Source organism: Neodiprion virginianus, chromosome 6 (genome assembly GCF_021901495.1).
Source record: "Neodiprion virginianus isolate iyNeoVirg1 chromosome 6, iyNeoVirg1.1, whole genome shotgun sequence".
Lineage (NCBI taxonomy): Eukaryota > Metazoa > Arthropoda > Insecta > Hymenoptera > Diprionidae > Neodiprion > Neodiprion virginianus.
Window position 1 is genome coordinate 8,783,926 of NC_060882.1, and position 72,089 is coordinate 8,856,014.

The 72,089-nt window shown below is 36.0% G+C and overlaps 3 protein-coding genes, 1 long non-coding RNA gene and 1 other non-coding gene across 7 annotated transcripts; 4 read left to right on the plus strand and 1 right to left on the minus strand.

Annotated features, from left to right (window-relative positions):
* Positions 1 to 13,231: 13,231 nt before the first annotated feature.
* Positions 13,232 to 13,304, minus strand: Trnar-ucu (transfer RNA arginine (anticodon UCU)). Its single transcript has one exon. It is a non-coding gene; the product is annotated as a tRNA-Arg (tRNA).
* Positions 13,305 to 13,790: 486 nt separating this feature from the next.
* Positions 13,791 to 28,810, plus strand: LOC124306934 (calpain-D-like). The gene is made up of 11 exons (XM_046768107.1): positions 13,791 to 14,475; positions 14,963 to 15,354; positions 16,424 to 17,796; positions 17,887 to 18,120; positions 18,272 to 18,664; positions 18,949 to 19,250; positions 19,557 to 19,593; positions 19,726 to 20,051; positions 20,251 to 20,593; positions 20,757 to 20,935; positions 20,998 to 28,810. The coding sequence occupies exons 1-11, from the start codon at positions 14,156 to 14,158 to the stop codon at positions 21,176 to 21,178; spliced, it is 4,080 nt and encodes a 1,359-aa protein (XP_046624063.1). The 5' UTR covers positions 13,791 to 14,155; the 3' UTR covers positions 21,179 to 28,810.
* A 1,190-nt stretch (positions 28,811 to 30,000) lies between these two features.
* LOC124306933 (WD repeat-containing protein 19) lies at positions 30,001 to 38,321 on the plus strand. Of its 3 annotated transcripts, XM_046768103.1 has the most exons (19): positions 30,004 to 30,229; positions 30,764 to 31,143; positions 31,314 to 31,524; positions 31,854 to 31,966; positions 32,077 to 32,494; positions 32,803 to 33,036; positions 33,104 to 33,229; positions 33,347 to 33,644; positions 34,258 to 34,456; positions 34,536 to 34,633; positions 35,004 to 35,286; positions 35,447 to 35,675; positions 35,765 to 36,017; positions 36,090 to 36,400; positions 36,514 to 36,760; positions 36,891 to 37,097; positions 37,196 to 37,482; positions 37,665 to 37,741; positions 37,945 to 38,321. In XM_046768103.1, the coding sequence occupies exons 1-19, from the start codon at positions 30,215 to 30,217 to the stop codon at positions 38,066 to 38,068; spliced, it is 4,110 nt and encodes a 1,369-aa protein (XP_046624059.1). In that variant the 5' UTR covers positions 30,004 to 30,214; the 3' UTR covers positions 38,069 to 38,321. The 3 variants fall into 3 exon arrangements, with proteins under 3 accessions (XP_046624061.1, XP_046624060.1, XP_046624059.1); XM_046768104.1 differs by lacking the exon at positions 37,665 to 37,741 and having other exon boundaries at positions 30,003 to 30,229; XM_046768105.1 differs by lacking the exons at positions 37,196 to 37,482; positions 37,665 to 37,741; positions 37,945 to 38,321 and having other exon boundaries at positions 30,001 to 30,229; positions 36,644 to 36,760; positions 36,891 to 37,079.
* Positions 38,322 to 40,177: 1,856 nt separating this feature from the next.
* Positions 40,178 to 41,946, plus strand: LOC124306942 (uncharacterized). Its single transcript, XR_006908724.1, has 2 exons — positions 40,178 to 40,591; positions 40,694 to 41,946. It is a non-coding gene; the product is annotated as an uncharacterized LOC124306942 (long non-coding RNA).
* Positions 41,947 to 47,519: 5,573 nt separating this feature from the next.
* Positions 47,520 to 53,699, plus strand: LOC124306940 (membrane-associated progesterone receptor component 1). Its single transcript, XM_046768126.1, has 3 exons — positions 47,520 to 47,947; positions 49,727 to 49,876; positions 50,508 to 53,699. The coding sequence occupies exons 1-3, from the start codon at positions 47,632 to 47,634 to the stop codon at positions 50,621 to 50,623; spliced, it is 582 nt and encodes a 193-aa protein (XP_046624082.1). The 5' UTR covers positions 47,520 to 47,631; the 3' UTR covers positions 50,624 to 53,699.
* Positions 53,700 to 72,089: the final 18,390 nt, after the last annotated feature.

Sequence of the window (72,089 nt, forward strand, 5' to 3'; positions counted from 1 at the left end):
TAAAGGGCTGAATAGCTCTTTAACAAAAGTGCAATTAAACGCAATTCCGACGGCAAAGCTTTGAATTCGAAAGAACCTCCATCCAAACAGACATTCACTTTGTGTTTATAAGTGTATAATGCGTGGCTCCATTGAACGTGAATTTCAAATATTCGCTGCAATCTGTTATTTGTTACAAGAAAGCAATTGCGTCAATAAATTGCAGTCAAAATTTCCTTTGTATCTCGGAAACAACGATTAGGGTCTACGATTGTTCTCGTACAGGGTCATGATCTCCGAAGAGATACCGCAGCGCACATATGAGTTTGACAAGACAAGTCCAAATTGCACACCCATGGGAATAGAGCTTTAAAATACTCGATGAATTAGCATTACGAACACGTGCTTGTTTATTGAATCATCTTCCTTGCCCAAATGGCGAAAAATGCTTCCTACTCCATAGGAATGCTTCATTCAAATCCAACCCCTTAAAACGGCGCGGACCACACACGATATAACGATACGTTGTGCCTCCAATGGATTAAATGACACGTGAAATAGCAACAAAAGAACAAGTAGCAAGCGGTAAAATTCACTGCCGTTGTGATTTTTCCCTGAAAATCAGCAATTCAGAAGCTTTTAAAAAGTACAGTCTCAACAGTTTCGTCGGGTCCACCACTCAAGAGACGCTAATGCAAATACTCTCTCATTAACGTTTCAGCGTGGGCGGTAGTCGTGTGAGTCATCCTCTTTGTTTTGCACGTCGAACCATTGGTGAATATAAATTTCGCACGTGTCTCGCAAGTGATTATCGACGATTGCCAAGGAGTAAACAAACAGCGCCTGCCCTCAGCTTATGCGGATACTATGTTGCTCTATTCGTATTATCAGTTTCCGCTATTCTTTTTCCTATTTCTGTATTTCCCTCGTTGCTCGATCACTCGTTCCTTTTTATAATTAAAGAGTCATTCGTTTGTGATTTATCGTGATTTTGCAACTACCCCGACTCGCTGTGATTCGTGTCGTGTAAAGGGTTCCGATCAACATCCACATTATAAACCACATCCCAAACCAAAAATACATCGATTCGTTCTATTTAAGAATCATATTGTGGTCACAAAGAAAGAAGCCGACCGTCAACGCTCTGAATTGTTTAAATAGAGATGCTACTTTAGTTGAAACAATAGCAGGTATGCTTTTCCGATACAATAAGACCTGAAATGGCATTCCTTCCATGATTCTATAACTGACAAATTAAATTCGCCCATCTCAATGTCTTTAATCGTACCATTATTTTTAACCTCCGTAACATAGGCAACGCCGTTTGAATGATATTGTTTTAACAACCGCTGCGCTTCGTTCATTGTAGGACAATATTAAATCATTCATTTAGTTACCGTTTTCAATTTCCTAATTGCACTCTTCACTCTTAAAAAACTGTGCCGTATGGATCAGCCTCAATGTGAAGTAGCAGCTACGATTCTCCTTATAGCTGACCGAAGACAATTGTAAAAATCCAATTACATACGCGAAATTACTCGCAAAATTTTCCACGACTAATAAAGTTTTGCTTGCACTCTACTTAAATTCTACCATTAAAGTTCAATAATTCAGTTTATGTGAAAATTTATCAAGCGTGTTATGCGAGGCCGGAATAATGGTCAACAGCTTTCTAACAAACCGCCCGATCGAGTAACGTCAATCAAAAATTAATGTGGAAAGCATGTCCAATACAGCTATATATTTCATTCCGTGATTAACATTATCCGCAACACATGTACTGTCAAGCACTGATTTGTTATGGGAAAAAACCGTTTCCATTATATCTCTGTGTACAACAATAAGTTATAAAGCCAAATTAAGGTCGAACGAGACAGTTTTAATTCAACTTGGAAATGCAATAATTGCTAATAAATTTACGGAAAGCTACAAGGAAAATGCGTTATGTATATCAATAAATAAGGGGCAAAAACACAAAGTTATGATGTAACACACATACACGCAGTCGCGAATTTGATTGTGCGTTTGCGGATATTACAAACCTATTCCGTTAAAACGTTAGATTGATCACTTGAGTCACGCAAGGAAACGGTGAGCAAGTGCAGGAAAGCGTTTGTTCATATGACGTCAAGACGAGGGGCGAATGAGCTTGCAGGCTTTTTTGCGCTAAACCGATACGCACGTAGTCGCCAAATACGGTAATTTACCAAACATACGTACACTTCGCTATTCTGAGTCACGTTAGTGCACGCGCGGTTCTTTACGAAGCAACGGATACGAACGAACTGGAAGTAAAATTGAACAAGCCCCCGATTGGCGAAGAATCAAAGACACGATTTGAAATAAAAATTATTCATCATCGGAGCCAAGTTTATTCGCCCCGGTAATGAAAATTTCAAGTTATTGAAATCGGCACACTGCTTTTTGATCACTATTCAGCAGCTCTTGCAAAAAATGATTTAACCCTTTCCGATATAAATTTCCAACAGTTTTCCTATATCCTTCAATCAATTTTGGACATATGAAAAATTTTAAACCAATATTTACAAAGCATTCGAGTTCTAACGTTACAGTAAAACAACTTTTTCATAATTGTTAGTTTTGTCGACAACACTTTTCTCTGAATCATGAATTCGCTACATTTGTCGCTACAACCCGGTTGCTTGAAGAGCGAAAAAAAGTTTACACTTCCAACTAACGAGAAGTATCTCTCTTCAAACTCGCGTAAACTTGAATCCAATTCGAAATCAATCGTAAAGACGTATCTTCGTGCGTTTGTCGCTTCCAACCACCACTCGCAGTGGCTGACGAACCAGTAAAAGAAACGGGGGGAACCCTGCGCAGGTCTGGAGGTCTGCTTTAGGCAAAACCCATTGTGAATCATTGGATTATTTTCGAGGTCGTTCGGGGGTCCACGGACCCAAGATTGTCCCGACTGAGAACATTTCACTGCATGGACGTCCGCGTTCAACGACACGAATCCGAGGGGTCTTCGCACTGGAGCAATTAAGAGAGGACAACGGATTGCTCTGTGTATACACAAGGCGAAGAGTCTCCAGGCCCGAATAACTATGTTGCGCTACGTCTCGGTCACGAAGTTTATTTCGACGCAAGTCTCAAACAAATTAGATGGATTATACACTGTTCGTTGTGATGTTGAAAGAGAATTTATTACAAGACGCGGAAGTATCCAAGATTGCAGATGTTTTAAATATGAATCTATTGGAGAGGCTCTGGTCCGACACAAAGTTCAACAGTCAAGTCTCCGGTGAAATGATGATGATGATGATGAATGGTCGTGTTATTCAATGTCGTTAAGTTAAGCATACGTCCTGGATTAACGTCTGCTTCGCAAAATATTACCAGACACTTGAGACCTGGTACATTGGTATTAACTGTTACTCGCTAACTAGTTTAGACATAAAACACCGAGTAGAGAAACTAGGTAATTGTTTTTCACGTCAGTCGATACGCGATATTAGGGTGAGATTCAGAAGAATCTCGTCGCATTCGCACGAAGATTTAACAGAAACTTCAACGTCCGATCAATCATCGTTGATCTTTTAGACCGCCAGTATTCAGCAAATGTACGAAAGAAATATAAATACAGATTCTATCGAATCACGTGATGCATCATTTTTCCTGGTACCGTCAAAAATTGGAGAAAAAAATGAATTTTCTAATTTTCAATATACAGTGCAATCGCACCAATAACTAAGACAACGTAATTTGATTGGCGGAAAAAAATTTTGTACGCTGACATAAGCGAAGAATATCGAAAGATGAAATCTGACGATGCAACAGATACCTTACATTTTTCTCGATTAGGAAAGATCGTCGATCGTTCAATTAAAAGAGAATGCATTGTGTCACAAGGAGGGAATTTCCGAGAAAGTGACGCAATGCCGTCGTAACGCCGGTGTAAAAGAATAAATCCGCAAGTTCGAAGGAAAATTCTAGCTCACGATGCGGATGAGAGATGAATGCGGATGCCCTTGAAATAGTCTTTGTAATAGCGTAACCGACAATAAGAGTCCGGGTTTTGTAACGAACTTGTATCGTGGTAGAGGCGGCTCATTACGGTCGTCGCGAATTGTAAACAGCAATCTCCTACACTCCTACATACATGAATATAAAGTAGAAGTGTGATAAGTTGCACGGCGTAAGAATGTGGGTACCGAGAACGCCTTGACGGTTGTGAACCGGAGTCTGGAGTGTTAATCGATAACTAAATATTGCCTGTCGCGATATCAATTTTCCAACACACGGTCAATTCAGTTGCACGTAATCATAGCACGTATCGCGACAGTGATAATGTCAAATTTAAGACAAGTCAAAATGCTGCGAATCGCCACGTCAGTTTCAAGAAATATACAATAACAGATAGAGTTTTGAATCACGTTAGCTTCGTCGTTTTCCGAACGATCAATTTCCCAAATTGCAACGTGCTGCCACGTGATAAGCTGGCATTATAACTGTACACGGTAAAGCTGGTCAGAGTAAAAAGATAGCTTGGTCTAACGGAATATTTGTACAGACTGACAAGCAAAATGTGTAGCAAAAACATTGTTTTTTGTGAAATTTGTATAGAGTAGCCGAGGATCAATTTTTTACACGTTCGTCGTGAACCCATTACGGTTGATCTTGGTAGTAGAATGTAATCTGATCACAACTATCGACATGAAGACGCTCGGCGGTATTATTTGTAACACCTCAAGCGTTAATAATTATCCGTGAAACATTTAAATTCCAAATCTAGTACATTCGACAATTTCTTCGCCCGGTACAACGGCGTTGAGTTAGAGCAGCATTTAGGCCACAACTGTGTCTGTTCACCTGTCTGAAGATCGGATCTCTCATTGTTGGTACCCCGTGTCGCGACCTGGTTTAGAACGCTCACGCTAAAGGCGGGTAATAAAACGCTCGTGACCCACATTGAAAGGTGTTGCTGGTTGCATACGACTGGTAGCAGCGTCAACGAGAGGACCGGTCGTATGGTGAATGTAAGAAACTAGCGTTATCATGGAAGAAATTGAGCTTTCAATTGCTGGTTATTATATTTAATGAGAAGAATTTAAGTAACACTGTGTCAAAGGTTCAGATAACTTTTGACATGGCTACTACGTACTCATCGTAAAAAAAAAAAAGCCAATGACGCATTTGTTTCGTTTTCAGCCATCGTGTAATAACAACACGCGTAGATTCGCAAAAACTAAAATTATTCAATCTGTTTGTTGCGTAATTATGACGACTATTCTTTTCAAAATGTAAATAAACAGACGAGTTGTAGAAAAACAAAAATTCTGCTATCTCCGATTAGCTCCTTCAAATTCATCGTTTCGCACACAAATGTCACACAAATTTGTATAGTATACAGTATCAGCTAATTTATCAATTTCTGCGACTAATGAGGAGGCTTTTTAGTACGAAAGTTGCGTTGCTGACTGATCAATTTACAATTGGACCAAAGGTGGTTTCAGTCGCTGTAGCTCATTGTGGTCAAAGCATACCGTATATTCACAACGTTTTTTTTTTTTTTTTTTTTTCTACATTTGTCTCATTTTGCGGAATAAAGATATACCGATAAAATTTACGAACAAATTTAGCGTAATTTTTTATATCACAATCACCTCGAATTTGCAAACTTCGAGGTGGGTATTCAGGAAAGAATTTGACAAACAAAGATTTCATTTTATCATCTGAGATTCTGAATACCGGTGTTTATAAGATCAGGCTTCGCTGTGAAATTATAATCAAAAGCTCAATATGGCTCGACGAGAAAACGATCAGAGGACATATGTGGGTGTACAGCGTGATGTAACGATGCAAAAACATCTACAACTGTTGTTGAGAGAGGTTTAAAAAAGCAGCAATCACGTTCGTGTAACCCTGACTAACGATGAGCAAGAGGAGACGTAGCTACAGTGAGAACGGATCGCGTTCTTCGCCATAAATATTGACACTGAGATTTTCCTTAGTTTAGCTTGAAAGGAAGTGTAATTAGCATAATAAGCACAAAAGCGGAAGTCTCCAAGCCGCTTCGACCGATATCGTTTACGTTTCTCGGCGCCTGTCAGGCGTTTTAATTACTTCCGCGCAGTCCCCGATGGAATAAAACCTAAACCAGAACTGAGCGCGCTTCTCATCCTCCGCCTAATTTTTAAATGGAGTGAAATCTCGAAGCGGCACAGATACGACAAGGAATAAGACGATTGCATTGGCTGCTGACGTGGCATATCCCATCGATCAGTAAAAATCTTGACTTCATACTGTATTACTGCTGAGACAAATTCAAGTTGCAAATTGAAAAAAATAGGTGGAACGCAACGGTTTTCGTTTCTTTGTTTCATGCTCCATTCTGCGGTCGCAAACGAACTGACGCAAAAACAATAACTGATAACTCGCTGTAATTACACAAAATTATACCGCTCGTCTACGTAACGTGTTTTTCAAAGTATAAGAGGCGTAAACGTTTCGTAGCTATTGGAAAATATGCAGAATTTTTATTCCATCCCTGACCAAATCACACTGAATCGGAAGTTTGATTATGCATTTTAACCTCATTGACCTCGTACGCCAAATCTGTTTTTGATATCATGGTAAATGTTTGAAATATAATAAAATGAAAAACGTTGCAGGATTTTTTCAGCTGGAGTAAGTAGCCACGGTCACAAAGCTGTTGACCTGAGCAAGTACTTGACCTGATAATCGAATTTATTATTTGTATACCTTACGTATAAGAGTATGGAGCTTGTAATAATGTTCGAACATGCATTAGCAATATTTTCTAACTGATAATGAAATAATTACTGCGCAGTACGCAAAACATTCGTGAAGAAAATAAAAAGATTTATCGTTCAAATCACGTTTTTACGATAGCCTTTTACTGACGCACTGAACTTATCGTGTTCCGCTGACCTGTGAATTACATTCGGCTAAGGGGGCGTTCTGGTTGATTTTGACGTTGACGCATACGTCTCCAAATACCGAAGCCGACGTATCTTAATCGTGAAAAAGGGCTTAACAGCCCAATTCTGTACACAATTTAGAAGGAAAACACTCCAACACATTTTTATTTGACGTAGAAATAACGAAGCGGGACGAATTCTACGAATTTACTATTGCGATTTCGTAGAATCCATGCCATTTCTTTGTTTCAGCGTCAAATGAAAACGTATCGAAGTATTTTCCACGGGAAACGAAAGAAGCTGATATTCTGTTTCATAAGCTAGAGCATTTTTTATGCTCCTATAAAATATAGCGGTATAAAAACATTATTAACTTGGCATATGGCACAAACCATTAACGCCAGGGAATGCTCTTCAAAGCCTTGACGTTAGATGGGCAAAGCGGATGCGCCCTGACCTATAAGAATTGTGATATATTACCAAATATATCTACATTAAGCGTTATAACCTTTCACGATGGCTCCAACTCACAGATTATTCCAAAAAAGGAAATATTACGGGGATAGTCGAAATACACGATGAAATTCGCGACAATTCAGCTACGTAAAGTCAAGCAGCCTGCGATGTCACGTTGCACGATTTTATAGTCGGATACAGAAAGTGTATCTTAATACTGTACGGAAATAAAAATCTACTCGTGATTTTCTGTCCTCGATTTCAACATATTTCTGTTTTCCGAGATCAAAGTTTTCGTTATTTGGGTCTCTTGCGTTAATTGCACGTCAATCCTAACCCGTGATTTTTAATTCTGCGAAATTTTGCTGTACAAATATTTTTTTACATTCAAAAAGAACACTGCAAAAGCACATATACCGGACTTGTACATTACGGTTCGTCTGAATTTCAGTTCACTTTAACCTCGGTATTTCGATGATCTTGATAAGAATTATTATACTGCGTTAGGTGAACTTGAAATTATGAGTCAAACGAATATGGAAATGACATAAGCGTTCTACCGGAATAACAAAAAAAATCATCAAATATATGAGTTGGTCAAATTTTTTCCGGTTGACAAATATCTTATCAAAACCCAATAACAACGATTAGTCATAACACGGATAAAAATGTAACATTTACCGAGTATTAATTATAGCTAACAATGTAATTAGTTGTCACAATTTCACTAGAAAATTACGAAGAAACGAAGATTGTATCAGCATGTAACTTTGACACTACACTCAAGGCGAGGCATAATCTCAACTTCGTAGAGACGTGACAAAGCTGAATTTCCCCTGTAATAAAACGAGGGGTGGCGTTTTGCCAATGCCTACCAAGAACCGAGAGACGTGCGAAAGACAAATGTACAGCTGTACAAAAATTCTGGCTAACAGAGGACGAGTTATGATCCGTGCTTTTACGATGATCCCTGTAACCAATCTGTCTGTTGATTCCAACTAATGTAAGATAACCCAATTATACTTTTATAAATATATATTCTCGTATGTTAGTAAGGTGTTGACCGACTTGAAGTTAAACCAATTTCCAAGAAGCTCCAGACAAGCTGTTGTTGTTATTCCGAGTAACACATTTATCACGTGTCTTGCGCAAATTAAACAAATTTTTGTTCAACTGCTGCCGAGAAAAAGCGGTAATGAAATATTCGCCGTTACATTGTTAACAGATTTTATTCAGAAATTCGTGGTAAAAAAGAAAAATGAAGCCTTTAGCCTTTGGCCCACGATATGAACAATAGAGAAAAGACGGTTCAAAAATCTTGAGTGACCTTAAACAATTTTACGTAATTCATAGACAGCCTCTTGCCTTGAAATTAACATTCACGGACGTTCTAACAATAAGCGAATAATGAACGGTTAGATTGTCATGGACTGAACTTTTAGCAACGGTTTTCTTTATTTTTACATACTATGTATCTACGTAAACTACTCCAGCCAACTATGTCAAGGATTAACTTTGAAATTTGCATTGAACCGAATGAGCTTATCTGCGCTTCGGTATGGCTGTCTGTACCTGCACGCGCCTCAATCTAAGCACGTTAAAATCTTAAACTCCCATTCCAACACTGTGCGACTATTCCTTCGGATTATACAAACAAAAAACCGTGCAAAATTTGACCTCCGGCAGTTATTTTTACAATTTTTCAAAGAAAGCGACAGGACCTAAAAGTTAACTTGGAATGGAAATTACTATGGTCAAGAACAAAGTGTGAAGAGTTTGTTTGTTTTCTTTAGACAAACGACAAGTGTGAACAAATAGTGGCTTTACATCGGAAGCTAAAAAAATATTTTTTAACATGTCGGACCAATTGATAGCAGAAGCGTCGGGATCAATATTTATAACATTACATAATGCTGGAAACTCGAAATTACCCATGAAAATGCGCCACGTATCACGTGCATATTCGTAAATTTAACCAACATCGCCCTCTAAATAAAATCGTCCAAATATAGCGAGTACATAATATGACTGTATAAGGTTAGAATGGTATACCATCACAAATCATTCTGACCTAATAAGTTTCAATCAAGATTCCGTAAGATTAGTTTGATGGGAATTTTTTTTCTTCTAACAGCGTGTAGACGAAGTTCGATAATTGGTAGGTAGAACGTAAATAAATGAAGCAATAATTCCGAAATAGTTAACGAGGTTTGTTTCAGCGCTGTGCGATTGATCGATTAATCATTATTGCGACTAAACGATTAATCGACGATTTCGGTTAGTCGTTTTTTCGATTAATCGATTGATCGAAGTTGCCTAGCAACTCGCAACTCATTATTTACGTTTAAACTATACTCGGCTCTGACCGACGTATACAGAATCACGAGTCGTATACCTATACAGAATAAATAGAACAGAAGTTCGATTAATCGATTAATCGAAAAACCAATAAACCGACAACGCACAGCACTGGTTTATTTCAAGACTTTCATTTCTGGTGAACCGGGAGCGAGAGTGTACTACTAATGACTACTACTTAACAATATCAAAACTCTTTCGATGGATTAAAATGAAACCGTAATTCCTTATGAAATCCTGTACGAAAGTGTTCTAACTTCATCCTTCGGTCTACATCGCAATACATATATGGAGTAAGCTCCGAGATAAATTCAAAGTCTCGTCAGCGACGCCTTCTTCTCTCCAAGAACGACTTTATCCTATTCCGATCAAGGGCCTATTGCCAGTCAATTCTCAGGCCGGTTAGTGGCATGCTGTGTATTTCTTTCAATGTAAACCAGCTGCCGCGTCTGAGAATTACTTCATTCAATCAATCAACTGTTACAGATACCGTTGAGATTATCGTGTCAGAAAAGTTACGAGACTCGCTGTACTCGATATGTTTCTCTGATCAGATCTACGATCGTGCCAACGATGAATGAAAGCTGCCGAAGACGTTGTAACACCATCGTCCAAATACAAGTGCTTGTACATTGTACCAGACACAATACTTTCCGGTTTCCACTTGGTCCCCCCCTCAACCCCAGTGAATGGTAATTAACTGTGGTAACCGAACGCCTCGTACAGTCGCCACGCAGTCTGCTGACTAGTCGCCGGACTTGTACTTGGGATAGTCTAGAGTTAAGAAAAGATTCCGAATACGCCTTGGCCGTCGTCCAATGCCGACAGATAGCGCCAACTCGCTGCATCCAGTTTCCAAGGATTTTCCAACGTCCGTTGCACGTGTTGAATTATTCATTCATAATTGAACAGCGTGTGTTACGGGATGAAAATTGTCTTGGGTATAGGAAACTATATGTTTTATAGATCAATTTACATCGATGTATAATCAACAGGTTGCGATGTCATGTACGATGAATAGTAAAACGTTGCGTTATCGTGTATAAACGAATATGTTCAAGACTAACAATAAGTAGAATCGCATGAATTCGTTAACCGACGAATGGAGAACGTACAGCTGATTCAATCACGTTGTAATTATTTTTTTTTTTTTAAGAATTACATTTTCGAAGAAAACTCATCGTCAGACCTTCTCGGACACGATACAATTCATCAATCGTCAACTACGAATGATACTTACACGGGAATCAGTTGGAAGTTGCGATAGGAGCCACCATTTTATAATGAAATGACTGCTTGTATTTTTTAAGGTCTGACTAATACTGATTGTAAGAGGGAACTTTATCATGTGAACAGATGATATCTTGGCAAAAATGTTTACATTTTAATCGAAAATCTTAACTATCCACAATAAAGACTTTTTTTGGGAATAACTCCGTTAATCGAAATTATTGTTAAAAATTTCCCATTTTGCCAGCACGTAATTAAAAGCAAACCAATGATTGACTTGGAATGCTACGACAACCAAGTAAATTAATTAGTAATAACGTTGATTTGTTAATCATGAATAGATTTCCAACTGCTCGTTGACTTTCAGCACGCCTGAATCTTTGTTTATAGGTACCTATATGTAATGACCTTTCTCAATAGTTAATACGGAATGTAATTTTTCAAAAAAAAAAAAACTAATCGCAACATACATAAATCTAAGATTTTCGCCATTTATCAAAGTTAATTCACACCGACCTTCTCAAGTCTTTCATTTAGTTTTATTGACGAAATTTTGATCACTTGTATCTCGGAAGTAAGTACATTATACGCACGAGTATGTATAGTCCACTATGTATAAAAAGTCAAAAGAACGAACTGAAAGAGACCTCGTTTAATTACGGTCTATATTTTCGGTTTTGGTGGTTGTCGAGTATATACAAGACACTTGAAAGTCACCGGGCGAGGGACACGTTTAAGGGGGTTGGAACGCGATCCCTCTCCAAGTTTAACAAACAAAAGTCGTCGACTTAGCTATAAATAAACGGCACAGTACGCCACTCGCTTCAAATCCCCAAAGTACGATTCAGAAGGTTCTTAAAACTTTTGGTGCTCGGTGTTAAAAGAAAACGACGACATAGCAGCCGTAGCAGCGTTTTCTATTTATATGTGAAAAGGGGCAATTATGTTACATGGGACAATCTCCAAAAGCCAAAGGAAATAACTAATAATATTTCGAAATTAAATTGCGTCTCGCAAATCTCATATTTCAAATTGACCTATAAAAATATTTTCCTGCAACACCCTCACATATTCAAAACTTTATTTAGTTTTTAGTATTATTATTATGTTGTTATTCGTGGTTTTGTAATCAATTTCATATCTATTTGCGTTTAAAGTTTCTACATTATTCGTCGCATCGCGAGCAATGAATCGTGAAAGTGCAATTTCAGGAGCAAGAAAAATACGATTCTACGACCCGTTCCATGTTTCATTGTCAGACTGTCATGTGACAGCAGTGAATGTTTACTTGGAGAGCTGCAATTTTTAAATTGGTGCACAAGCATCCTCTTTTTCGTAATACAATTTGAAAAAACGTGACGCAAATCTACCCGCACAACATTAAGCTGTTTTCAGGCGTTCTTTGACAAGCGACCGACGCGCTAGGAATAGTGACCAAGTATACACTGCGGTAAACTGGGTTGCCTATCTTACGGTTGAAAAAACTTCCAACTTTCTTTAGAACACTACGAATAAATTTTGTGATGAATTAAAAAAAATGTAACCGTAGATACTTGAAACTGATCGAAAATCTAACTATTTCATTCTCAGAATCACTAATCTCTAAACAAAAAGTAGGAACGGCTGGAAAAAATAAATCTTACGTTTTTCGTTGTCTCCTACAAGGAACACCAGTTTGCTATCTCACTTCTAATTCATTGCAACTCGTACATGTTGTAGAACATTGAAAATTGAAAATACCTATTTTTTTTTTCTTGGCGGCGGAAAAACGATCTAAAGGGGTGAAAACGATCCCTAAATATGGGCACCCAATGGGGTAATTTCTATATGCGCTTGATATATTTTAATGGAACCAATGCTGAAATATCGAGCGTATATAGGAATGAAACATTTCAGCGTTTGTTTCATTGAAATACATCAAGCGCTTCCATCCGAAACTGAGAAACCATCCCATAGAGTGCCCATCTTTGGAAATAATTTTCACCCCTTTAAACCGTTTTTCCCTGATAAAAGCAAAATACGTGTGTTTTAGTTTACAATGTTCTACAACATGCGTGAGTTGCAACGAAGTCGGAGGGGGACGGCGAAGTGATGTTCCTTATTGGTAAAGTCGAAAAAAAAATGAATATTGATTCAGTCCTCACAATTTTTATGATTTTTACTCGAAATAAAAATAACGGGTCATTGAGGGTGAATTTTAACTCGAGTTTAAGCGATCCTGTCAGATTTGGCTGGATCTATGCTAATTAATTTAGGGGTGGAAAAGAACAAGTAGTCCAAAAAAAAGGCGTGAACCTTGTCATCCCTGGTGGGGATCGAACCCACGACCTTTGGATTAGAAGTCCAACGCGCTATCCTCTGCGCCACAGGGACTCGACAACAAACCAGATCTCCGCGCGTTAATATTTTGTACCTAGTTTTTTAATCCAAGGTGGCAGCATCAGTATGTCTCTCCTGTGACGTCACTTGCTAACGTATCGCGCGGTCAAGAACCCTGCTCACTCAACTTTCGAAGACAATGTAAAAGATACCGTATCGGGTGATTTAGAAACGAAAAATTTCTATTAATTTTTGATTCTAATTATTGGATTAACACGTCTATACGTATGTTAACTGACGTGCACAAAGTCCGTATCAGAAATAGTTCATCGACGATTTTTGTACATAGCTGCAACATCCCAATAAAAATCGTTCGGAATGCTTCAACTGCATCCAAATGAAAACACAGAAATTTTCAAAAAGTACATTACTCTCCGTCATCGGCGGGACGATATTAGAAAATTTGTTGTACGACGGAGTGATGGGTGGTAACAAACTTTGTACGTACGCTCCTGCGCTGAGGATCGCAGTAAGTCAACACCGCGGAAAGCGCGAAGAAACGTGAAAAAATCGAAACCTCTGTCCGTGCACGGTGTGTGGGATGATAAACGTTGTTGCTACGCGGTTGAGATGTTGAAATTCGGTTAAAAAAATGAATTATAGATCGCGCGAGGTTATAGTTACTAGGATATTAAGTGATAACGGTAAAAGAAGGGACGGTGTTTGACAAGTGAGAATTCGGGATGCGAGTAGCGGTCTGATAAACATGGCCGCTCGAAAACATATGACAAAGGATAAAGCGCTGCGCTGCTTTTCTAGGACGAACAAAATACCGACATTTGATTGTTGAAAAATTGTCAGATTTCGAATTCAGGATAGTAAAGAGCCATGAATACGAATGGAGAATGGGGTCAATCGCTTCGGTGCTACAGTGGCATTGTTCAAAGTGTTCTCTCATAAACCCGACCGAGAGCACGAGCTGCGCCAGGTGCGGGGAACCTCGCAGGGTATACGATAATAAAACAAATCCCGAAACATCATCCCCGAGCAGTACAAATGTCTGTGAAAAAAATAATCCCGATTCCGCGAACTCTACGCCTCCAACACCGCCACCACGACTCAATTTTACGAATCAGTTAAAATGCTACATACCAAAAACTAGCTGCGTTTACCATCAAAAACCGTTCTCGTTCACCGTAAAAAATAACAACGTCGTTCCGTCTGGGTGAGCAATATTTATTTACTTTATTCTGACACTCGTCTCCATATTCATGCCTGGTACCATTCGACGTGTTTCAACTCAAAACCAGTCAAGTCTTCCTAACATTGTACATACCCACGCAAATTACTTCAAGTGTAAACAAACGACGATCTATTATAAAAACCTACATCCAGTATGGAAACAAAGGAACTGAGAACAGTACTCTTATAAGTACGAAAAATCAATTTTTTCGTGTATCGGACTGAACCGTACAAAATTTTTTACATTTATCGCTAATCAACGAAACACTACAGCTGATAATCATTTGATTCGACTTAACGATACAACTTATCAGATAATACTAGGGTTCGTAGCTCGTTCGCTGTGTCTACGATCAAAAATATTTCTGTTCAGCTTACAATTTCAAAAAAACTTGCAAATTAATTTTACACCACTTTCTCAACTGACTGTACTCTACCTCTTTAACTTAAACATTTATTATTTTCGTTAGGAATGATCCCGGATCAAGAAGCTCGGATAAAATATCTCGGCGCAACTCTTGGTCTGGGAGGACGAGAATTGAATCTGTATCATTAAAACACGGTGTATCTCTACCTTTGTTACCTACTCGCTGGACTTGCATCAGATGTTTGCAACCAAACAGCCAAAGTTCAGTGGCCAAGTGTATCGCCTGTGGAACTATTTCCTTGCCCGCATCGAATCAGGAAGGTCATATTTGGACGCGGAAAGCGAGGAGACCCGAAGTTCGCAAACTTAAAAACCTTCACCTCAATGATGACGAGGATCCAGCTAAAAGTTCGTCTTCGGGACTGGAAGATGGTGTTTTAAATGTGGAATTCAACGCAACATCAACTCCTTCCAATCTCGATAAAACCAATAAAGGTAAACAAATACGGTGACATTGCTTACAAGAGTAGATCCCGGTAATAAATTTTTGTTTGAAATTTCCGTAGTTTTTGTATAATACTGTAAGAAATTTCTATTTTTAGAAAAAATTTATTTTTTTCTCATAAATCTGCACTACCTTTAAAAATTCTTCTCCCACATGTAATACAATATCACTTATCTTCTATAATGAAACTTCCTGAAATAAATCTTTGAAGCGCTTTCTTTCTCAAATATTTTCGCATTTTCTAGACAGTCAATGCTGATGAGCTACTCGCATAGTGTTTCGGTGTGTTCATAAATAACAAAGGCACGGGTAATAATCATGTCTGAAAATGTCAGAGCTTTAAAACTGAGGTTTCTCAGAATTCTTTAATTTTGGCTTTAAAAAAGGCAATTGACCTTTGGTATTAACTCCCAATTTTTATTTGACTGAAATCTAATTAGAAACTAAAATATGGAACATTCTAAACAAATTGATTTTTTTTATGCCGTTTTAAATGGCATATGATAATATTTCAAACGAATCATTCAATTTGTCCCTCATTCCATCAGGTGAAAAATATACTTACAGGATATTTATCTTAATTTGTTCATGCACAAACTAAAATGATGTAGCGAGCATTTATGTAATGCTTCACTAATGGATTATAAAACAAAATTGATTGATCATGCACGTAAAAACCTTAATATTTATGATAAATTTTACCATAGCTTTAAGAAGAAACAATTGTAATCGTGCTGTGTTTTTATCACAGCCAAGATGAAATATTTAATCATTATTCATTTATTGAATGGTAAAATCCCTCTCTGTAGTTTTGTAAGATTAATCGGTGTTCCCAGCCTTGCACTTTGAAACACCTCAGTGTGTCAAATTCTTTTTAGTATTTCACAATAAATCACTGACTGTGGTCGATTAGATTAACAATGTAGAGCTTGCATGTATCAATTAAACTTTCAAGAGGCAAGAGATACATTATTCGGGGCTCTTGATTATTGCTAAAAAAGGAGTTGATTTTTCAAACTCTTTGAAGATATTCTTCTAGTAACTTTTTTCTTATCCTAGACATGGCCCAGCTGACCAGCCTCGGTCGTAGTGACAGAACAAGGTCCAACCGCGAAAGTTGGACGCTACCTCCCGTCGAAACCATGGATTCGCCCTCAATGGCCTATACGGACAACATAGATAATTCTCAGCGTTCACCAAAGCGTCACAGTCCCTCGGTGTACGAGCGTGTGAAATCTAAAGTGAGCCGTTCGTTGTCGAATGGTTCTGTTGTTCAAAAGTTATCGGAGGCTGGGATCCAAAGACCAACTAGTCTCATAGTTTCGGAGGTGCAACAAGACAATGCCCTGTGGAGCTGCGACAACTGTACGCTAGATAATGCACCTGGCTTGGAACAATGCGAGGCATGCGAAGCACCTAGGAGCCCTGCACCATGTAGCGGCGTAGTTATAAGTGTACCGGCATGGGAGCCGAGAGCGCTTTCTTCTGCAGGCCTTCCGACATACCGGCGATCATTTTCGGAAGTTGACTCTGTCACTAATAATGTAATACAGAGAAAAACTGCAAACCGTCGTAGTTTAAATGACGAAGAACCTCCGGCTGTGCCACCACACTCTGTTGGGTTTAATTCAAAACCAAAGTATTCATACATAGGGATATCTGATCCAGAAACTCCCCCACCACTGCCAAGAAAACAGAATAGCAAATTGGGCATCACGGCTGCAAAAACACTCACTGAGTCAATAAGTTCGGCTGGTGAGGCAGCAGAGGCTGGGCCTCTAAAGCGTATGTGGACTTGCCGGAAATGTTCCTATGCCTACAACCCTCTTTGGTCAACTGGATGTGATATCTGCTCTTCTTCAAGATCACCTCCGTCTCTGGCTCAACCAAGTTTAATTACAGTAACTAAAGACGGAGCAAGTTGTAGATCACAGGCCTCGTCTCCCATCATTGTTTCACGAGACAGCGTAAGGTATACTCCGCCAAAATCGGCGACCTTAGCAACAGCGGAGGCTGATCTAGACGATCTAATCGAACTTCCATCACCTGCCTGGACTTGTAAAAAATGTACGTTACTAAATGCTGCTACAAGGACAACGTGTGAAGCCTGTGCCGGGTCAAAACTGAGAAGCGTCAGTCATCTCGATGACCCAACGTTAAGAAAGGGGGAAAGCTGGGTGTGTCCATCGTGCACTTTACGGAACCCATTAACTGCACAAAGCTGCAATGCCTGCAAAACCTTTGCTGATTTCCTCGAAGTCCCAAGGGATAACAGAGTCTCAGGACAAAGAAGTCCCAGTCCTCGGCTGACGTGTCCACCTTCGGCAAGCTCAAGAGCAGTTACACCTAGGCACAGGAATTCAGTTCGTAGAAACGGATCTGGAGCGGGAGATAAGAGGCAATCTAGGACCAAAGAAATTACCCACGCACAGGTATGAATTTAGTAATCCTATCTTTGATACCATGTTACTGCAAATCAACCGAAATGGTATTTAATATCCTAAAATGATTATTTGTTTTAGTGGCAATGCAAATTGTGCACTTTTGAGAACAAAAGTACGAACGGAAGTTGCGAAATGTGCCAAAGTTCAAAAACTCTGTCTCAAATTCCTGGGGACAGGCTTAGGCTCGGCGAACCTGGAACGAGTACTCTGAGAATTCAAAGACAGGAAAGTGTTGTTATGGAAAATTTACGCCAAATTGAAGAGAGAGAAGCCTTAGAAAAATGGGAAAGAATCGTTCGTTACTGTAAAGAGGTAAATGAAATTGTATATTTTAGGGTTCTCACAAGAATCAACAAAAGTTAGTCTTTACATGGTATTTGGGAATACTAAAACAATTCGAACTATCATGAATCTTGCAATAGTGTCACGAAATTTTACTCTACCTTTCGGTTTTTGATTACAGACAAACGAACCGTTTGTCGACGACTCTTTTCCCCCAGCTCCAAAATCATTGTACTACAATCCTGCGGAAACGAAAGATAACCATGTGGTCCAGTGGAGAAGACCGCATCAAATAAATGTTGACTCAAGTGTCGATTCCAAGTTGCCCTGGGCAGTCTTTAGGACACCCTTACCTTCCGATATTTCTCAAGGTGTTTTAGGAAATTGTTGGCTTCTATCTGCGCTAGCAGTACTTGCCGAAAGTGACGAATTGGTGAGAAGAGTGTTAGTTATGAAAGAAACTTGTCCCGAAGGGGCGTACCAAGTCAGATTGTGCAAGGATGGAAAATGGACCACCGTACTTGTTGACGATCTACTTCCCTGTGATAAAAGAGGACATCTTGTTTACTCTCAGGTTGGTGTAATCAGGTTAAAGTCACTCTTTAGAATGTGATGAATGAAATTTTCATAAGGTGATCACTCAGCTTACATTTTTAGTGTTATTTTGTGTGGTACACGTTAAGCAACACACTGAAATATACGTGACTTCTAATAATAACTATTGAAAAAATATTCTTATATATTCTCTTGCACAGTTCCATTTCATCTTCGCGACCCATGAGTTTGATTAATATTGATAACTTGAAAGCCAGACTTTTTGACACCGAAAACGAATTAACAATGCACTTATAACAATAGGCGAAGAGAAAACAATTATGGGTACCACTGATCGAGAAAGCAGTAGCTAAAATCCATGGATGTTATGAAGCACTGGTTTCTGGTCGAGCTATCGAAGGACTAGCTACCCTCACGGGTGCTCCTTGTGAAAGTGTACCACTACAGCCTTCCGCTTTACCAAGTGAAGATGAATTAGATAAAGATTTAATTTGGGCACAGCTTTTGTCTTCAAGACAAGCTATGTTCTTAATGGGTGCTAGCTGCGGAGGAGGCAATATGAAAGTTGACGAAGAAGAATATCAACGGAAAGGACTTCGTCCAAGGTATTTATTAGTATCTTCTGATAACTTATATTAGTGCTTCTGTTTAACTTTTGTTCTTCTGTTGTAGCTTTTGTCCTCATTTTATAAACTCTTTTCCACTGACCTCTTAACATTGGAAATTTTCAATAGTGACTTTGTGAGATTATAGTGTACATCATGAGAAGTCACAGCTCTCATTAAAACAAAGAACATTTATTTTAAATTAACGACAGTATAAGAACACTTTACAGTGTACTTAGATATTCCCTGTATTATGTGCCATCAGTAATAGAGAGATATAATGCTGTCATTTATTTTTCTTTCCAGGCATGCATACTCAGTGTTGGACGTAAGAGACGTACAAGTAAGTTCGTAGCAAATAACGATGGTGATACTTATCATATAGAATAACTACAATATTCCACATTTATATTGTTGTAAAACCATTGATTATTGATTCCACAATTTGAAGTTAACTTTGAAATATGTGTTAAAGGGAATAAGATTGCTACGATTGCGCAATCCTTGGGGCCACTACAGTTGGAAAGGAGATTGGTCTGATGATAGTCCGATCTGGACGGCGCAACTCCGAGAGATGCTTATGCCTCATGGCGCATCAGATGGTGTATTTTGGATATCATTTGATGACGTTTTGAAGTACTTTGATTGCATTGACATCTGCAAAACGAGAGTTGGATGGAGCGAAGTTCGTTTAAGGGGTACTCTACCACCTTTGTCGTCATTGAGACATTTATCATGCGTCTTGCTGACTGTACTAGAACCTACCGAGACGGAATTTACGTTATTTCAAGAGGGTCAAAGGTATAAAGACAGTCTAGACGATTTGAATTCAGTTCAGGGGTCCTTAGTCTATAGCAGTTATATTTTCTAGTTTTTGGAACGAATATATAAACAAATAAGATATTTGTAGTACCTATTTAAAAATGCGCGTTGGGACCTAATCCTTTGAAAAGATTTAAAGATTTTATAATCTAACAAATCATTTTCCCGTTAAAACTAGGAATTCGGAAAAATCTCAGCGTTCTCAATTGGATCTATGCGTAGTGGTTTTTCGGACCCGGTCGCCAGCAGCACCAGAAGTTGGTCGGCTGGTAGAGCACAGCAAACGTCAAGTTCGTGGCTTTGTCGGTTGTCATAAAATGCTGGAAAGGGACCTGTACATTGTGGTGTGCCTTGCTTTTAACCACTGGCACACAGGTATGGAAGATACATCAAGTTATCCGGAATATGTACTTGCAATTCACAGTTCGAAGAGACTGTTGGTCGAACAAATTTCACCACCAGCATTCGTATTGGCTGATGCTATTATCAGCTTGACATTAGCCAAAGGTCAACGGCATGAGGTGAGCCTTCGCAAATACCACTGATTTGTGGATTACTTCAGAGAGTGCTCTCAAATTTGCAAACTTTTTTCACACAGTTAGAATATCCTATTCTGTTACGTTACAGAACAGGTAATTTGTTAGAGAAAATATGATAGTATTCAAACGTGACCTAATCTTCCAGGGTAGAGAAGGCATGACGGCCTATTACTTGACGAAAGGTTGGGCAGGTTTAGTCGTAATGGTTGAAAATCGTCACGTAAACAAATGGATACACGTAAAATGTGATTGTCACGAAAGTTATAATGTTGTGTCTACCAGAGGGCAACTCAGAACAGCTGACAGCGTACCTCCGTTGCACAGGTAAGCGGAAAAACAGTTCACAGCTGTACCATGATATTTCAACTCTCGCCTTACTCTTGCAGGCAGGTCATCATTGTCTTAACACAACTAGAAGGCAGTGGCGGTTTTTCAATAGCTCACCGACTTACGCATAGATTAGCCAATAGTGGAAACTTACATGACTGGGGTCCGCCAGATACTCAACACTGTCCACCCATAGACACTCAAGTCGAAGGTCTACATAGTCCTCGTTTGATAACGTGAACCTGTAAAACCACAAAATGCAGTTTTAGCATTTAACGTGAAAATTGTGATTGTGAATCTTGATGTGCGAACAAATGTATTTCTAGAGCCTAAGGATCTTCCTGGGAAAAAAATTAAACTTCCGATTGAAACCATTGCTTTATATCGGGAGTGTGCAGATACACAAATTGTTTAGACCAACTTTGAGTATTTTCTTTCTCGCACAAACAAAATTGTAAATTTCAACAGAATTTAAACATTGTTGAGATTCGTATGCAGTATAAACAACTAATTTCCCATATACACGGTATTCTCTGCTGTTCGAGTCTCCATTGAAATAAAACTTGTTGAAAATTATTACTTGAAAAGTTCAAACTGAAGACGTTATATTACATACTGTTATTCAGTATTGGAATAAATCTGCTTACACATAACGTTCTGCACTTTCCCTTGGCAGGGTATATTTTTTAAAAACTAGGATGTGCTTTGAGAAGTTCTATATTTGCATCAAAAGCAAGCATACTTGAGTATGAGAGAGACATACTCGCTTGATAGATGGTTTCAACTATAACTCAGTGATTAATTTTGAAATAGTGAGTTGTAGTTCAAAATTCACCTCACACAACCCTATTCAGTATGTGGCCAAAATAAGTATAAAAGGCTAACAGACTGCTGTCATGTGCAGTTTCAGCTTGACTCGCACTCCGAATGACTGTTAAGTATAGGTATAGTTAAATGGGTGATATAACGCTAATGCGCTTATACTTCTTTGTTCAACATAAATTGTATTCTAGTATCGGACGTCATCCGCTTACGTCATGATTGTGTATACTGCTAAAAAAGTATTCCAACTTGTATCGAGTTATTATCGTTCCTGCAAAACGTTCTACTATCTATGCGTATATGTTCCCACTTCCGGAGCTCAGACCCATCACATCAAAAAAATTGTTATCTGTTAATGCATAGATCATGGCCATGTGGTTCTCGACTCGCCATATAAAATGACTTGATACTGATAGAAATATTTCGCATAAGTTCATAGACTTCTCTCTTACTGCATGTATATAATTATTCAAATAATATACAATTCACAAACATTTTCTTTCCATATGAATGATTTGGGAACATCAGCGTTACGTCCCCCATTTAATTAGACATGTATAAAACAGTTGTTCGTGAGATGGGAATACATCTAGGGCCTAAAAGCACCGTTGACAGCGCTCTATGCCTTATTGAACATACTCAATTGCTCTTCATACCTTTCTGAGTTTGCGTGAACATATGTCCCTTTGGGTCTAACAGAATCCATTTTTCAAAAAATACTTTTATTATATTTGACATTTTGAAATGGTCGTTTTGCAACTACTTTTTGACACTTCAGCTGCATAATCGTTTGAAGACAGTAGGTTTATGACTTAGATGTGTTACAATATTACTTGCTGTACAATTCCAATGAAACACATATTATGCAATTTCTAATTATCAGACATTTATCTTCAGAGAAAGTTCAATGATTTCATTCTGACTGGTTTCGAATGCTGTAAATTCGAACTGCATATACTTTGTTATTTGAATATATTCACGGAAAAAACCAAGGAAGTAGAGTATAACTACTATATTATATCTTCCTTTATTTACACGTACCATACTTTTTGTCACAAAATTGAACTTTAAGAGATATAAAGGAAAGGTACACAGTTGATCATGCACACTGTCAATGAAGATATGTATAGCTCTTTTGGTGGTGTATTGGGAAAACAATCCATTTTAGTTTCATGCAATCACACTGACGTTAATCATATTTTTATGCGGATATCACAGGCTTTAGATTTTTCGTAACAATATAAGTTACTTAATATTCCCCTCTTATATTTTAAACCTATCTCAAAAAAGCAAGGTATACTATTTGCACGCTTCGCTTCAAAAATCAACAAATGGAAATCGTAGGTAGTACAAAATGCAGCTTACAAACAGTTAGAAATCATTTTTGTGGATATGTAGAAAATAATAATGTTCTTTGAGATGAAGCCTGTTCGAAATTAATAACTGAAGCTGAACCCACAAATAACTCTGATTAGTTGATATGATTTTGAGATATGTAAGCTGTATATTGTACTTGTTTTCAATACTTGTTCAATCTCTGTTGATTGTTCTCAAATTTTCCGGGATGAACGTATATAGTATATGCGTACACAAATACACACACACACACACACACACACACACACACACACACACACACACACACGCACGCACGCACGCACGCACGCACGCACACTACCTTATAGTAAAAAAAAAAAAAAAGAAAAAAGAAAGAAACAGGAACCGAAGGCTCTCAATGTCCCAATATGCTCAGTGCAAGACATGATACAATAACTAACAATATTAGTATATTACAATTTAAAGAAGTAAAATTTTTAATATATTTTCCTCTTTGAAAGAGGTTGTTGTCCAGTTATTGACGTTCCATTTATTAAATTTTGAAAACGAAAACTTGAACATTATGTCTAAATTAGATACGTTTGGTAAATATGAGTGGGCCATAGATTGAATAAAACTAGAATTAAAAAAAAAAGAAACAAAAAATATTTAAGAAATAACACCGAATAAGGTAAAATTTTTTTGCTTGCCATATGAAGAATAATTATTTTCTCAATGATAATGTTTAAAATAAGACGTTACTCAGAGTAAAGACATAACATTAAATGGTACTGTATATGACTCTGTAGGCAAGAGTAGTGGAGTGTGATTAATGATTATTGTGTATATCTTTTTCGGAATTGCGTACAATTAAGTACTTTTTTCCATTGTTAAGAATCTCCCGTAGTGTACGGTTTTTTAAATTAATTTGTAAGTTTAAATTTTTACTTGTGTGAATATTTAAATTCTTAAATCACAGACCGCAATCAGATTGTAGTCGTAACGCAGGATTTTAAACAATGTTTGCAACCAGGGTTGAAACATGAAACCTGAAAATTCAGCTAAATATCCAACTATAGAACTGTCTAAGATTTTTCCAAACATGAAGTTGACACCTTATTCTAGTCGATCTGAAAAAAAATGATCCTGTGAAATTAGATTGAACTAGAACTTAATAAGTCTTCTCAGCTATGAACCAAAAACTATCAGACTAAGATTTTGAATAATTGGGTCATCTGCAAAACTATTCCATTTGCGTACTAATCTTAATTAAACCCTATAACTAATATTTTTTGAAAGCAATTTCAGAATTCTTAATGCGATTCAATAAAACTTCTATGGCAAAAGCTTTTGACCCAATTCCGTTAAAATCATGCCAGAGAAGAGGCTTAAAAATAGATGATAATTTACATTGGATCAGAAAATTTCTCGGTACTGAAGTGTCTGCGGTAATCTTAATTTATAATTTTCATTGGGGTTCGCGATGAATTTAACACCAATGAAAATCGAATTATATTAAAATAAATACTAAAAAACAAAGACTAGGCTACCTTGTAACTGAAGTTAATCTTTATTTGATTTCGATTTTATAATATTGCCATGTTGTTATATGATAACACTTGACATTGAGCTTTGACATTGAAAATACTAGGTGCTAATATCTCAACACACATGTGAGGTTAATCCAACGACATCAAATAGAACTTTTCCTTGGCTTTAAAACGTTGAAAATATCGCAACCAACATGCGCAATTTTAATATTCAATACACTGGTGCAATATTATAATTATAATTTATGTATCAATCATACAATTATCAGACTCTCTAAAAATCTAGCACACCAGGAAAAGTTCAGACTTTCTAAAACACCTCGTAACAACCCTGACTGTCAAGTGCATTATGTAATTACCTACTCATCACTGAGACTTGATTTGTTCTATTTCATAAGGGTAGCATGTATATTATTTGCTAAGAAAAATCATAAATACTGATCAGCTATTCTCGGTTCTTTTCACTATAAAAAATTATTCACTTTCAATGAGATATGAGAATTTTAACTTGGGCCAAATGATAAGAACTACTAAATAATTTTCAGACCACTTACTCGCCCTAATTACAAATTTTAATCTGTGATTTAATTATCAGGTATAACGCTGGCACAATACTCAATTCATGTGTTCTTCACAAGATGATATTATCAATGTCAGTGAAAATAACCATTCCCAGTTCAAAAGCTTCCCCCAGTTTATTCTTGCGGTAAGCAATGTGTGAATACATCTTTCCAGTAGATAAATACTGTGCGTTACTCATTTCAACTCAAAATACAATAACGTAAAGTCATTACTAACATGCTGCAAATACGAATTAGAAAATATTCTACACAGCCCATTTCTTAATATGAAGCGACAGATAATTTAAATGTCACACGTGATTATTACACATTTGAAAAACTCTTTCTTTCCTTCATCTACATACCCAAATATTTTACATGCACCATGGTGCATCTACAGTAGTTCGTGTAGTTTTAAATAGTTAGATTTTGAATTTACCTGTGCTTCACCCAAAAGAATATCATGTATCAATAAATGAATTGTGCACAACTCAATGGAATAGTAACAATGGCTTTGTTTTAACATAGTTACGAGAATTATACTACGTTATACATGGTATACTTAACTGTTACTAGGTATAAAAAACTCGGTGAAAAAAATGTGCTTTGAGGTAATATTGTTTTCACCTCTGGATGCAAATACACTACGTTTATACTGAGTAGGCAAGCTTTGTTTCCAAAGCAAAAACAATTCTCAGTACCCCGTACACTTTTATAGTCCTAAGGTTTTGACCAAAAGGAAGTGATGATCTCTTTACTGACTGAAACTGCTTTAGAGCAGCTAAGTTTTCAATCATTAAACTGCTACATTTTTTTTCTGGAGTAAAAAACAGGATAGAAGCAACTATTTGACACAAGTAGACGGATCATTTTCTTCTTTCTTTTTATATGTGTAATAAAAAATAAGTGCAAAAAATATACTGTGCATAATTGTAGCAGTTACCTGTCGATAATCGTTCATATCGTGTTTTCTCTAATACAAAGATCAATGCAGAGATTGTTTTTTTGTTATAATTAGCTGGCAGGGACATGAACTCTTGAAATAGGATATCTCATGAAATCTCAAACAATCGTTCGGAACATTGATAGTCACGTGTTAATCTATAATGAAATAGCTTTCAAGTATATAATTTTCAGTTCACTTTTGGATATGCAGTCTTCAATAGGTTTGAAAAGGAAAGTATCAAACCATTTAATTAGACAAAAAATCGCAACTAATGAAATGACCATGGCAAAATTTTTATACAAATGAACAGCGTGCACATAACAACCTACCTTTGCACAACCAACTGTAGATTATTAAGATTAACGCAATTCCATCAATTTTCGTTATATCGATTTTCAATTTAGATTTCCTGTGTCTCGAATTACTCTTCCTCTTAGAGATAACACGATTGTTTAGAAATGGCTCCGAATAAATTACAGTAATAGTAGGAATAGTTTACAACCCGATACTTGATGTGAAAATCCTAAATTTTTACTCTGCGCAGTTATTCCAAACAATATGAAAAAAAACACAGAAAAAATAAATAAATAATGATAAGTAATATTATTATATAACTAAGCAATTTAAAGTATTGTAGATTTTTACCAGCAAATCTGTAGCTTGCAGTAGTTTCTGAATTGAGTGGCCTTCATTTTTGAAAAAAAAAAAAAAACAAAAAAATAACATTTAACAGTAAAAAAAAGTGTATCAAATAAACTGAGAAGTTAACTCTTAAGTGAAAACCATGCAGAGTTCACATATTGTTAGAGTCAAGACATTTTTAATACTTTAATGTGAGTTGTGTGAGAAATTTAGGTGGTTCCGTTTTATTTTGTTGTCTAATGTTCTTTTTTTTTCTTAGTTAATTAGCCAGCAGACTATAATTCACTTCAAATATTGCTAAACTGACCATTGGTGCCATATTAATCAATATTAACTATACTCTATATCTGATAAATATATAGTTTCTAATAATTTTCCATAGCAGTTGTATTCTGTTGGGGTGCCATAGTTAGTACACGTCATATTTTGTTCTTTCTCAAGTCTAACTTACATGGAACGAAGTTGGCGAAACTTTCACAATGTAAAACACGAAGTTAAATGTTAATTTACGAAAATTTGAATAAATAGGTGGTTGGCAGGAAGCTAGAATCAGAACCACGGGTGAGTGTAAATATCTATCTCGTATATTTACTTTATAACTGCTGTTATTGCACCATTTTTTAGCACTCCTGTAATTTCTATGTTTGAAATGAGTGAAACGTGATAGATGAAAAAATCGACCAAGGAATGAAATACACTTGCTATAATACCCAAAAAATTATATATGTACAAAATTCAATTTTGATACAGTGAATCTGCCAACTGCCAAGATATTAAGCATGCATCGAGTTATTTGACCCTGATTGCATGAATTTCAATTATATTTTAGACGAAATAAATTTGTAAATACGAAAGAATCTCATGTATTTAAAAAGGAACATTTTATTTTCCAGCAAAGTGCTTACTACGTTAAGTTAAGTTTTCTTTGCACGAGCTTAATTGTCGCTGTTCCAGCGTTAAACTATACAGTGACAAAGTGAATAATTATTTAATAAAATTAATATATATATATGTATATATGTGTATATATTAATATATATATATATATACACATACATACTATATTTATTAAATAAATGCGTGATGGTAGCCTGAACTCAAAATTCTGAATTGGAATCAAATCGAAGTTTTGAAACTGTTTCAATTTTACCACAAGTTTCTAAATACGCAGGGTAGAATTGTTTTTGTTAGTTCAAAGATAGTGTGATCGACTTAAAGTAATATTGAAACAAAGCTGAAAACGGCATCAGAATTTTGTAGCCTCAGGTTCCATTGCAATATACTTAGGTATGTATTCTTAATATGTGAAAAAGTGTCTCACTGTATTTGTATCATAGATCACAATGTTAGGGTTGTCATTTCATGGTCACCGCGCAAATTATAATATCCATATAAAACTCTATAAGATGGTATCTCACCATACGATTTTAGTATATAATTTTTTATTTCTTTTAGTTAACCAAAGATGTTATACATTACTCTCTGTAATTGATCATGAATCATTGTACTGTACTGATATATTGTGTGCAATCATAATTTGTGAAACATTATAATTTTTACTTCGCTGGATGAAATCAATAAAAAATCCGCATTAGATACTCAATTTCTAAGATATTCCTGTTCCAATATCGAGTTTGGATTATGCGTCAAGATAAATTATTGAAGTAATAAAACTACAATAATTCCATCTCTCATGTGATATAAAATAAAACAAATAATTGCAAAACGGGAAAACGTACTTTCGGATCAAAAGGTACCAGTGTGTCTGTCGATGATACCAATTATAACGATAATTAGAGTATGCACTGGGACCTATTTCTACTCAGAAGTTATCTGCATAGTCTGTATACCAATTTGTTGAGAGTATTTACTATCCCTTCAGCTTTGAGTAACATGTAGAATTATTAATTGTTGCATAAACGCGTTGCATATTGTATATCAAGTATTTACTGCCGTATTATTGAATAATATCAAAATTGTGTATTGCATTCATTTGTAACATGTAGACACGATCAATAACAAATTCAAATGATAATATACCTAATTATTGTACCTATAGATGATTTTCTTCTTTCACAAACTCACTATCAATAAGTGATTGAATTAAATCATATAATAAAAGTACGATCGAGAAGTCAAAAGTACGTAGAATAAAATTAAGCCTTCCCCTTTTGATCGAATCCTCATTATCACTGAATTATCGAGTAATCAACATATTTGAGCAATAGTATGTAATCCAATGTGCTAAAATAGCAATTCATCAGTGTTCAATAGAAAGGACGATCTATAAGTCTTGCATTATAGGAAAAATATGATCAAAATCGCATATCATTGATAAAGGGAAAATTTAACGACCGTTTCAAATGTATACATCATATATTGTGAGAACTGATAGTATAATTGCATACAATCCACCCTAAGATGGAACATGATCGACATTGTCAAAAAAGTGCTGAAATTTAACAGCAAATGTTTGAAAGAATAATATTTCTGTAAAGTTCCAGCAATACCATAATAAAAGTCGTATCTGAAACGCTCATCGATGTCAGCCCTCTCTGAAAATGGGTTCTTACTAAAATTCGAACAAATTTAGTCATTCTCAAAGAATAATGTCTTCATGAGATTTTGGCAAAAGTTTCGAGATCGTTCAAAGAAATAACTAATCTGCACAGAATATCTTGAACAAAAATTCATTTAAAACTGTTTATTTGCACAATCCGTACATGAAATTAAACGAATTAAAAAAATTCTAGATTTTTAGCAAGGTTTCAGTCCAAATATCTATTTCGAAAACCGTTTGTTTCGAATGTGGCCGTGCTGAATCAAATACATTCGAATGAGATTAAATGAGATGCCAGATGTTAGTGCTACTTGGCGTAAATACGAAATCTCTTTACGGCGTTCCGAAGGCGTGATCTAGGACCCTATATTCTATAGTCACATACATTCATCATAAAATTATTTTATTTTGTTAAATATTAATGTATTCATGTAATCTTCAGCAGCAGATTTGATTTTCCACATGCAAACGTCAAACTTTCGTGAATACCGTGAATACTGTCTGCTAGATCGCCGCCGCTATTGTTTACCTCATCCTCACCGACGCATGAGGTCCCTGGCGGATTTCCGTCGTACTAAGCCATAATAATCACAGAGCTCAACACCGGACCACCTCTTATTCTTACACCGTGGCAGAAACACACCTATACAGTTTCACACGCTAGTTTAAATCTCGATCGTCCTGTTTGCGGCCTTGCATGCGACGCGTCCAAACGCGATACGTAATAAACAACATGGAGATTGTAGTGACATTCAGTTTGAAAATGTGTCAAATAAATCGATATCAGTGTAATGAGTTGATGCTAACATAAACAATCATGACTTCTGTCCCATGTATTAGTTATTAGTAAAGATTCAAGTTGTTTGCCATTTTGCAAGAATGGCATCAGATAAGGTAGGTTATGAATTAATGTCAAACATCAAACTATTACGTTACTTAATTAAAACTAATGCTCAACAATACGCTTCAAGCAGATAATGAAGAGCCTCATTTATATACATTTTAATTACAAATTCTCACCCCTGTGCTGTTACCTAAATATTTCTTGATGGGGTAAAATATGTTTTTTAAAATCACCTGAATATTGTTTTTTTTTTCTTAATCCATCGATTGTCAAGTGTAGATGTTTGCAAATTGAAAATTAATTGTAAAATTAGCATCTGAGTTTTTAATGCTTTCTATATCTAGTCACTATTTTTCCACCAAAGTTCCAAATTTTTATTCTCATATCAGTTCTCTTACTTGAGTTTTACGTGTACAGAACTGACTTTAGTTTACACTAGCTTTGTGCGTGTCCGCAAATCGTGATATCTATTTTTGCTTTCGAGTTCGTAAACAAAATTTATGTATATTGGCGACATCTCAAAGTAAAACAGTTCTTTCTCATCTCTGCGTATTGTGAATTGAATCGATTACTTCTGTGCACAGGTTTTATACCGCTTGGACCAACCGCATGGTCCTGGAAACGTGTACATTGCTTGGCGCCCTGGCAACGGTACATATTTGGCTACAACTGGTTGCGATTCCGCAGTTGTGATATACAACCGCCAAGGGGAAATACAAGACCGTATTCAACTACCTGGTTTATGTACGGGCATGGGTTGGGATGCCGACGGAGATTTATTGGCTATGATTTCAAACGGATCATCTGCTATTACCTTGTGGGATGCAACGACAGGAAAAAAATCCCAAATAGACACGGGACTAAGAGATAGTTTAACTTGCATGATTTGGTCGAAAAAGAACTGCACTCTTGCAGTGGGTACGCAAAAAGGAAACCTAGCGCTTTACGATCATATTAATGCTAAGTGCGTGACCTTTTCTACACAAAATAGAACAGTCATTATCAGTATATAGATAGCTTTCCAATTATATTGCACACCCTCGATGATTCAAAACTTTATGGATAGGAAAACATTCTCTCATTTCCAATTTATATTGATAAGATGTTACAGATATATCAAATTTTCTATTTCAGACGCATTCCTATTCTAGGTAAGCACAAAAAGAAAATTGTTTGCGGCGCTTGGTCATTGGAGGGCCTCCTTGCTTTGGCAAGTGAAGATAAGGTTTTATCGATCAGTACGTGCGAAGGTGATACACGTAGGGAAATAACAATACAAGGAGAGCCATCCGACCTTCAATTTAGTGAAATGAAAATGGACCAGAGAATCGGCGGTGAAAACACAGTATGCTATCTATTTGATATACAATTTCAAAGAAATTATTAGTTAAAAAAGACTCGATTTTATAATAGAATGCTTTTATCACAACCTGATCCCTTTATAAGATTCGTGTCTCTCAAATCTATTTAAGAAACTGTGAAATTTAGTTTATTCTCGGGGTACAGAAGGTGGGTGATTTGTAATTCAATTGTTGAATCATATCTTCAGTTATTGATAAAAAAATCAGGTGAAAATTGCTCATAGCAGTAAAATTAATTGATGTATATATGATATTGGTAAAACGAGCAATTAAAAGTACGAAGCAATTAATAATCAACCGTATTATTTAACAGGTATCGCTCGTCGTCAGCAAAACTACATTATTTTTATACAATGTTTTGGATCCAGACAATCCCATTGAATTGGCGTTTCAAAAGCGCTATGGTCAAATCGTAACTTACAAGTGGTGAGTTCATTATGAAAAATGCATACGTTACTACAATATATCTGGTATTTGATCACAGAAAATGAAAAAATTTAATATCTATATCTCGTATTTCATAAAATGTGAATCAGGTATGGCGATGGTTACATATTGGTTGGTTTCGAGGCTGGCTTTCTAATAGCAATATCAACGCATATCAAAGAAGTTGGACAAGAGTTATTTCAAATCAAAAATCATCGAGATTCTTTAAATGATATTGCACTGAACAATATCGCTGGAAAACTTGTAACATGTGGCGACAATACGTTGAAAGTACACAGTATACAAAATTTAGAAGAAACCAATAAAGTGATAACTTTGGCAGGAGAGACAGGCATCAGTCACGTGGAATGGTCATCCGATGGTAGTATGTTAGCCGCCGCGACGCACAATGGAAACATTTTAATTTATTTATTGCAATTACCAAAAATAACCAGCGTATGTGGAAATAGAATTGCCATTTTAACAAGCCTGACTGAAGTGGTTGTACATTTATATATGCTTGATAAGGTACGTAAACTGTGTGCAAATAATATGGTTAATAATTGGGTGCAAAAATAAGCTGAAAAATATATTAGCAATGACAAAAAAAGGGATTCAATCCAATTATTTGTACAATTTTATGCTAAGTACCAAAGTTGATTGGGTAAGATTAGAATGTTTTGAAAAGAAATTACACACCTGTAGCTCCCCATCTGGTATTTGATATCCAGTTTGTATCAGTATAACCATGCTTAAAATAAATGTGACGTTACGAAATTTTCATAGATATATTATTATCCGAATATGCAAATAATGACACAAATGAATATTTTCAGAGTAAACCAACACCGCAGACAATCAATACCCTGATAGAACCATCTGTAATGGCTGTCGGTCCTTTGCATTTAGCAGCAGCTTTGAATAACAGAGTATTATTTTGGAATTTAACAAAATTCAATTATGATCACCCTGTACATTTTGAAAGGGATTACTTAGGGACAGTCGAGAGTATATGCCTGAATCAAACTTTTGTTTCCGTTCTGTTTGATGGAAAGCTTCAATTACACACTGTGAGTTTACATTGTGTATGCAAAATGTAAGAGATAAAGAATTAAAATCTTGGCGGTTTTATTTCAGATAGAAACGGAACAGGACTCGGCAAACGGTGCAACTGAATCAAAAATATTTCCACAAACTAACACTTCAGATTCTAAAATAACGTGCCATGCTTTGTCGCCCGACTTTTTAGTTTACGGAAATGATGTAAGACTTTATAGAAGACTCAAATATAAATGCGTAATTTTACATACTCAATAAACCATATTTTCCGAGTTTTTCAAAAATCGATTCGATCTACTAATTAAATGACATGTTTTACAGATGGGACGAATAGTATATTTCTACTTGGAGGCGTTTGATCAATCTAGCGAAGTCACACACAATAGTGGGATCAAACAAATTTATCTAGATGCGAATGGAACACAGCTGTCTTTTGTAGATGAAAAATATGATGCATATGTTTACGATCCGATAAACGAAAACATTATTCAAATACCAGAATGTCCAGACTCAATAGAAGGCATTATATGGGATCAAAATATTTTTGAGCGTGGCGTATTCGCAGTATACAATCAATCCATTATCGTCACTTATATTTTTGTGAAATATCATATAGAAGGTATGCATAATTATCAAAATGGTTGACACCAGACATGAAGATGTCAGAGCGTAAAAGAGTGCCTCAGGGACATGGTTTAGCATTTGCAGTGAAGTTGAGAGTAGCGGCAAGCAATTCACACAAGTTCAACAACAACGTGACACATTGAAAACTATTGTATTTAATTTGGTATGGTGAAGTGATACCTTTAAAGGTTTTACAATAGGAACAGGAACGAAAATATGTAAACTATTTTTCAAATTCAAATTCGGAAAATATTTAACATATAGCCTGAGACCTTTTAAATTCGTTGAAAAGAAATTATATCCCTTTATAGAATTCAAGTTTTTAATGTCTGCAGTAGTTTCAACTTTTTCTAGATCTAGAAACTGCAAAGGTACAAAAACACCTGATCCATTCTTACTGTCATTGCAATGCAGCTATTTAGTCTGGTTTCTCGTTTTTTAAGTTTCTAAAATCAATTTTGCGATATTCTTCGAATTGCTGTTAGGCAAAGTTCGACTAACTTGACTATTGAAAATTTCGATTGAGAGATTAACTAGCACTCTCCCTATTCACTTGTTCCAAGTTTGCAAAATAACAATATTATACGAACAACGTTATTATTTTTCAGGAAGCAAAGTAGTGAAAGTCTCTCAAACAAAATTACCTGTGGAAACTTTACCAATGCTGATGTATTCTGGCGAAGTAACATTAAGTACAGCTGGTAGTAGATTAACGCAACTAACGTTATCATCACACGAAGAAATCGGTAATATTGTTGATACGAAAAGAATAGAAGAAATTTTAGCAAATCACCTCGCATGTAGAAGGTTTGCATTGTACATCTATATATCTATTCTCGAGTTTTTAGAACCTTCACAGCGAAGTGACTATTCTTTTCTTGAGTAGGTTCAAACATGCCTGGGACGCATGTGTCAAATTGAATGATCGTGAATGCTGGCAATCTTTGGGAACAAGTGCATTGTCTAATTTGAACATAGAATTTGGTGAGCTCAAGTCATATTTATATTCACGTAGAGCCTTATTTTGCAGCAAATAAACAAATTATTTTGTATATTGGTTCTGCATTTGTAGAATTATTTTGTCAGCCGTGCTTCGGTATACATATATATATATATATATATATTGAGCTTATATACTTATATATATATATATATATATATATATATATATATATATATATATATATATATATATATGCAACACATACGACGTATCTACCGAAATCTTAGATTTTCATCAATTTCTTATGGACAGAAATATCATTACTGATTGAACATAGTTGTCCCGTTTGAAATGAAACGGTATAATAATGAGTGGCAGAATTGTTCTGTATTCATTGATAATCGTTTCCAGCATTACGAGTTTATAGACACGTAGAAGATGTGTCAACTGTGTGGTCCCTGCAAAAGTTAGAGAACATAGATGAACTTGCATTATTATGCGGCCACACATCAACCTTACTGGGGGACTACAATCAAGCTGAAAAGTTCTTCTTACGCTCCTCCCAACCGGTTGAAGCTTTGAATTTAAGAAGAGATTTGATGCAATGGGAACAAGCTCTGAATTTAGCACAGAAATTAAAGCCAGAAGAGATTCCATTTATAGCTAGAGAATATGCTCAGCAATTGGAATTTACGTAGGTCTTTTTGAAATTCCACGTGGCACATGCCATAGCTGATCCATATAACAACATAAATGACTATCATAAATTTCAGCAATTGAAAGTCTTTTAAGTAGAACAAAGATAATTGTCAGATACGCTGTGGGACGTAACCTGTTCAGATTTATTATTGCAGAGGGAATTATCCAAAAGCTTTAGCTAATTATGAACGAGGATTGGTCGATAGTAACATTCAGTCGACTTTGGCCTTTCAAAATATCAATCATAGGAGTCAATGTCTTGCGGGCATCGCAAGAATGTCTATAAGATGTGGAGACAGTAGAAAAGGTGTCAGCATAGCCATGGATGTGGACAGTCCACGGTCTCTAAGAAAAGAGTGTGCAGAAATTTTAGAAATAATGAAGGTATTTTTCAAATTACCCTATTCTATAGTATGTTTGGATTTTAGCTTTCAACTCATTAATGTTTATACGAAGCCTTCTTATAATTATAGCAATTCAGTGAAGCTGCAGTTTTGTATGAAAAATCCGAATATTTTGATAAAGCTGCTTCAGCATATATAAAACTAAAAAACTGGCACAAGGTTGGTCAACTTTTGCCGCAAATATCATCTCCGAAAATTCACATTCAATTTGCTAAAGCTAAAGAACTTGAAGGAAAATATGAAGAAGCTGCAAAGGCATATGAAACTGCAAAGGATTTTGATAATATAATTAGAATCAACTTGGACCATTTGAATAATCCTGGTAATATTTGTGTATCATCTTAATTATTAAATAAGAATTGACTGATAGTAATGCAATATCATGAATTTGCAGCTAGAAGCGTTGAAATTGTTCAACAGACAAAGAGTATTGAAGGTGCTAAAATGGTAGCCAGATTTTTTCAAAGGATGAACGACTATAATTCTGCCATTAAATTTCTGATTCTTTCCAACTGTCACGACGAGGCTTTCCAGCTGGCGAATCAACATGGAAAAATGGAACTCTACGGAGATATTTTAGTTACCACACTTGACAATGACAATGTCAGAATAGAAGATTTCAAAAGCCTTGCGATTCATTTTGAATCACAAAGAAATAGTTTATTAGCTGGGAAGTATTATTTTCATGCAAAGGAATATCAGAAGGTATGATTAAGAATTTTTCTGTCTTTTTTTTGTCAATTGATATGTCTAATTTGTTCATTTATAAACACACTTTATTGTGCGTTCCAATCTGAGTATAACTTTTTATATTTTAGGCCTTAAAACATTTGCTAAAAGCTGCTCAACTAGCAGCTGATGACGACGCAGCTCTTACATTATCAATAGATACTGTAGCATCATCAAAAGATGAAAAATTAGCAAATCAACTTATAGACTTTTTGTTAGGTGGTGACGGATTACCAAAGGATCCAAAATATCTCTTCAGGCTGTATATGGCTAGGAAACAATACAGAGAAGCTGCAAAAACTGCTATCATTATTGCGAATGAGGAGCAAATCAATGGTGAGTGAAAATCTGTACGAACCGTCACAGAAGGTCTAACAATTTTAAGTTAACGTTGAAGAATGTTTATATTTGAACTAATATATGCCAAAAAATTGAGAGTTCGAAATATGCGTTAATTAATTCACAGGAAACTACAGAAATGCTCACGATGTACTGTTTGGTATGTACCAAGAACTGAAAAGAAACAAAATCAACATACCTTTGGAAATGCAAAATAATCTAAGGTTATTACATTCATATATACTGGTGCGCCTGCATGTGAAAAGAAACGACCATTTGCGTGGTGCTCGAATGTTAGTAAGGGTAGCAAACAATATTTCAAAATTTCCATCACGTAAGTACTATTTACTTCTTTTTTTTTTTTTTTGAAGGTCGCTTGAATTAGAGGCTTACTTACATACATTCAACATCAACATATTGTATTAATTTCAGACATCGTTCCTATTTTGACATCCACCGTGATAGAATGTCATAGAGCTGGTCTAAAGCATTCAGCCTTTAATTTTGCTGCAATGCTTATGCGCCCTGAATACCGATCTCAAATTGATGCAAAGTACAGTAAAAAGATTGAAGCCATTGTGAGGAAACCTCCAAAGACCAAGGACAATGAATTAGAGAATGAACCACTGACACCATGTCCATATTGTAAACATAGATTACCAGAAACGGAGGTCACATGTGACAAGTGTAAAAACACAATACCCTTTTGCATAGCAACGGTAATGCTCTATGACAGTTACAGAATTGCAGAATCAATTGTATCTGTTTAGCAGTCATTTCAAACTTTGTTAAGATTTGTTTACTAATAATTTGGTACTTTTATGGAAGATACTTTGGCTTCCATCTTCCGATCGTATATTTCAATTAAATTTATATTTTAATTAAATATATCTCTGCTTAGGGTCGTCATATTCTGGAAGATGACTTTACAGTTTGCCCACAATGTGATTTTCCTGCTATTGCAACTGAGTTTCTGCGGTCAGTATTGTTATCATAAACACATCTGTGTCATATTATTATTTATTATTTTTATTATTGTAATACTCTGCTCTCTATAGATATTTAGATACTCAGCAGATCATTCCCAGTAATTGCAAAATTTTAAAGATTTATCTGAAACGTGCCCTCCTGAACTATCCCTTCATGTATTTTATTAATGATTAACTTGGTTTTCTATGCAGCATTATTGAAACAGAAGAAACATGTCCAATGTGTACAGAACATGTGGATGTTAACATGGTTTCCTCAACTGTCGATATACGACCATATCTTGATCTTCAAGATTCAAACATATCAAAGACTTAAGCCGTCTTTCTCATGGAATGAGTCTAACATCCGTTAATACATATCGAATTATAAGATGGAAAAATAATTTAACTAGCAAATCGTGCCTTAATCAGCTCGAAGTTTTTTTGATGTAACCACATATCACTGTAGAATATAGATCATATGATGTAATGCAAACCCTAAAGCACATAATGCAATATTCGACAGTCTTAAGGACTTGAATTGTAAAAGAACAATGCAACAATTGAAGGTATACATGTACTAAAGAAACCAATAATATTTTTATTTTAGCATTTGAATTTGGAAATTATCATCTGCTTACTTTAGCTGATAATTCTGCAATTCTAATAACTGTGATCGTGTGTAAGATGTTTCAACACAGATTAAAATTTTTGACATTACAAAAAAACTGTGAAGGTATTACCACGTTCATCTGTTTTTGAAAGCATATTTTGTATCGTATTTCCAAGCCCACAGTTTCGCATTCACACTTACAATTAATTTAGTGCCTCAAATATAATTCTGACAATCAATAATTGGTCTTATACGACTTGCCTTTAATTTTATGTATAGTTTTTTACAATAGCTAAATCATATACATTAACTCGTAATTGATATTGTTATAGTATAATGCATCATATTGAGATTGGAAACTATATTTTCATGTTTCTAGTTAATGTTCAGATCAGTTACTAGAATGAAACATGGCAGTCAATTCTGACCTATAAGTATTATGATGTAGGAAAAAATGAATATCATTTTGTTGGATCTGAAACAATATTTGGCAATTATAATATGCAGACTAAAGCCCGGTTTTCCAAAGAAAACACATCCGTTATTTTTTGATATGCGATGTGCAATAATGGTCAAGATATTACGTGATCATTGTGATCAACATTGCCAAGATTACGAGACCGTGCATCATGCATGAAATTCGACCGTCGCGCATTCCTTAGAAAACAAACATTCATGTCATATCGAAAACAAATTCGGAGTTCCAAACATTACTCGCCAAAACATAGTGGATCAATAACGTGAGTAAGAGGACCAATGCTTCTATTATTAGATTGATTCTGGGAATTCACAATTATCAATAATCTCTCATGATTGCAATACTCTCACTGTGCCTAAGCGAAACTGTAAATCTGCTATCATACACTGTACCAGAGGATAAATGAAATTTTTTTTTGCCAGTATTCAAACTTTTTCACATTTACTTCATACGAACAGTTTTATTTAAATTCATTCTAAATCAACAGTGTTGTAAGTATGAGTCCAAAAATTTGACTGAAATTGAAATTCGTTATGCATTGACTTCACAAGTGTGTTCAAAATTGATTATCCATATTATAAGATTATCCATTGAAACACAAAAATCCAATTTGCTGGCAATAGTAACATTGCTGTACTTTGATTTTGCTACTCTCTTATTAAATTATCAGTTTCATGTACCATCTACACAATTATGCGTACATAGATCATTTAAACCCTGTAGTTCAATACACTAAAGTACACTTAGATGATTTGCAGTATTAAAGACAGTATATAACGCGCAATACATTTCACTCAAAATAGCAACACTGTATGTATCATTGTAATTAATGAAAAAAATAAAAATAAATAAATAACCACCGACTAATGATTGTTATATACCATGAAATGACTATTATGGATGACAGTTTATTTACCTTCACAAATTATAATATAATAACAGTAATGGGTAAAAAAAATCGTAAAAAAAGTGAAAATTTGTGTTGCGGATTTAAACAAAAAGTAGAAAACAAATTCTGTTTGGACAAAACAATATCGTTTAGTGTTATAACTGAGGAGGAATGCAACGTCTGTATGTGTCTAAATCATTCCGTGGTAAATTTTTCCGTTTAGATCCCTACTAAATTGTGCCCTTCTTATGCAATCGGCTTAGCAAGTTAATTCAACTGCAGAATAAATTGGTAAGAACTCTGGTCACGTTATCAATGTGTGTACACTTTATAAATCGTAGGATTTAATTAATTGTTAAAACTATTTGCGCATTAAGTATAAACTCTTTCTACTGATTTAAAAAGTATTAAAGTTTCGTTACCTAAGAAAATGATTATTCTTAAACTGGGCTTGCCGCGACGCGCAGTAAAGCCCCCCGCACACGACGCTTGTTTTGCTGCTGGATTGCTTGCTAGATTTTACCGCTGGGTTCCAAGTTGGCTGTGGCGCTGGGTGCAACGATGGCACCCTCGTTGGGTTGGCTTCACACGATGCTTGTCGCTAGGCGTGCTGGCGTGCAGGGAGCCTAGAGAGAAAGTATAGGCGAATACGTAGTCCCAGCATTTCTAACCTCAACAGTACCATGGACGCTCGAGTGCAACAAACTATTGCGGCTGAAATAATTCGACGTAGGAAAGCAATTATCGTGTCAGCTGTAGCAACTGCTTTTAAACGTAGACATCTACTGAAACAACGAAAACGTAAATTGTGGAGTCGCGAGTGGCTGTTACGGCGTGATAGAGGACAGAATGTTCTAAATATGGTATTTCGTGAGCTCGGGTATGTAACCATATGATTTTCATTTTATTTATTATTACTTTTTTGGATTTTCAATTTTATACTTGACTTTTCAATGCATATTTATACTAAATTTTTGTTTAGCCCTGAAGATCCAGCCAGTTTCACCAATTATACTTGAATGATGGAAGATGACTGGAATGAGTTGTTGACACTTCTGACTCCGGCCATAAAAAAACAGGATACCGTTATGCGTCAAGCTATATCACCGAGGGACAGACTCACTGTGACTCTTCGATATTTAGCAACGGGCAATACCTTTCAAGATTTGAGCTACTCCACTCGCATAGCCGCGAACACAATTTCAAAAGTGATTGACGAAACTTTAAGAGCAATAGTAGAAGTACTCGACTCAAAAGTATGGAATTTCCCATCATCGCTGGAGGAATGACAGGTTATCGCTCACAAATTCGATACTTTATGGAATTTTCCTCATTGCATCGGTGCGCTGGATGGGAAACACATCAATTTTCGTCCCCCTCGGAGTGACGGATCGATTTACCGTAATTATAAGGGAAAAGACAGCATTGTGCTTCTGGGTCTTGTCGATGCTGAATACAGATTTTTGTTCGTTGACGTCGGAAGAAATGGACGTATGCACGATTCTGCTGTTTTGCGTGAGAGCCCATTATGGACTAAGATCAACGATGGAACGTTGAACTTACCTGCTCCATGTGAAATTCCAGGCTTTTGATACAAATTACTGTACGTGATTGTCGGTAACGACGCATTTGCCTTGAAACCTAATTTGTTAAAGCCGTATCCGGATAGAAACTTGACGCTTGACAAAAGAATATTCAACTACAGATTGAGCCGTGCTCGCAGAACTGTTGAAAACGCTTTTGGCATACTGGCAAACAGATGGCGCGTTTTACTTTCTACGATATCTCTCTCCGTTCAAAAAGTAGAGAGAATAACTTACGCGTGTGTGCTTTTACATAATTATTTAATCAATAAATCTAACAATGATTCCAGTCAATGGTACGTAGCGCATAATTACAGAATCTCAACCCGCGTTGATAGTAATTGTAATGCAGTACAATTATCCGAAGGGCAGAATGCCTCCCTATATCTGAGAAATAACCGAAGCAGTAACGAAGTTCTAGAGATACGAGATAAATTTTGTGAATACTTTAATACTACAGGCATAGTGCCATTTCAATATACCGCTATTGAACGAGGTAACTATTAGTCGTTGCTCTACGAGCAAGTTCATAGTATTTATTCATTTATTAATTTATTTACTAGCACTGCGGCCGCGGCTTGTATTTGTATTTGACAGTATTTGTACAATGTTTATACAGAAATAAATAAATGCCATTACTGGTTTTATATTATTCGAATTTTGTTTGTGTACGAAAGACTTTTGAAAATATCTCTTTGACTAAGCAGCATCGACAATTGAAAAAAGAATCCCTCCAAAATTACACAGATTCTCGAGTTTTTGGATATTCGCCGAGGACTTCTGGGAAATTTCGAGAAATTCCGGAGAGTGTGAATGGCCAGAGTGTCGTTCGAAGTGCAAGCGACGAAGGGAACGATTATATTTTTTTACGACTTTTTCTCAACGATTATCGAAGCTGGTGTCAGAGAGAAAAGTTCGACCGAGAAAAATCCATAGTTCCTGAGAACTGTGAACTGTAATTAATTTTTGTTCCTTCATCGATCTTGCCGCTTCGCATTGACCTTAATTTTAGCAATTGGAGTAATTTTTAATGCTTACAATTATACATAAAGAATGACGTGAAATATTAAACATAAATAACGAAATGAAAAAACAAACAGGAGACTTATGGAATGGAATTTTTATAAAAGAAAATGAAAATCAAGATTTTTTGGTTGTCGGTGATGTCAAAACAGGTTGGTGTACTCTTTTTCTGTCACTTTCTAACCAGAATTTATTCCCCCTCGATCGAACAAGATTTTACATCGAAGAAATTGTCATGATTGTTTTTTTTCGATTTTTGAATTTTGAAAATTTAAGGAAAACGTGGAAAACAAAAATTTCCTTCGTTCATCATTTTTTTCTGGTTTGTTTGTCGATTTTTGAAAATTGAAAATTTAAGGAACACATGAAAAATGGAAATTTCTCATTTATCATTCCCTTCAGGCTGCTTAAAAGTTTTTTTTGCTTTTCTACGGAGATAAAGGCACGATAGGGTGTTTTTTTCGACTTTTGAATTTTGAAAAGGAACACGTGGAAAATAAAAATTTCTCGTTCGTCGTTTTTTTATCAGGTTTTTAAAAATAGTATTTTGCTACGCGCAAGAAAACCATCACGAAAAATAGCACACGTTCTATCACCGAAATCCAGCACGCGACCACGCTTCAGAGCCATCAGAGGCGCCACTTTCTAGCAGCGCTCCCAGCAGAGCAGCCATCCTAGTACCCCGCATGCGATCTATCAGCAAAACAAGCTCCGTGTGCAGCGGGCTTAAGAATTGAATGCAGAATGACTTACGCCGTCGATGTATCGAAGATGAACGCGTTTATCGCAGCTGTCGACTTCGAAACTTCTAAAACGGGCTGCGTTCGTAAGTGACAAATATCCGTGCGGCTAGTTCCCTCTTTTTCTTTCAGTGACCGAGTGAAACGCAGGAAAGGGACGCGCGTAGTGGGTGCGCACCAAACGTCTAGATTACGAACGTAGCCAGGAATCCCGCAACTACATCGGTTGGATCGTCGAAGTAGAACCCGATCCGCATCGCCATTTCAAGTCATTGTCGCCCGATTCTTCGCACAGTGCGAAATTGCTAGGAAGCAAAGTTCCTTAAACTCTAAAGTTTCTTCGTTCAAAAAAAAAGTTCATTGCTTGGCAAAGATGAAGATTTCAACATCAGCTGTGCTCATGTTGCTGGTGGCTGGCATTATCAACGTGGAAGCTGGTCCGGTGGCGGCTGGCGTTTGCTACGCTGGATGTGGAGCCTTGGTGACCGCCTGCTTCGCCGCGGCAGGCTTTACCTTCGGCACCGTACCCGGTGCGCAAATTGCGGCCGTCCCAGCCCTGGTGGGATGCAATACTGCATTTGCCACCTGCGAAGCTGCCTGCATGGCAGCATTGTTCACGCCTACACCGTAAGTCAAGAATCCGAGGGGAATATCATCTAAACATCGCACCGATTCTGCGTGACCTCTACGTACTACGCCGTAAATGTCGCGTTTCATATATGTTAATCGAACGCATATGTAGCAAGCAAAATGAATTTTGTGAAGATGTCAAAGATGTGTTACTTGTAGATTTGTTGTTTGTTCTACGCATATTAGTATATGTATAATTATGTAATACACATGGATATAACAATCACTCCAACGTAGATTTCGCGAGAACAATTTGCTTTTAAAAGATACTAAAAATGTTGTGTTACTTGTAGATTTTTTTTCTAACGCATACAAATAAATTTGTGTTCTCAAAACTTGCATTTTTCCTTTTTTTACTTACATGCAGGAATAGGCAGAGTGCTATGAACTAAAGCAATTACGAATAATGTGCAGATGTTGGCAATAAAAACTCGTCTCAATCACGTGAGGTCAAGATTCTATTTTCTGTACATTAATAGACATAAAGATGTATGCACACACACGGAATACAAGAAATTAACTTCTGTGGTCTGAAACATCCTTCAAATGTCATTCATACCTTGTGGTGGTATGAGAAATCTTGTCTACTCCTGCATTAACGAAGAAGTTGCATAATTTCTTTTCTACCTTTACATCCCACAATCCCAATCATCTTTACTTCACGTTTTCAGCAAGATTTTGTTGGATTAAATACAGTTTTTTGATTATAGTTGAAAAATGTTTGATTCATCTATATTGTAATTTGATTTTTACATCATCAACACAATTTTTGGTAATCATGACTGCTGAGATTGCGATAAAGCAAAGAAAATACAGGACTCTGTAAAACAATACATTTAATTCTGTGGTAAAGATTTGAGTCTGGATAGTAGACAGTGCATTTCAGATTTAATGAAGTTGGCTATCCCTGTTCTATTGTTTTGGACTCGTTACTTATGTACTTTGCAAACGCGGTTCCTAGGTATGTCCCTGACTTGGTTAGGCGGGGCTATATTTTTTGCACGCAACAGCTATATGCTCTTATATAGGTCATTTCTGTACAACTTTATTGGTCTACAAGTGCCGAACTGAGGTAAGAATGAATATGATTATTTCTTTAGTTTAAGATTTGTAAGAGTTGCTGAAGCAGATGGGTAAATAGTACCTCTGATTAAATATGTAACGAAATCGAACACATTTATTTAACATAGCTTCATTTATTAAGCTCGTATCATTTTTGGATAAGTGTTATTTACAGGGTCATTAAAAGTCCACCATAGCAACTGTAATTTTTTTACCCGACCACAATGTAACTAGAGGTCTATGCAAGGTAGGCTAGATTTTTCCAGATAGTAAAATGCTGCCGCAATAGTAAACTATGTGTCGCTGTGAATGTACAATGAAAAATGATCATGAGAATCGACATTTTCCATCGACAGAGTGGTGATAAAAATCAGCGTAGCAAATTCTTCGCTGCCATTTTTTATCCATCAATACCTATTCTCATGCTTCAGAAATTGTGATGTAAATGTTGTTCAAGGTAACTTGTAGAGAATGGGGTATAAAATTCAGCAGATGTTAGATCAAAGTGAAAAACGATAGATTAATCGTTCTATCTCGAACGAATTAATATTAAAAACAGGATTATCCTTCCAATATTTTGTTGCCACTCTACGTGACTCGTTCTTCTAAGAATTTTTATAAACAGGTGAAAAATGAATTTGCATACGTGAGAGCGAGGGAAAAAACAAATTTTTCAACATTGCTAATAGACAGATTTAGCAGCCTGAAAATTATTTATAAACGACACCTAAATTTCGCGAAAAAAAGTTTATAAAAAGCTCATTTATCTCTATCCGCGATCGGTGTTTGAACTTATTGGTACAACTCGTTGAGGTGATCAACTAATTTGAAAAAAAAATTGGTGATCTAGCAAAAATGATGTAGAACTGCTTCGCAAATCGCAATAATTTCACCGTAGTGACTAAAAATAAAATGACGGAGCAACTTCAACGCCTGCTCATGATTATCGGTTAACTTTACTCCTTTAATAGAATGTCAACTCAACTTACTTTACGATACTCGTGGCCAGTCCTGCTACAGCTGCGATTCGCATCGACGCGGCATTGCGGTTGTTCATCCGTTGAGCATTTACACCACTATGATTAGCACTGAGTCAACGGCACTATTTCACTGTACAAATTGAATAATTATTTGACAACTTCCACAAAACAGTACTGTGTTATATCAATGCACGGCGATTACAACAAGAATAAATATACTTTATTGCGGTCCAAACCGACAAACGTCCACATTCGATCGTAGCGTACTGAAAATCCCTGCTGCTGCCTCTGTTTTCGCGCCGTAGAGAGATCCGCTCTAGGTAGCGTTGCGCCACCTGACGCTGTAACTATAGAACTACGCATTATGCACGAGTAGTCCGTAGATTTGAAAAAATATTAATTACACACGATAATTGTACAATTAGAGGTAAACTAAGTTATGGACACGAAGCAATCGGAACGATTTGGAAAAACGAATTTCGCAATGTTAGATTATTAAGTTAGTGGGTGTGAACGAGTACGTGTAGCGCATGGTGCCGTGCTTAGTAGCTAGCCGAGAGGTGACGCAGCGAAGGCTGGAAAACGAAAAACTACGAACGGTGGAACGGATGTGGATGCGTGAGAGTTTAAGAAGAGTGAGCTCCGGGCGCACAAAATAGGAAAACGACTATACTTTGTAACGCTTGTGATAACAAGACTTAAAAAATGTAGAACAAGAAATGATGGTTATCATATTTTTAATATTAGGCTGTGATCCGCGGTTTGATACAGCTAATTTTTTCTCGCTATAGTACCTCTTGATTCCAAATACAGAACTGCGCTCACTGCATTTTCGTCTAAGATGGTTACCGAGAAAACTAGGCGATTACGTTTTATTGTATTATGGCAATTTCTTAAATTTAGAACTCCTAAATTCTTATCCTCGCGCGAATGAAGCCCCAGATGCAGTGGAAGACGCAAACTTTCTCTTCAAAGCACGTATAAAATAGGAGAAAATATGTGAAAATACATTTTCTCAGGTGGATAATTTGAATACTCAAAATTTGTAAAGAAATCATCAGATTGTAACATTAGAATGCGGCATAACTTGCATGTGGTGAAGAGATTGACTCACAATCAGTAGTTCTGTGTGGGTAATACGCCAGATCACCAGATCAATGAAAATTGAGTATAAGGAACACTAACGCAGAGAGAAAATTTGAAGTGTTCCACGTCAAGTACTTTGCAATAAGTAACCTCAACTCCTTACCGAGGTCATAGAAGTAGATGATTGTCGGAAAATAGGTGAATAATAAAGGCGGAGTACTTCCACGGAGCATCGACACGCCAGACCTCAACGATCGACTGGTTACACTTCAACAGATTGGGGGGAATTCTGCCAATACGCCGAGTTAGAGCTGGCGCGGAATTCACTCCAATCTGTTGAAATATGACGCGTTGATCGTCGAGGCTGCCGCATCAATGTGATTCAAGTAAATACCGACAAAGCGTATCGACGTAAATCATTCCAAATTTTCTAGCCCTGTAGGAGCAGTAACATAGACTTGTAGAATTAGACTGCGCGGTCCGTGCACTGAACTGGAGCCCTAATTAGAAAGAGAAAGTAACAGGTCGGTTCCTGCTGTTGATTCCTCTTTATAATTAGGGTTTCAGCTCCGTGCACGGACCGCGGAGTCTATCTCTATAAGTCAGATAAGTCTATGAGTAGGCGACAGCAGCGCCAATGCGGCAGCATACCGAGTGAGGAAGACGTTAACCAGTGACGTCATCTCAAGGTTTTCATCATCACTTCCTTCCTCGCTTCCCGGCGAACATGCGAGTGCTGGTTGGGAATGTCGAAAAGTGGGTTCGGTTGATCAGTTGTCTGTTGTCTGTTGTCGAAATCCGTCAACCGCAGTGAAAATGGCCGAAGAGGGCAGGGTCACTGCCGAGTCCGGTTCCGGGTCGCTTTTTACTAATGTTATTAGTGAAATATTCACATCTCCGATAAACCTTGTACTGGTTGGAATAATAGCGCTACTTGTTTACAAAATAATTAAACACAAGACGAAAGTCGAGGCGCCAATACACGTCGAACCAGAATTGCCGAAACTGAAACGGGACTTCACTGTCGAGCAATTGAAACAATACGATGGAAACGGTCCTGACAAACGAATTTTGATGGCAGTCAACGGCAGTGTTTACGACGTAACGCGAGGACGCAGATTCTACGGTCCTGGTAATTTCATTTTTATTATTCTCGATGCGTTCCTCGATCCGCGTTATCTTGAAGGATTCGGCTCGCGTATGCTCATCGCACACATATATCCTGAATAGACGGTACACGATGCGATGCACACATTCATTCGGTTATCATCGTCGCATATCGCTGCGTAAAATGATGACGGGCACTAAATTGAAGTGTTTCTCTACGCAATGGAATGACGTTGCTCATTTAGCCTCAAGATCGATCATGCTTTTGATGTTACAGTAATATTAACCGATTGTAATATCGTCAATAGCTGACAAAAATTTGATATTTTGGTCCGATCTTTATCAAGTAGTCTCTATCATCATCTATGTTTCATCATTGCAAATTACCTGCATTTGACGCCAACAGATATACTCATTAACCATATCATGTGTGCCAAGGCTCCCGTTATCAAGAATTCCAAACCACGTCAGATATCGTTTCAAATTTCGTAAGAATGGGTAAATTCAGCTGAAACACGCGTTTTTTTACAGTTATAATACCATTCTCCAGGGTGTTTGTATTTGCTGAGTTTGCTTATAATATGTCATTTGAAATGTTTCCTCGATTTTTGCACAATACGTAATTCCTAGTCAGCGAGTGATCAATGGTTCCAGACTACATTCTCAACTACAAAAAACCATACAGCTATGGTGAAATAGATGTACCGTTATATGATAATTCGTACTGTTTTCTCCATCAATTAGTTTTTAACTGAACAGGATTCTGAAATTTTTTTCGAACTGCATTACTGATGAATTGATCAGAAAATAAAAGTTTCTGATGTATTTGATAAGTTTCAGAATGAAATGCTTTGCTCGTGGGACACGAAACATTAGTCAGCTGACAAAATTAATGTTTCGATACTAATTGGCTGAATTTCATGTAAATGTATTGATTTTTCACTCTTGATCATCTTACGTGAAATTGGGCAAATAATATCATAAACTGTGATTTTTATAAAGCCTGCTGTTTGCAATTCTTACACTTTAATCTCAAACCGCAAATGCTGTTGAAAAAGATCCCGCAAGAATGTGATAAAAATAGCAATTTTTTTGTCAAGGTTGTATGTATTTGATAATCGGGTAATATTTTTTGTTATTTCTAAATTTTGCTTTAGATTCGGAAATTTCTTTTATTACCTGATACAGACTATTTGAAAGTTGAAAGAAATGCTGTGATTGTGTTCTAAAATACCCTTGTTTGACCATAATTCAGGAAAGATTCACAATAAGATAACTCGTGATGTGTATGAAAGTTTGCACAGTTTTTGTAAAATTGCACTTGAACAGTTTGATCCAGAAATGTCAATAATTCATTACCTCATTCAATGTTGAGTTACATCAGAACGTTGTAGACCTCATTTAGCAATGTAATGTGTCGAAATATGCAAAATTTGATATCGTTGAAACAAGTTTTTGGAGATATCTCCTCCAGGTTGATTTCAAACAATTGTTTTATTATTATTATAAATAAAACCACAGTCGGCTATAATTTCACTCCAAGGACATCACCAACCACAATGTGGATTGGTTTAGAACTTTTGATGTACGTACATAAACTTATTTCATAACAATAACACACATCAGTTGTGGTATCCTTTTGATCATGTGTGTTTGAATGTGCAACATACTAATTTTTACATTTTACACAGAACAAGTCGGAATCACCCTAATATGTATCTCTTTGGAAGTGACATAATTGTCAGAAAAATTTTGTCAATAAAATTAATGATACAAAATATGTATATTTTTATTTAATTCTCAGGTGGACCTTATGCAGCATTCGCAGGCAGAGACGCCAGTCGTGGTCTTGCAACTTTTTCCGTCGTCCCAGGGACAGACGAATACGATGATTTGAGTGATTTCAATTCCGTGGAAATGGATTCTGTCAGGGAGTGGGAAGAACAGTTCAAAGGTTCAATAAAATATCTCCCCTTATACTTTGTACTTTAAATGCTAGGCATTATTTCATTATTAACACAGAGATGCCTCATGATTTGATATTATACATCTGAAAACATTCAGGCACTATTGTTTTATCTATGGGGGAGTATTGCATGTTCAAATAAAACCATTGGATTTGTTAACGTTATATGAGGATGTATTATACAGAATGAGACGTGAATAGCAAAGAGAACTTATAGATTTCGATTCAAAAACTGCACGTGTAAACTAGGAATTAACGACTATATTTATATCCAATTCAGTAGTGTCTGTTAAAATACGCAGTTGATCTAGCCCCCACTTTTCATTGGGTTACCAAATGAAATTCACAAGATCAAAGTTCAAGGCCTGCATAATAAGACATTGCTTATAAATTGTATTTTAATTCAATGCTCACAACAAGTTAGCACTTACAATGCACCTTTTCGTTTATCATAAAATAAAATAAAAGAAACAAAACCCATACATTTGAGGTAAAAAGCACATGTGCATGATATGGAGTTTCTCCAACTTTTAGCAAAGGAAAAAATTCAACTCGGTTCTTGGAAAAAGTAAATTAGATGTATTTGTAAATAAAATAAGATTCGTGATTTCATTTACAGAAAAATACGAATATGTCGGACGACTTTTGAAGCCTGGTGAATTGCCAACGAATTATTCTGACGAAGAAGAAGAAGGCAGCCAACAAGAAGTTGAATCCAAGTCCAAGGACGATTGACCGCTCCAGCGCACGATGTGAATAAGATACATCATCGGAAATACTGTCCACACATTTAATGATAATCTGAAAATTATAAAAATTATGACCCGCAGAAGCAGTTACAGATTTTTAATCGCGTTCTGTACCATCCTAGTTAACAATATGTAAGATTAATCTGTTTGTAATATTGCAACAGGAGTGCTAGAAATACTTAAACGTTGAAAACAAGCATTGCACAGAAATATGACTTAGGCACTGGTTTCTTGTATTTTTGAATCAATAGTTGACGTGTATATTCGAAATTTCTTTCTGAACACCGAATCAATGAACGTGTGAATTTGAGAATATTTTGCTTTACTCAAGCGGTGCATACGGAATACAAGCTACTAGTAATGAATACCAGCATTATATTGAATTGAAACGTTGAAAAGTAAATCTGATTGAAACTCATTATTTAACAATTTAAGCTATATTTAACAAGTATGCATTTATATGTAACAAGTACAGGGTGTTTTGCTATCCATTCGGGATGTACGTATAAATAAAACTGATAGACACTAAAGATATCTAATCCACTTCTGGATATTGTAATTGTGATATGTACAGAGGAAAATAGGAGTTTGTCTTATCGAGCCTATCAATTATTTTTCCTATTACCGTAACTGCTAGACACCCTGTATATCTGTACATTACCATCCGTAATTTATTACCGTGGAGCGTTTGTCAGTGCTTGGTAAATGCCTCGTACCTGAATTATCAATAAATTATATGAATTAAATAATTTTCAGTGAAAACAAATTGTATGGCATAATCGTACGTAACACACTTCTGAATAGGGAACACAAGACCAGCTCTACTGCAGTACGTAAAAATCTTACGATCCAAAAACTGAAAATTTAATTGTTAGTAATTGTTTGTACAAATTTAAATGTATAAAAATTCAACAAACTTAATATATACTCGTTTTGCGAATGACCAGTTGGTGAAAAGTTCAAACGTAACTGTCAACCTGGTAAAAACCTGTGTTCGAACAGTACAGTTTTTTTTTTTTTTAATTATGTCAATTAGAATTACCATTGGATCAATATATTCTATAAAGATGTATGTAAGAATTTTTAGGAAGAAATTCAAGTTGTACTATTTATACACCGACTAATTACTTGTCAGGAATTTTCTGAATTCGATTAAAAAAATAATTTTATCCAAACAAGTAAATTTCTCGTTTATACTTTCCAGTTGTAGTATCTTTAACTGAGTAAGGCTGAGTCTTGATTCAAAGAAACAAGTAAATAGAACAAAAACAAAGTCAAACCAGTCCTTGATTGTATATTATTAATAAGAGTAATTATTTAAAAAATTGAACGTTAATTAATAATGTTAGATATTTTTGAACAAAAAATAATTGAAAATCGTACTGTAAACTATACGTAAGAAAAATTACCTGGGGTTAGTAAATTTCTCATTCTGCTGTGTAGTAGAATATACAAGGTATATTTCAGCTCGCTGTGCGAATTGGCAACTTCTTCGATCATTTTCACTTTCAACACTGATTTACATTCATGTGATCTGTCACAACCACAGGGGAAAAATTGGGTAATCGCGCTGAATGGCCATTCTCGAACTTCAGTAAGACATAGCGTAACTGTATTACATACTTGAAAACCCTCGTACTCAGTAGAAAATTAATCTACCATATAATAAATTTGATACGCATATCACACCAGCCAGGCCTAAACTGTTTATATTGTCATACATAGCATTGATTTGTTCGTTTTTGAAGACCAATATCGCAAACTGTTGGTTGTTGAAAAAGTAGAGTTGTCAAATTTTATTACAGACGAGAAGCGTTTATCAAGAAAAAAAAAACAAACTAATAGTTCGATGAATAGCGCTAAAGGTACGCAATTGAGAAAATTTATGTCAAAGTTATGTACAGATTGAGCTACAAGAAAAGGAATGTATTGTATAATTAGTGTGATATTAAAATGATGTTTTATATCTGTGTTAGATTAAAATGATTGCACTACTAAATCAATTCATTTCGAATTGATAATTAGCTTTTTTCGTAGTATACTTTTTCATTACGTAATCGTAATAAATTTTTAAACTAATACAGTTCTTCGAGATTCAATTATTAAGAAACAATGTGCATTTAATTTTGATAACTGTATGTAAGGCGACACTAAAACATAACAATTGTCAAGAACCAACAGCTTGTGCCAAAGACTGAATTTTGGACTAACCCGATTTTTGTGAAGTCTAGGCTTATCATCGATATTTTGCGTAATTAAAAATATGTTTTAATTTTAGTTGAGATAGATGAAAAGTTACATTTATCAATTGCTAAGGCCACAGATATAACATCTACAACTTCATGTTTTTTTTTTTAACATTCAGATAGCAACTGGTTATAAGTTTCATCAGTTGTCAATAACTTCAAGTTTGAAATATCTGAACCTTTAGTGACATTCACAACAAAGTGAATAACATATTTCTACCTCCTACTAACTCCAGTCAGTTTTCACTTAGCGTCGGTATTCAGGTTTACAAAAACTTAGAATTTTTACCTCAACCCAGTAAAATTCGTTCTAGCTGCAAGTGAAATTCGGCAAATCTTATCCACAGAATTAGTATTTGTATCATCGAAGATGATTTTTAAGCTGTAACTAATAAGAGTGTGCATTGTACATAGTATATGGAATGGTGAAGTTTAACGAACCAAGTAGTAAGTGGATTAAGTTGCTTACAAGATTTAAGTTTTGAGATGTTGATACAATATAGGGCACTTCACGTTAATTGACTGTTTTTGTCTTCATTTTTTCATAATTGTTTGCATCTGAAGTTTTAAGTACGCATACGCGTGAACAGCCTTATTTCGTACCACTTTATAAAAAAAAAAAAAAAAAAATGAAAATTCATCGATTTTCATGTACTGTAATGTTTGATGAATAATGGAAACTTCGTGTCTATGTCAGACATATTTTCAATTTATTGGCCTATGTGTAGAACGGTAGTGGGTGATTTACCATATATTCCTATATCAGTTGAATATATCAACGTTTTTTTTTTTTGTTAATTAAATTGTTTCTCTTAAGTTCTATGTGTAGTGAGTCGGTTTCTTCTCTATGCCGTCCTTTTGATCCTTCTTTTAGAGTAAAGTAATAATTTTGAAAATTGTTTACAAAGTTTTATAAACAGTTATATGATTAAAATATTATAACTCTGACCTCAACCTGTTACCTTGAATCTTAAAATTTTCAAAAATAATTATCAAACCAGTTTTCCTTTGTCCAACTTGTAATCAGTGAAGAGAAAAACTTCTAATAACAATAGATAACAGGGTACTATTTAATTCCATTTATCCATGGAGCTGATCATATTATGGTTTGATATTCCCCCTCCCCCGGATACTCGCGGTGACCTAAAATCCTCAATTATTAAGCGTTGTCCGCGTTTCGGTTAAAATTGGGAGCCATAGCCGTTATAGTTACGTTCCTCCGACTATCTGCATTTATCCACAGATTTATTATTACCGTCATTCTGTTTCCTCTTAAAAAATTTCATTGAAAATAATAACATTTTTTATAAAAATGCCATCAGTTTCAGGCATACTTAACATTATCGTTCCATGAATAAATTCGAAACTGTATATACGATTCCGTCATCTGTTTCCGCGCACAATTTCCTTCCTTATACCTACCACGTTAGAAATTTCTACCAAGCGTGCGCCGCGTCGAGGTCGACGTGCGCAACGACAGGAGAGCCGAGCTGATTGTGAGGCCCGCGTCTACGATCGTCCCACGCCGACACCAATCTCCAATCGTGTCCAATCGCCCTCGCAAGGCTGCGTCTTTGGGGGGGAGGAAACGGCACGCGACCAAAATGCCTCCGCTCCCCGCCAACTTCAGCTCGGTCCACGCCTTTCGGTGTCGGCCGGGTTGCGGCTGCGGCGGTACGCGTAGGCATCTTTCGTCCCTGTTTCGTTATACCTACCTTCTTGTAATCGCTGCGGTCCGCGTTTACGCACACAACAATTTTCTACCGCGCGCCCCGCGCCGCTCGAAGGGGGCGACGGCAAAGCGTCGGGGGTGAGACGATCGATCAAGTGTCATCCCTGCCAGTTGGGCTTTCACCTTTTGGGATTGGGGATAAACCCTGGCTAGTTGTTAAGGCTAAGCGGGTAAAAGACAAGAACAACTCCGATCTACGCGCTTTCGTCTTGCCCCGCATTCAAATAAACGCTGATTTTTTCACACACGGATATTTTTTTTACTTTTTTAGAACTTTTATTCTTAATATCTATTTATGTCAGAGTACCTCAAGAGTCGACGTGTGTAATTTCTACAAATTGAGAAAATACTAATTCGATCATACTGTGATCTTTTTCTGGAAAATGTAAATTCTTCTGACAATCAAAGTTTCAGGCTTTATTACACCTTTTTTTGGTTTATCGCCCATGAGTATCAGCAATTGTACAGAATTATGTATGTACTATACTGGCAAAAAAGAAAAACAAATTTATAGCGGCTCTTGAAATCTTGCACTTTTTACATTCAGCCTTAGGTATGTTGGAAGTCTGGACCTCATTTCCGTGTCTGCATACACCTTGTAATGAGAGCATTGCACGTGAACTGAATCTTTATTATATTTTGCACATTACCGACCTTTCCGTTAGGTTCTAAAAAATTGAACTTCTTACAGTATAATAATTATATCGTGAGGGTACCTCGATTTGAACAGTCTTACAAAGTCAACTCGTACTGGACCCCTTCAAGATCCGTTGGAAGTATCTGTTCTGTATCGCGATTTGCTGCATAGGAATGTAATGTAATGTGCCAAAGGACACTTGGAAACATTTTCAAAAATAAATGCCAGAACTCAAAATTTGAACGTATAGAAAATGTAAAACCGAAATACGTACCGAGGAAATCTTCTATAATATTTCGCTTTGTAGCTGCACCATCCTCTATAGGGAGTGATTGTATAATTAATAAGCATTCTGTGAATATAGAAAGATTTTGGGTTGGCTCATTGACGTGCCTTCATTTACGGTACCTGCCATTTTTTCGTTACTGTAAAAAATATTTTTCTTTTCTCCGCGGCTTTGTTGGTGAGTTCAAGAATCCTTACTTCAGTCCAAGGGTACAAATTTTGATTGCAATTTACGTTTTATATTGCGATTGTGGATTGACCCACTGAAAGTATAGTAATCCTGTAAAGATAGCTATATAAGTATAATGGATGCATCTGATGAAACTGTAACAGGACACTTATAATAATTTCCCTTCATGTTCGAATAAACACAAACGATTAATAATAGCCATTTATATGGTAATAATAGGTGAATAACTTGTAATATAAAGTTATTTGTATTATTCTAAAATGCCCGATACCCATTCTTCGTCATGTATATCCAGAGTAAATTATTAATACAGGTGTGTCCGAGTCAGCGTTCTAGATATATTACATTTGTACACAGAGATATGTTTTACCATTAAAAATATTTAACAATAGTTGAAAAATTAGTGTACGTAAGGATGCACGATCATTGTTTTGAACGAATCATCTGCAGCGTTACGGGAATCCGATTTGTATACTTTCTCGAAACATCGCGGCGCTATATCGACTGACCTAATTAATTCCATGCATGTGTATATAAGATGCATAACGGAGGGGTTTCGTGCAGAAGAAATGACGACGAAATGTGTCTGTTTATACCGCAACACAAACCGTGTGTGTCAATGACTTTTCGGAATAGGTCAACTCGTACCGCGTATACTGCGTAAAAATATTGTTATTGGCACAGAACGACTTGTCAAGCATTCAATATTATAATTTATTGCGTCAAAGCAAAATCCGGAAGTCGTTGTATTACCCATGTTATCACTTCACGTTGTACTAAAAGAAAAATTTAAACGTGTATCAATACGTATGATTCACGCATTAAGAAATATTACAACACTGTAAAAAGTTTATTAAAAATTCAAAAACAATTTCTTTACTCATGTATTGTACTTCAGTAAATATTGCATAATTTGATGTTCCCGTCCTTGTATAATGAATAATGTAGGGTACGATTATGTTTTCGCTAAACTAATTCGTAATTTTGTATACTCGAGTATAAAACGTGATAGGCATATATTATCGACGATACAGCCCGGACGAATAATATACCTATCATGTTGAGAGTGAATGTATTATAACTAGAACTGAAACCTGAAAGAAATGAACTAAAACTGTCAAATACAAATGTCAGAGAAAAATGCGCTAAAAATACCAAGACTTCTCTGAAAAACTCGGATCTTTCGAAAAAAGACATTAGAGACATCGCTAATGTTTCTCATATAAATATTCTTATTCTGTAAAACTGTCATTTATCATCGAAGCTTGCTGCATTTTCTTTTCTTAAAGTGTTTCAGAAATCGGAGTTTTTTCTTCTTTTTAGCAGGGATAGAATGACGAATACGTCTTTTACGGCATAAATACAGTATAATATTCAGGAAATGAACAATTTCCAACATGGTTTCTCGCGATGAATACGCCATTGTCTTAGATATGAAAACAAAGCTGTCAAGTACGGATGCAAGGCCAAAAAAATTTGTTTACAATTATACAGACGTCAAAGAATCTACTATATCCCATAGAAATACATTGTTAATAATTTTGAATCACAAAAATCGAAGCACCAGCATTTCAGATTCGACGATTGATCATGCATGTGTAATATTAGGTGCACGTCTTCACTTTATACTTTCTTATGAGAGGCATTTGAACGAAGGCCTGTAACTTGTTCCAACATTCTTCAGAGGTAATTATACTCATTGCGTAACTTCCACTCACAATAGAATACAGATTATAGTCAATGGATTATAACTGTTTTTTAAGAGACGAATAACATTATTCTTCAGAATGGTGCAGGATTAATTTATCGCAGCAGCATTTATTCGATATAAAACGATAAATGGTTCTGTTGTTTGATCAGCAATGTGACAAAACTTGGCACCGCGATCATTTCGTATCATCCTTTAAGAAATAGCCGACTTGCATTATATAACAAGGTGTCAAGAGTAATCGTCTACAGTCTGCGTTGATAAGGATTCCCAGAATGTTTCTTCCTGTCAGCGTCTCATTGTCATTGAACATTCTTGACGAGAGCTTCTGTTATAATATATTCGATTGAACGTTAGTGAATGAATAGACATCAAACCCTTCAAGATACAATACGTGTTGTTAGATTAAAAGCAATTTATCTCTAGACTACAATCACTTCTTTTCAGCTCGTTGCACTCCTAGAAAAAAATCCTCTGATAGTCAGGAATTGACAATTGTGAAGAAGGAAAAAACACCGAAAAACCAGAAAATGGACCTTACGATCCGTACTCTGATTTTCGTATGCGTCTTTTTGTACAAATTTATGCTTGTAGTAAAATACTTTATCGAACATATGAGAATTGGAGAATTTTGTGGAATGCGGTAAAAAATTAATAGCGCATCTCTGTTTCGTACTGCTGAAATTTACAGTATGCGAAAATGATATTATACGCTCCGAGTGTAAGAAGTGACCAAGTGCACGATGTGTATCGAGTCGCGTTCGAAATTGTAAATCTCCACGTACAGTTTCTGCATGTGGTGAGAGGCAGGGCCAGAACAAATAATTATCTTTCCTTCATTCGGTGGCAAAAAAAAAGTGGTGGGAACGACCTGAACTCAAAGAGCCTTTCCCTGCTATACACATCGTAATTATGCATCATCACTCGCTTTACTATACCATAGTAATGGATGTACCCAGAAATTGAGTATCCTGTGTATTTGTCAGCTTAATTGTCACCGCAATCAACGTGCAATTTTCTTCATCTTTTCACACCTGAGAGAAACATGTCGTGCGATTCACAGGAAAATTAAATAAATTTTTTAATCACACACGTTTCTCACAGGTGAATATATTTGCGTGGAAATTCTTGAAGATTATAAAAATTTTCCTGAGGTCCAAAATTCAAAACTTTATAATTTATTTGCGCTTTTTAACATCGTTCTGCCTTTCTTTCCGAATGTTCCGGCAAGATTCTGCTGGTTTTTAAATTTATATGTAAGGTTTCATCATTCGCGATAGGCCAGGAGTCAAACATGCTCTTCGAAGATTGCATCCCATTGTCAAAATAGAAGAAAGCCTTACAGAAATGTCGATGGATGTAAAATAATTCTAGGATAGCTCAAATACTGTTAATAAAATTGTAAGCTTTATAGGCCAAAATACGCTGATTTTAAAGCGCCGAATACCTTACATGCGTTAAATAATTTTGTCGTTGTAATATTGTTAATTATCTTTATTCATTTTGACAAATATAGAACTTAATGTACGATTTAAACTCGAGTAGAAAATTTATTCTATCCAAATTCGTTGTTTTAAATATGAATTTACCGAGGTCAAACACCTTCGCTAAAAATGATGCCAGAATTCTCAACAACTGTCTCGTTTATTATTTTTTATTGGAAAAATTTGATGTTAAAGTTCCATGAATTTTAACAAATTCGATCGCGAGTAAATATTATTCAAAACTCCTTGTCCTGTAGTCGAAGAAGCTTGTCCCTCATAAAAATACATACAGTATTTTGAAAGTGCTCTAACTTCGACTCAAGTGCCTTGAATTTTTTCGACATTTTTTTTCGTAGTGATTTTAAGATACTCATTATATATACTTGCCGTGACTTTCTCGAGACTTCTATCACCACTTGTAGTGTTTCATTTCTCTTCACTAGCAACGATTATTAACCAAATATTGACTCCTCGATTGTAGACTACTTCTGGCATGCTTAGATTGAATTTATCTTTTGAACCGAACTATTAATAAAAGCAAACGTATTTCACGGTCGGCGACCCTCCTTAAATAGAATAATTAATATTTCAACAAATTTTGACGATGAGTCACACTGTAATGCGATATATCTTTGACGAAGTGAATAATGATATTCAATAATGGTACATTAAATCGTCAAAGATTGAGTTTACAATAGACAAAATATCATTCAGATTCACCTGAAAATTATACAGGTATTAGTTGTGTATTTGCGGGGGGTCGAAATTTCAGACGGGATTTCATGAATGTGTTGGCCAATAAATTGTAAAAGCCAGGAATCAAACATTACCAAAAATAATAATCAAAGATTGGCACTTATTCTTTTACTGTTACACAATTCAATGCAATCGAAGCGACGGCTAGGTCCTATTTCTTCAAGCTAAAAATAATATTTCACGTATCCTGTACATTACGTACGACGAGTAATATTTAAAAAGAGCCCGCATAGATTTTAACCATAAATAACAACTAACTGACACAATCGTGATATCGAACCTTTCTTAAATTATTATGATAAAAGTTTATTGTCAATTAAATTGTAGCTTCGGAAATGTTGCGTAGCGACACGAACGATAAACGACGTCTTTCAACGCAGCGCACCTTCATCATTCACTGTGGAATCATATTTTATCCACACCGAAGAATTTCAGTATGAAAATAACGTAATTCATGCAAATCAAAGGGGAAAAGGAATAAAAAAAGAAAAAGACGCGTGAATTATAATTATAGACGATGCGACGGGAGGATTCGCAGTAAATTCTGGAGTAACAGATCAATTTGTGGCTATAATAAACACGGGCAATGGCCAAACGCAGGTGTCTCGTCTCCGGAATCCCAACAAAGAGCCGTCGACGAGCGTAACTAGCGCGGGTGTCTGCTGCCACGGCGTCATCTCATTCTTTCGCTCTCTCTCCGAACTCCCATCAAAACGTTTCACAGATTATTTGGTGCGATTTGCCGCCGCGCCTGAACGTCGCGTGCGGCTCGGCTCGGCTCGGCTCGGCTCGCGCCTTGATCTTCATTCTGACATTGCATTCAGCAGTGCTGTTTGATTCATGCACTTCGTAACATACGTATGACCAGAAAGTCGACAGACGACAAATCAGGCTCACTTATGGCCGATTGTACGCTTTACTTCATGCCTCCTAAATAACAATGAAAAAGAATCATTTTTACACGTGCTCGATATCATGAACGTCCCGCGTGAAAACTGCATCGAAACTATGCAGCAAGGAACTCTCGAGACAATGGAACCTGACATTCTGACGCGACCTTGAACAGCCGTCCAGTGGCGCTTGAATCGGGCGAATAATGGGGGCCCTGCTCTTTGTTTTAACCAAATTGTGAACTAACTGTTCTACGTACAGATTTCGAAAAAAGAAAGAGACAGGTCGTAATCTTCACTCCTTTGTGTCAACCCCGAACTATAGTTGTCTTATAACTGGTTAATGCACTATAACATTGATTCCTGGTGCAAACAACAACAGGTTTTGTCATAATTCACTTACGTATAAATTACCTCACATATGATTGCGTGGAATAAGAGTAGAAGTCAGCGTTCACAAAAGCCTGTAGTTGTGAATCGTTCTAATTGTTTAATTTATTGCTGTATGTAATGGTGGCACAATATTTTTTCTAACCTAACCTGACAGCTCACTAACATCGTGTACTCGACTATTTCTGGAGAATGATGTGTTACCTCAGTTACAAGGTAGAGAGTAATGATTCGGATTGAAAAAGTTGAGATGTACCTATTTGATCCTCAACAGCGATCAAACAACGTAAAACTTGAAACACAGAACATAACTCATACGAGCTGTTCTTCGATGATTTTCGAACGAAAAACAAACAATGCCATGAGTTAGTTATACCGATGGTAGGCGTAATTTCGAACTCTATACAGAATTGACCGTGGAGTGAAATCGAACTCGTTCGTACTGAGAAGAGATCGAGTCCTGATGCATAGATGGGAATTTTCATTGAAGAAATACGAATACGCGAACCTTGCAGGTGATTGAATTTGTATACGGAGAGCGCGATTAGGGCGAGTGACCGACGGGATGTGATACGGTAATGCCGCCTTCGGAGATTTTCGTCGCACGGCGTGACGTCAGAAACAGAGTTCGTGCGAGATCGCGGAGCGCCAATGAACGGCTCGGTTGTTACCATGTGACAGGATGGACCAATGGGAGGGAGGCGCTAGCCACACGGACGACGGAGCGAGCCGAGCCAGCCAGTCGGGCATTTTCTGACAAGCGTAGAAAAACTTTTCATCAACAGCCAGCCGCCATTTTACGTGAGCCGATACTTGTGCGGTGCGGAACTCGGGCGATCGTTTCTACGGTGAATTTCGGTACCGCGGGGCCGGCTTGCGGCCGATATTTCGATCGCGATAAGTGCGGGGATAAAAATTGTATCGAAATTAGTGAAAATGTCAGGGGTAAGCGATAGAGTTTTGGATAATTTACGGTGATTTCGCGCGCCTATCATTGTGTGAAAGATGGTGCCAGCGGGCAGCAGTAGTAGCGAGCTTGGATATCGCTAGCGCCGTGCGCGTAGCCAGTTTGCGCTCTCTCAAGTTTGTCAAGTTGTTCTTGTGTGTGATACCTATATATTGGGGGTGATACTGAAAGATGTCCAATGGTTAATTATGTGCGTTCGGGGACGCCCGGGACGTCGAACTGTGGGAAAGCGCCTCAACGCACCGCGGTTATTATGTTTTCAACTAATCAAATACCAATACCCACAAAATATAACGAAAAATTTCGCGAATCCCTCAAACTAGTGTAGTGTGCCTAGTGTGCCAAGCGTAAACAGGCGGCCGCGAGACATGGCCGATCATCTTGTGGACGGCCCGCCAAACAAGCGGCCAAAATTGGCGGACCCCTTCCAGGGGCCCTCGGATTCGTCAGGTAAAACATTTGTCCGATAGAAGGATTAGAAAAATGTAATACCGCTCCTCAAACATTATCTCAAACTAACCTAAAGGGCATACCGTGAAAACCATGCCTTCCGAAGCCTGACTGCCTGCCTGCCTGTTTGCCTCGCGGAAAAGGAGGCGTACCGCCAGCGTTTTGACGTAAACCTACCAACCAATGTTTCACGAAAACAAATCAACTTTCATTCACGATCTCGATCCTGGTCGATATTTTTACTCAGCATACCGGGGGGAAAGAAGTAATCTTCGGTTACCCGACACTTTTTCGTATTATAAAGTCTCGTTTCACTCGTCTCTCCATTCCTGCGTTTTATTTAATTACCGCCACGAACTGCTTTACGCTCTTGGTTTCGTTTTACGCAGTTTCCCGTGAGATTTAGTACAATGATGTCTGACGTATGCACAAATTTATCAATCGTTACGTTTCATTTACAATCAGTTTAATAACACTGGTGTTCTCTTCATTCTTACAGCAGTTCACCGATCCTTCAAGCTAAAATTGGATAAAATTCTGTACCCATCAGACTCTGTCTCTCGTGGTCTGATGTTGATCAGAGCAAACTCAGTTGTCACAGCGGTAGAGGTTACATCCTTCATCAAAAACGTTGGAAATTCAGTTGTATCATTAGGGAATATCGATATTCCAAGAAATGTACTCAATACTTGCAACATGCGTTCATTCATCTTATTCATTTTAAATTTCGTAATTTACACTCTTCCTTACAACAACAGTCTGTGTCAAAATTTTATTTCGTATCAAGTCAAGTATCGATCAACCATAGGATAACTGTATCACATTTTGATGAACGATGTCATTTATACTTTGCTATAACTATTTTTTACCTCGACCACCTCAAACTGAAACAAGGAGTCCAAGATCGTCGTTTAACATCAGCTTTTGCTGAGAGTAAACCGCGCACTGACATTCTACTGTACACAGCAGTATTCTGAATTTCATACGCATCATATTTGAATGCAAAAACCTTGAATAATGTGCACGGGAAACACTGGGAGCAAATCATTTGCTTCATCCGTTCATTCAATGTGACATAAGTGTGAGGCTGACGTTAGGAATTTGGCTGATAATTGAGTTACAATTTAACTCATACAGAGTTCGGAATTCTACCTGATTACTGATTAGAGTGAAATGCTGTGATGTGATAAAATGGTGCTAGAGCTGGGAAATTGTACGTGTGACACGTCAGACATCAAAAACTATAACTCTGAACTAAATTTTCATAAGCGGTCTGTGAATTTAATTCTCGGGGCGATGCTGAAACCGTCAAGCAGTAGTTGAGACTTAAAAATAGTACAATACCGTTTTCATTCATTCTTAGTATAGTTGTTGAATCAAATGACGAATGAAATATTTTCAATTTGCAAATTATGGTCACAGCTAGACATTGTTGTGTTAACCAGATATCGACCGTTACGTTGGATCTCGCAGTTTCTAGTAGTTTGCAATCAAAACAATAACAAACCTGTCAAATTTTCATTCAGAATACATGAACTTGATGGTTTTCTGCTTAATAATTTTGTTGAGATTTGCATAAATCTGACAAAAGTTAAAACGCTTACGGTACAGCTGACTTGTGTTCTAGCCAACAAACCTTGGATCACAACAAAGTTTTCTTCTAAAATTTGGAAGAAGAATCTTCCACTTCTGTACTATTTGTAAATTAATCTTTTCATTTAAATAATTTCTTGTTTTTTTTTTATTTTGTTTTTTTCTTTAATTTTTTTGATGTCATAATTTCCCAAACTTTTTAAGAAACCTAATTTCGTATTCGTTACTTGCATGAATGAATATTATAATTCATTTTACGTTGTCAACTTACTCTATGTACCGAGTGATTTACTTGATACTGCAAAAATTTAGCATATGTAGATAGTATGGTTTGTGCATGGTAATTGAGAAGAAACAAAATATTGTACATACGAAAGAGTTGAGGATATTATAAGCGAATACTAGACAGCTGCATGCGCACTAACAAAGTTCATTTTTACTATTATCTTGTTTATTTTTCACTTATATTACCCTCACGTTTGTCTAATTTATCACCATAAATACTATTGTTTTACTTGTTTCTTACCATAAATCTATGCAATTTGCTCCGGCTATAAGTTGGGGAAATTTGAAATTTCTTCTTTCTTATTTTACCTAATTTTTCCTAATATTTCCTTTGTACCTTAGGAAAGTACATAAAAAAAATTTTTTAATTTTTTTTTTTAAATTGTAACAAAACTCCTAACAGAAACAGCCTTTTAAATGTTATATCTTAGCAAATTGTAGACTATTAATTGATGAGAATTTGCATGATCTCAAAATAGGGTACAGAATGTTAGTATTTAGCCACATGGTTTGTGCTCTCTTTCTCTCGCTCGTTTTCCCCTCTCCAACTCTTCTTCCGTTTCTCTACTATTTCAGTTTTACTGACAGAACCATTGGTACAAATCAGGCGGAAGTGTGTAACATTATTGCAATGATGCATCTTCGGGAAAATTCGTCATTTTGCAACTTTAGGATTACTTAAAATTTAGTTAACTATTAATACAGAATCAACAAACTCAGATTATGTGAATTCAACTTCTTCAGTTATTATAAAGGTGCAAAATAGTAATTTTTGTATCAACGTTTTGACACATTAATGTTACTAACTTTGGCCTTGTCGATACAATTTTTGAATTAGTCAATGTAGGCATGCTTTTAGCACGGACATGTTTGTCGATGTTCTAACAATAAGTTATTTTTTACTGAAACACTATAAGAGTATGATCATTGGAGAATAATGTGTGATTGAAGATATTTCCAAATTTATATTAGTCCATTTTTGTTGCTATCAAATTTTTTAATAATAAGATGTGAGGTATAAAGTAGCTCATTGTTTAATATTTTCTTTGCATCAGAAAATCATTAGTTGAAAATTGTCAATCTTATAAATGTGCCAAATTTTAAGTAAGTCGGAACATTGCAAAGTAAACACACTATAAATTTCACAAGAGGCAAAAGTTACAACACGCATCAATATCCGTTGAATTTAATTTCGAACTCTCTGACACATCTGCGCATTGCAATCCTGTAAAATTCTGCCAGAATTGAATCTTGTATCCAGTTAATTTTTTTCTGATAATCCCACGAATAAGTCGCAGCTCCTCGATTACTCAAAACACACCAATGCCAGTGTGTAGATGTTTGATAGGTTGAAAATAAAAAAAAAATATTAAAATTTTTTTTTTTGCAGTTCAATACATTTCACCAGTGACCATTTATTACACAGTTTTAAATGCATTTCGATGGTTTGGAATAAAATAAGGAAGTATGCAATAATATTGTTGATGTACAGTTCTGTGGCATGTTAAGTCTTACAAATATTGTTCGCTCCGTTGTTTTTTTTTTTTCCAATGTATTTATCCGTATTTTATTTAATTATTCATTTAAGAAATAATCGTTTCTTAAATTTTGAGACAAGGCAATGTTGTCACATTTGTTCAGCAAAGTAAAGTGCCATGCGATACATTTATATATTTGTTTGATATACTACTGCAAATACATGTGCATCATGCGGATGGTAAATCTAACTCACAAATTACAAGTTGCTGGTTATTTTTATTTACTGTGGAATCACTGCATTGCTAGTTGCCCGAATTCACAAAACATAACTAAAATATCAAAATAATGCTAATAATATGTCACTGTTTTCCTATTCAACTATTTGGGAAATGATTCATTTTGAGGAACTAATATCGAGTTAACATTTCCGAATAAGAAAAGTACAAATTTAGTCAGGCTGCAATTATTATTTTCTTTACTAACGTGATCATTTTCCAAGGTGTAGAGTCTCAAATTGCATTTGTCGGGCAAATCTAAGGGCTAAATCAATATTCAATTAATCTCAATAAAAGTTTCATAATTTCTCAAAATTCTTCAACAACTTCCTGCAATATCTCCAATGACCTCCTAACCTTTTGTAACATTATCTAACCGTTATTCACCTAATTTTTCATGTAATTCACCTCTCAGGTAAAATTTTTTCAACTGTCCTAAATATCAAACGATTAAAACTTGTATTCAACTGTGACGAATGGTCATTTGTTCATTTTTCTACTCAATGTGAATAATGAAGTTACTAAAAGGTGTTTCGGATAGTTTTAACTTTGATTTATGTCCCAGTGTCCTTTGTATTTAAAATCAAGTTTTTTCAGTATCAATCATAGTCCCATTGAACTTGCGTTTCCTTTCTCATTTGCCAAAATGAAATCCCGTTTATCCCTTTGTTATTTTATGGTGATGAAGCTAGCTGCCAATTCGAAAAACGGTTTTACATGCAATTTCTGACACTTATCCAGCGATAAAATACAACGTGTGTAAGAACTTTGTGTAAATCAACAGCTCGCTATCGGTGGCTAGCTTCTGCATTCTTGATATCTGAGAAAAAACTGTCCCCAAGTAATTCTCAGGTGTGATCGGAAATCATTAACACACATGTAAAAAAGAAACTGCAGCACTTTAAGGATAGCATGGATCCTGAGGATCGGGTGTGGGTAATTGAGTGTAAATTGTTGTTTTGAGAGTACCACTACAGTAGTAATATATAGGCACCTTGTTATACGATTAACTTACGTTCAAGTAGCTTCTTCTTTTTCTTTTTCCAAAAAGGCTGTTTTTGTTTCTTTACCCATGACATATAGGTCTTAGCCTTTAACGAAAGTCCTAAACGATAAACTATGATATATGTAGTGGGTATGACGCCCATAATGATGCACCATGCTTACACCTACGGGGGAGGTGGCGGTGGTAACATGCAACAAATGCAGGGCCCGCCACAACAGCTACATCTACAACAACATCAGCTTCAGCCACATTGGAACAACCATACAGCCCAGAAAAGAAGTAAATATTATTCTAAAAAAAAATCGATCAAAAAAAGTTTTATAAATAAAATTTAAAGAAAAAATGAACAATTTTTTTTATCCGTCCCCCTTTTGAAAACATCGTTCTCAATAAACTCTCACACACACCTTTCATTCATCCTAGATATCTGTTCAATAGACAACACTGCTTTTCAGTGAGACGATATTAATATTAAATTTATCATTTATAAGTTTAATATTCCAAGCTCTTCTTGGACAATATATTTTTTACATTCATTATAAATTTAAATACGGACTTTTTTTCCACTTTTTCATCCTATTGAATGGAAGTACAAAGCTCGAAATGTTGTTGAAACATTCTCGTTGTCAAGTTTTATTTCCGACATTTCGTGTACATTGATTAAATTTCTAAACAATGGTTCAACTTTTAGCTCAAATGCAAAGTAAGACGTAGCATTGAAGATTATAGATATTTTCCTAAATTATTAACGTAATAATAATTCAAACAAACTTAGATTCGTAAGCGATTTTATTAGTGCAGACTACGTTACAGTAAGTGGTCTGTGAATAACAAAGGGAAAATATTTTTGAATTTAATTTTTCTACATAGACATGCGGCACACATGCGCAGAGCAACTACCCAACCGACAAAACTAAACATTAATTACAATGAACGATTTTTCGTAGGTAAGGCGAGCGTCAATTGCCTTTAGATCGTTAGTTAACGAATAATCATGGGCGATATATATTTTCAAACATGTTTTGAATGATACATAAAACGACGAAATTTAATACCTTTTAAATTTCAGTAGACTAGGAGATTTTAGCCCGGTATGAAAGAAATTTGTCAATATCTTTAAGCCTACATCATAAATTTTAATCATTGAACAACTAGTGTTCAATTGCTGTAACACAGCATGATTATATATTTATACATATGTAATAAGTATAAATAATGACGTACAGAATCGATGCGAAAGAAAAGTAGAGTGATTGTAGCTAGCAAGGTATCACTTGTTTCAATAAAATGCGAATAGATCACTTTTTTTTATTCCTGGGGGTATTTAATGCTTGGTAAATCAGCAATACCTTTTTCTGGTTTCAAAGGTTCTTGAATTGAGCGCAAAAAAAAAAAAAAATGCTAATAATGAGTGTTTTATTTATTCATCATATATATGTATGTATCAGGAAAATCTGATCGTATCAGGCAATTTTACTTATGATCAAAGAAATTTTAGGAAATGATAAGTATAGTGAAATAATACTGAAAGCTCAGTCTGGTGTAACTAGATGTTTCAAGAACGTTGGCCTGTCCTAGTTTTCGAAAATTATCAGATGACACGGAAGACGACAGTAAATTATAAAATCCAAATACTTTGAATCTTGAAAAGTCAAATCTCTCAAATGCACTTGTTGATTTTTACTCCATTTGTATTGTAAAATATCTAGTTTGATTAATAATTGTGGTTTGACTCTGGAGAACCTGCACAGGTCGGACATTTAAGGTAATTGTGTGGTTTTTTGATAGTGCGAGGACAAATTTGAAAATGAAAATTAAATTTAAAAAAATTAATGGAAATTAGGATGTTGTTTCCAAAACATCCACCACGGTATTTGTTTGAAATCACATAAACGCTGGTGTTTGACATATTCTGAATTACAATCAGCAGAATATTGGAAAAAAGGTATTTTTGTTTTATTAATGCTTATGTACTCCTTTAATCTCATTCGACTCAAATCTATCAGTTTAACCTGTGAGTGATCATGGTGAGGAAATGAGTAGAATCAACTGAATTACGATGCGTTACATGTGTCGAGTTTGAAACTTCTGTACAAGATCATTTAATTTTCACCTCAATTAGATATCATGTTACCTATTACTCACAGTCTAATGTACATGAATTGTGTCACACTTTACAGTTTTCTCAGGTGGGTCCGGCTCAAAAAAACTTTGCATTTTCAAATATCTGATTGAATGCTGGGTTACCATTTGTAATATTAGCATAATTCATTAGTATTCTTGAAACATGTTAGATTGTTATGTACTTGCTTACTATCCATATGAAATGTGCGAGTGCAACTATGAAATTTCGAGTTCACTCTTAAGTTGATTATACAGATTCCATGCAGTGCACAAAATTCTTTGATACACAAATCAATTCTTCTTTTATTTTTTTCACGTTTACAAAGGCAGGTGAAGCAAAATCTTTACTGTGCACGCAAGGCGATTACTTTGAAATAAATATGTTGTTAACCGGCAGATTGCAAGGACAGGTAGATGTTAAAATTGGTACATAACAATATCACTAAGATGATCGTTACGAGGTAGAGATACTAACTATATTTAATTAATCGGATGAAATTAGGCAGCGAACCGAAATTTGGAATATTAATTTTGGACCCGATAATGTGTTTGGTAAAAAGAGCTTATAAACTTTTGAAATACGGAATCAAAGATAAAATAAAAACATCAAGGTATTGTAATATAAAACTATTTTCCAGGCATAGAGTATAAAATTCAATTTTTCAAACGATTTGTTGTAGTATCAAGTGTCGTGTGCATATATTTGCGCTCTCTGTGTTTAAATATGACATATGTATATATATATATATATATATATATATATATATATATATATATATATATATATATATATATATATATATATATATATATATATATATATATATATATATATATATATATATATATATATATATATCTATATATAACTTTTCGAGTTGTATGATTTTTTAGTATATGACTCTTGATCTCTAAGCATGTCTCTATGCAGTTTGCCATCAGTAGCTTTGCAGCTTTTGTAGTGAAGCACGAGTTTATTGTGAAACATTTTTATTCCGCTACTGTGTAATCTCCCTTAAGTTTTGCTCCTGCGGTGTATGTCTCATGTCTTATTTATTTACTATTTCATTATAATTTGTTTGTAGATATATTATTACACTTTGTGTTCTATATTCCTCTTGTATATATTCAAACTTTGCCAATGTTTGGCCCATTCGTTAAATTTTCTAGAGCGTAAAAACAAAATGCAGAATATTGCTGCGACTGTTTGATTCAATAATCTGTCAACGTTACCTGGTGACGATAAATTAAACGTTGAGCTTGTATTTCTTTTTAATAATACTTTCTTCGTGTAAATCTATTTTAAGACTCGGATTTATGGCCTGAGAAGAAATTAGTGCCATTGAGACGGCTAACTTTATTCTATCCTACTTTTGCAATGCCGATCATACAAAATCTATGGTATACGGTACAGGTAAAATAAAAAAAAAAACATGGTCAGTTAACGCGATCCACAAGCTATTTCCTTGTATGGTAGATTAAGAGTTAAAAACATAATAAATGAAACTCTCAATAAAAGCTGTGGTGACGGTACTAATCAGACCTTCATAAGGTTACTAACAGTAATTTTTTGAATCTTTGGTGGAACTTATACATTAAAACAACTATATTATTCTTGAAGCAATGATAAAAATATTTTTAGTGCTCAGAAAATTAATCCAATGAGATTTAACGTTTAAATAGTTTCTGTAATCAAGATGCAATGTACGTTTAAAAATAACATGACTATCACCGCCTTTGGTATTACTTATGTTTGAAACTGTTAAGTGAGTGGTGAGGATATTCTAGTACAAACATGTCATACAAACATTTATCACCAAGACACAGGTATCAATGCATCAGAAGCTTTTCTGAGTCTTTCTGTATTTTTGTACATTGTTTCACAGCTGCCTTCTGTAAAAGGCCGACGATTATTAACTGTATTGTACATTCTCAGATTACATAACAAACACAGATATGTTTGACCTTGAAAATGACCTTCCTGACGACTTGTTGTCATCCGGAACCTGGTGCTCAACAACCGAGAGCGCTAAACCACCTGCAACTGGTCCTGGACCCGGACAACAAAATGGTGCATTAGATTCCGAACTGCGACAGCATGTACAGCAACAGCAACAGCAGCAATTATCGCATCATTTGATGCAACAACAGGTTAACGTCAATTTCCAGCAAATAATTTCTTTAAATTCACCAAATTCTTTGAGTATTACACCCAAGTCTTCGATCCATTGTTCGAAGTTTTTCACATAGATTAGCTTGGATCTAACTCTGAATGAATGATTTGGTAGTCGTAGTCACTTTTACTTGGAGATAAGAGCAGAACAAACCAAAAGTAATATAAAATCAAATAAACTATCATGAATCAATATGGTTTTATTCTTACCTGAACAGTGAACTTGAATTTTTTTTTATCTTTCCTAATACAAGCTTAATACACTTTCCAACAGGGCAACAAGAATTTAGTTGCAAATTCACTGGCAATGGCAGCAGGAACGTTGGGTAGTAAAAGCCCCAACATGCAGTCTCCGCCCAATGTTTCGGTTTCCAAAGGTGTCGTTGACTCTCAGATGGTTGTCAGTCTTGGTAATTTACCCAGCAGTATAGCCAGCTCGCTAACCAACAATCAAATGTCAATTGCCAATTCAATGGGAGGGCTTCAGTCGTCGATGAGCATGACTGGAAGTAATGCTACAATGACGATTCCGGGTGGAATGAATTCCGGACTTGTCATGACGAGCAGTGCCAGTGGGAACAATAATATGGGTGGAATGGCAGGAGGAGGTTTGATCGTGGCAAACAGTCTGAATAAGCAACCCTTAAATACCGTAAGCTCTTTTGCGACTTATTTCTTTACCCATACTACCTGTTTACATATTGTGTATATTCTACCCTAATACTAACGAACATATTCAACGGATGATTCTGGTACGGGTGAACTTAATTGTACATCAACTA

Bases quoted from the DNA above. Each gene is read 5' to 3' on its own strand.
- LOC124306934 (XM_046768107.1), top strand. From the start codon at position 14,156: ATGGGGTCAATCGCTTCGGTGCTACAGTGGCATTGTTCAAAGTGTTCT. The intron at 18,121-18,271 runs GTAAATGAAATT...TTTTGATTACAG, and splicing joins TCGTTCGTTACTGTAAAGAG to ACAAACGAACCGTTTGTCGA. The intron at 20,936-20,997 runs GTAAGCGGAAAA...TTACTCTTGCAG, and splicing joins AGCGTACCTCCGTTGCACAG to GCAGGTCATCATTGTCTTAA.
- LOC124306933 (XM_046768103.1), top strand. The intron at 32,495-32,802 runs GTACGTAAACTG...GAATATTTTCAG, and splicing joins ATTTATATATGCTTGATAAG to AGTAAACCAACACCGCAGAC. The intron at 36,401-36,513 runs GTATGATTAAGA...TTTATATTTTAG, and splicing joins ATGCAAAGGAATATCAGAAG to GCCTTAAAACATTTGCTAAA.
- LOC124306940 (XM_046768126.1), top strand. From the start codon at position 47,632: ATGGCCGAAGAGGGCAGGGTCACTGCCGAGTCCGGTTCCGGGTCGCTT. The intron at 47,948-49,726 runs GTAATTTCATTT...TTTAATTCTCAG, and splicing joins ACGCAGATTCTACGGTCCTG to GTGGACCTTATGCAGCATTC. The intron at 49,877-50,507 runs GTTCAATAAAAT...TTTCATTTACAG, and splicing joins GTGGGAAGAACAGTTCAAAG to AAAAATACGAATATGTCGGA.